Source organism: Peromyscus leucopus, chromosome 17 (genome assembly GCF_004664715.2).
Source record: "Peromyscus leucopus breed LL Stock chromosome 17, UCI_PerLeu_2.1, whole genome shotgun sequence".
In the NCBI taxonomy this organism is placed as follows: domain Eukaryota; kingdom Metazoa; phylum Chordata; class Mammalia; order Rodentia; family Cricetidae; genus Peromyscus; species Peromyscus leucopus.
In genome coordinates, this window is record NC_051077.1 from 43,516,199 (window position 1) to 43,588,112 (window position 71,914).

Here is a 71,914-nt window from a genome sequence, read left to right on the forward strand (position 1 = left end):
GTGTCTGTGTCTGAGAGTGCCTCTCTTGTTCTAATTTTTAGTCTTGGTTCACTAGGAGTTCTTGATTAAATTGGTGCTGTTGGGCTGTTTCTTCAGGAGCAGCTGATCTCAGTCGGTGAAGTACATACTTATGATTCTGGTGATCTGGTTTGGTGTCTGGGTAGCGCCTTCTTCTGTGTTCTCAGGTCACAATTTGCTCATTCGTCAACTCCTCAGCTGATCTTGTTTCCTCAGACTTCAAACTGTAGGGATCTGAATCCTCTCCCGGATGGATTTCAGCTGAGCACTGTAGTCTCACCAACACCTCCAAGTTTTTGGGTTTTGCAGGATCAGCAGCTGGGCCCAGGGTTGGCTTCAGACAGAGTGTTCAGATTTGTTCTGGTTCCGTCCCACAGAAATAGCTTCTTCCCCGGGTGTTGGGATTAAAGGTGTCTTGTTCCAAGCTCTTGATTTAGAGCTTGTTTTCACTAACTCTTCAGTGGGTAATAGCTCATTTTCTGGTCTTTATTGCAGCTGTGTTTTGGCCATCACCTGCCAGGCCTGCCTGCCTCCGCACTGGGCCTGTTTGCCTCTGTCAGTTGCCGCCAGGCCTACCTGCCTTTGCCTGCCACCCACGCTGCCGCGTCTATCTGTCTCTGCCAGTCGCCACCACTCCTGTCTGCCTCTGAGGGCCGCTGCCAGGCCTACCTGCCTCTGCCGGCTGCAGCCGCCGCCACACCTGTCTCTCTGCAGGCTGCTGCTGGGCCTACCTCCTGTGTTTCTTATTTAACAAGATGGTTACATCTACATCTGGTGCCCAACATTTGTGGTACGTACATCCTCCGCTTGTCTGTGGCCTTTCAGGCACTGCTCAGACCTGAGCTACACAAAGCCAGTTGTGGCATTGTGGTGGCTTGGCAGCCCACCAGCTCCCTGGCTCCCCAGCTCAGGCCTAGCTCAACCTAGGCTGTAGACCTGACCGACCATAGCTACAAGCCATTACCACAGCTGGAGCTGCTTGCTTAAAGCTGGTGCTACGAACAACTCAGGCCTGCCCTGCTGGAGCTACCGCTAATTACAGTAGCTACTACACACAGCTTTTATATATATAAATACATTTTAAACTTTGTTAAGATATTAATGGTCATATAGAGTACTAATTCTAGATAAAAGGCTTCAATTAGCTGCCTATACGTATATTTGTGTTTGAGTCTCTTATCAGTTTTCTGCAGGAAATCACGGCCAGGCCTAACATCAACTGAAGTCTCCAGGAAGAAGATGGGGCCCCACAACAACAACAATTCCACGTGGACAATAATAATATCACTAAGCTGACAAACATCATCTACAGATCAGCTTTGAACTACAAGATGCTCAGAGCAATTTTGAGATGACTATCTCAAATGATCCAGTCTCAAAGACTACTTGAATAAGGACTTGAGATAAACTCGAACTTTGGCATTATGCTCAAACTGGACAACGAAGGATAGAGTTACCTTTCCTAGAATTTGACAATTAACCTAAAATTTTTCTTTTCAGAATAAAGATACTTTCGCCCATACCCAGCAGAAAGCAATTTTAAGAATACGATGCCCACATTCCCAAAGAGGTGGTGTGGGGTGGTTTTTTGGTCTTTTGATGGGTTTTGGGTCTGGGATACTTTTCATTGTTTATGGGAGTTGGTTACAAGTTGTTATTAAGGGTTAGGAAAAGGGCTAAGCAAAGGAGATTAGATTTAAGGTTCTAGTTTTAAAAAAAAGAAAAAGAAAAAGACAATTACCAGTTTTAAATACTTTATATTGGATTGGATTGTTTTATATTGTATACAAATTATATATATTGAGATTGATATTGTTAGAAAATGCCATACATATATTTTTAATCTTATTCAAGATATTGTACTTATACCATTCATTTAACAATGTAATGCAATTTGCTGATCCTTGAATGTTATTATCACCAACTATTAGGATAAAAAGAAATGAAAGTTAGTAGTTAGACATTACAATAGAACTTGTAGTCATATTAGGTATATTTTCAAGATTGAGCAGATATATTTTAGATAGACAGGTCATCTTCAAACCCTTCAGAGATCTACAGAATATGACATTTAAAATGTTTTAATAACTTAGAAAATTTTTCTTTTTGGTTATGACTATGAGACATGTCAGCTCCTGGCAGCACCAATCTACTTCAGAGAAAATATGGGCATTGAAGAAATTGCATATGGAGTTAACTTTCATTGTGGCAAAAGTTAGCCACTGGACAACAAAGTATCCTCAAATCAACTGCTGACAAACAGGACAGACAGGACAAGAAACAAAGGACTACCGATTCTTGCCAAAACAAGTGTGGTTGTGGCTTTATCAAAAGGCATCTTCTGAGGCCAGGACAATATGGCACCATTCCTGAAGTGGCCTTTGCAAGCTGGAAGGCAGCTGAACAGGCAGTGGATGGATGGCTTCTGATGTGCAGTGGAACGACAGCTGAAACAGTTATTCTTGAAGAGTAATTAAGCTCACACCTCTCAATAGTAGACTGGCATTTAATAGATGGATGTGAAAAAGAATGGGATGCCAAAATGAAGCCACACATACACACAGCCAAGAAGAATGGACAGTTGAATTAAAAACAAAATGAAACAAAACAAAAAACCATCAATTTCCAGAATTTAAAATCCTGAATCATGACGACACTAGTGGAATTCAGGTGTTTCTGGTATATGGACTGCTCTCACCCAATGTGAGGTCGAACTGTTGACCTGTGTACATCCTAGTTCACAAATGAGTCTGTCAGATACGCTAAGCCTATAGGCTGAAGATGATGCCCCAACACTGCAGAGAAATCTCAGATGACTGTCCAGGCAGCTGGCTGTTTCTGTCAACTCACATTTTTTTTGGAAGTTGCTTGCATGCACTTCCTGTTTTCATTTTTTATTAGGTAATATTATTTACTTCTTGGGTCTCTGAGGGAGTTGAAGATTAGTTAGTTATAGTTGAAGATTAGTTAGCTATAGTTGAAGATTAGTTATAGTTGAAGATTAGTTAGTTATAGTTGAAGATTAGTTAGTTATAGTTGAAGATTAGTTAGGATAGAAAGTGAATCAGGTACATTTTGGACTTATCAAAAGAGGATATATAATGGAATTATTTTGTCTGAATTTGTCAAATACAAGTGGACTAGACATTTTTTAAGTATTTATTGCTTGTATACATGGTATATAGTTATTGTACTTTTATATATGGTTTTTCTTATATTAGTTATAATCTTTTTTCTTTTTATTAAAATAGAAAAGGAGAAATATGGTGATATTTTATTTGTACTGAAATGTGATTTTATTTGTATGTTAATAAATAAAGTTGCCTGGGGGTCAGAGCTAATAGCAAGCCATAGCAGAAGTCTGGCAGTGGTAGCATACACCCTTAATCCCAATCACATGACAGGCAGATCTCTGTGAGTTCAAGGACACCACCAGCATGGAGACACATGCCTTTAATCTCAATACCAACCATAGAGGATCTGGAGGTCTGTATAGATGGGCAGTGATGAGGAGGTTATGTGGTTGGGTTTACAACCAATGAGAAGGCAGAACAGAAAGTCTATAAGAAGACAGACACACAGGAAGTAGTACTCTTGCTGAGGAGAACAGCAGCAGCAGTGAAGGGTAAGGTTTTTAGTTCTTAGCTTTTGCTCTGATCTCTTGGGCTTTTAACTTTGCAATTGGCTCTGTGTTTCTTATTTAACAAGATGGTTACATCTACACAGGAGCTAACACCAAGATGTTGCAAAGCAAACTTTAATAACTCTGGGCCATATTTTTCAGTCTCCCATAGTCAGAGAATGAAAATGGCTCAGATTAAAGGCAGAGTACTCTCTTTGTATCAAGTGAGCAAGTGATTAAAAGTGGAATTTTGAAATTATTTTTTATGATCACGGGAAAGGCACATGTTATGGGTTTATGGTCAGACAAGTTAACATACCACAAAACATCTTATGGTCAGTCAATTCCCAAACAATGGAAACAATTTACAATATGTAATTCACAAGATTGAGGAGAACCAGTCAAAAATGTTGACCACTAGCTAAGTCTGTGATCAAAATCTGACATGGTTTAACTAAAAAGAAAATGGAGACAGCTGTCCCTTAACAGGATGGGAGTAGCAGAGAATACAAACAGCCATAAGACTTTAACCTTGTATAGGAACCAAAGAAAACAAGGGTGTATGTGTTGGTATTGATTTATGGTGGTTAATATGTAGAGAGGCCCTGCAGTGGTCTCTCTCATAGCTCAATTTAGATAAATGACTTATAATAGAATCCCTTAGAAGCCTAAGAAAAGTTCAAGTTCTTGACCGTTGCTGCTTTCCTACAAACTAGATGTTGGCAGAAGTGGATGAGAAAGCTGGGGTTGGGGGTGATGCTTAGAAATCTGTATTTTCTAAGCCCACTTGAGGTCATCCAAATGCTCCTGTAACCTCCAAGATTTACATGTTGAGATTTAATCCTCAGTGCCATAGTATCATCTTGAGAGGTGAGGGATTGTTGATCAGGAAGGCAGGGCCTCCACAAATGGAGTCAGAGCCCTTGTTTGTAGTTGAGCTGAAAAGTGGCGGGACCTTTAAGATGGAACTAAATTATATCATGAAGGCATGAATGTAGTTCCCATGTGAGTAGATTTGCTGTTGTTCTGAGGGGGCTACTGTAAACTGCACACATGGGTCTCTTCCCTCCACTCCATTCCACGTCCACCCACCACTCCTGCACACATCCTGGTGTTTGATACCATCTATCATGTTTTCCACCATGAGGTCCTCCACAAAAGCCAAGCAGTTGCAGGTGCCTTTATCTTAGGTGGCCTTCGTCTCCCAGAACTGTGATGAAGAAGAAACCTCTTTTACCATGTAAAGGAGTCTCAGACATTGTTAGGACAACAGACAGCAGACTAAAACAACATGCTTTCACAAAGATCTTTGATCTTTTGTCAAGGGAACATTCCAGGCACCAAACCTCCTACGGAGTCATGTGAGAGGTGAGAACTGCCCAGGACTGCCTGTCCCAACCCACAGCATTCTAACTTCTACATAAGGCTAACTGCCCCACCTGGCTTTCTTTGAAACTTTGCAAAGAGATCTCATTTCCTTATGTTCCACTTATCTTCAACCCACTTCAATTCTCCTTCTGTACCAAAGCCCCCACAAAAGCATCAAACATCCAGGTCAAGCTTAGCAATGACTTTACATCCCTAAATTCAGATCTCTCTGTTGTATCTGGGCTGAATACTATATAAACTTAACATCTGGACCGATCTTCCCTTCTCTATATTCTTTCTCTTTTTTATCTGACATATCATATTACATTAATTTTCTTCCACCTTACTCCCAGTGCCTCCCATTCATTTGCTAGCTTTTTCTACTCCATATTGTAAGGATTGTGTCCTTAATTACATCACTAGCCTGCGATGGAGTCCCAGCCTAAAACGTGGGTGTGCCCTCTGTGCGCTCTTCTTCCTTTCCACACTCTCTCCTTCCGCTCTCTTCCCTCCACTTGCGGTCTCTTTGTTTCTCTGTTTCCTCTCTCTCTCTCTCTCTCTCTCTCTCTCTCTCTCTCTCTCTCTCTCTCTCTCTCTCTCTCTCTCTCTCCCTCTCTCTCTCCCAATAAAGCTCTAAAAGGTAACCATGGCTTGTGATTCTTCTGATCAGCACTCTCCTCTGCCAGCATGGCCGCCGTGGGTGGCGCCAGCCACAAGCGCTGGAGAGTAACCACCACATATGACCCTTACAATTTCGTAGCACTGAAGTCTCTGTCTTTGTGTGTGTGTGTGTGTGAGAGAGAGAGAGACAGAGAGACAGAGACAGAGACAGAGAGAGAGAGAGAGAGAGAGACAGAGAAAGCTAATTCTATGACTTCTACTAAATTCAGCCATTCTAAAACATTTAATGACCACTTCGTATGGGTCAGACTCTACATATTTCCACAATTATGGCAGGGATACACTACTTCATGATTTCAAAGGACATCTTTCTCTTAGAATATCCAAAGTAGTGTCACTGTTCAATTATTAGCAAGATAAATGTGGTACCTAACCACATGGGCTTTGCTATTTTTGCAGAAATATGAACAAAACAGTTTGAAAAGTAAATTTAAAGGGAAGGTTAGAGGGTTCCGTAAAGTTCACTCTGAGGAAACAGCATTAAAGCTGAGTCATGAACCCTGAATTAGATGGAAGTCAGCACTGGGAAAGGATGCATTTTCCAGGGAGAAAAACATCATGCACACAGTAATGAGGCAAGGAGATCTGTGAGAAAACCAGGGGAAATGGAGGGAGGGAATGGGAGAGTAAGATGGAGGGGAGTCCAGGGCCATGGGGAAGCTGGAGGGTACTCAGCACTTTATTCTTGATCTTATGATTTTACTCAGGATTCTCGGGGGGAATAATTGAAAGATCTTAAGTGGCAAGAAATACAGTCCAATCTTCATTTTTAAATATGTTCTTAACATGTGAGTTTTTTGCAGTGGACACAGGGAGGCTGAGAAAGGTGTTAGTGGCTTGGAGGCGAATAGCAATTGGTGAAACACCAATGTTTTCTTTTTCTTTGCAGCTGCAGTCCCTGACATTCTTGTTTTATTTAAGCTTTGGAGACACCCATCACTTCTGGCTCTTACAATCTTTCTACCTCATCTTCCTATGAGATCCATGACCCTCGAGGGGAGGAATCAGATGAAGACATCCCATTTCGGACTGGGTGCTCCAAAGTCTGTCCTTCTCTGCACATTGTCCAATTGTGGATCTTTATGTTAATTACCATGCACTACAAGAAGAAATGACTCTGTAGTTGATGGTGATTAGATACCATCTTAGATAGGGTTACTGTTGCTGTGATGAAACACCATGACCAAAAGTAACTTGGGGAGGAAAGGGTTTATTGCTGTGGCACACACAGCTGGAGCACGAAATCTGGCGAGGGATGCCAAGGTTAAACAGCACTCTAGACACCCAGTTTCAGTTTGTCAGGGAAGCAGCTCTCTTTATTCGTACCAACATGGGCTTATATACCCCTCTAACAGCAGGAGTCAAGGAATGGTTACTCTGTATCCATAGGCAAGCCAGACACTGTTTTCCAAACAGGAAAAACCACAAGGGAACTGATCCCCAGCACCCTCCAGAACCCAACTGCACATTTTTTCACACAAACAACTTAACTGTGACAGGACAAAAAAGGGCATTTAAAATTAAGGCAGCAAACTTACTGCTGCCAACAGTTTATTTCACTCACAGTTCCATATAATGGTTCATCATCAAATGCTGTGAGGAAAAAACTCACATAAGGCAGGAACCTCGAGGCAGGAGCTGAGGCAGAGGCCATGGGGCTATGCTGCTTACTGGCTTGCTCTCATAGATTGCTCAGCCTGCTTTCTTATAGAACCCAGGACTGCCAGCCCAAGGACGGCACCACCCACAATGGGCTGGGCCCTCCTCCATCAATCACCAATTAAGAATATGCCTTACAAGCCTGCCTACAACCTGATCTTACGGAGGCATTTTCTTTTTCTTTTCTTTTTTTTTTTAAGATTTATTTATTTATTATGTATACAATGTTCTGTTTGCATGTATCCTTGCAGACCAGAAGAGGGCAGCAGATCTCATTACAGATGGTTGTGAGCCACCATGTGGTTGCTGGGAATTGAACTCAGGACCTCTGGAAGAACAGCCAGTGCTCTTAACTGCTGAGCCATCTTTCCAGCCCATGGAGGCATTTTCTTAATTGAGGTTCCCTCCTCTCAAATGACTTTAGCTTGTGTCAAGTTGACATAAACAATCCATCACTAGGTTGAGCAAGGTACAACAGTGTGTCATTAGTAATCATTTTATTGGTATGTTCCTTTAGCAGAATAACAGTAGTAGGTTTTCCCCTAGTCCATGACCTATCTAGTCTCAGGGTATTTATTGGCTACTTTAGCAGTATCATGTATGGGTTCCATCTCATGGAGTAGACCTTAAATCCAATCAAAAGTGCTTGGTTATATCCATAATATTTATGCCACTGTTACACCAATATATCTTGTAGTCAGGTTGCCATTGTAGGTTGCAATATTTATAACTAGGTGATATTGAAGATTAATTTTCTCCTCCTGTAGCATGCAACGTACCTTCCAACATCATAAATGCTAGTCAGTAGGGGTGAAGCTTCTAGTTGGCTACCAGCTTGACTACCCCATATTTGATGACATGAGTAAGTCTTGGCTTCAGTTTGGGGCCATATCATCAGGGTGAGGAAAGTAACCAATAGCCACGGCAATAGCCTGTGATGTTTGGGGGTCCATAAGATCCTTTGGTCAATAGCTCAACAAGATGTAACCCATTATCAACATTATAGGTTTTCCTTGGTGGCACAAAATGTCTAGTTTTGACATTGTCTCCCACTTTATATTCTGGTTCCATCCATATTACACACACACACACACACACACACACACACACACACACACACAGAGAGAGAGAGAGAGAGAGAGAGAGAGAGAGAAGAGAGAGAGAGAGACTTCTGTAGCATTAGGTTTCCATGTAGTTATACTAAAACAAACCCATTCAAATATTCTATTTTTTTATTCCATTTATGTATTTATGTTGTAGCTAGAGTTTTCCTGCTTGCCACAGTCAGGACAAATCTTTGTCACCCGCCAGTCCACAGCTGCTCAGACCCACCAGTAAACACAGAGACTTATTTTGCTTACAAACTGTATACCGTGGCAGGCTTCTTGTTAACTGTTCTTATATCTTAAATTAATCCATTTCCATAAATCTATACCCTGCCACGTGGCTGGTGGCTTACCGGTGTCTTCACATGCTGCCGGTCATGGCGGCAGCTGGCAGTGTTTCTCTGCTTCAGCCTTCTGCTTCCCAGAATCCTCCTTTCTCCTTGTCCACCTACTTCCTGCCTGGCCACTGGCCAATCAGTGTTTTATTTATTGACCAATCACAGCAATTTGACATACAGACCATCCCACAGCAAGGTGTGGGATGGGAGATGTGCTTGGCACATGTGGAAGTCAGAAATCAACTTGTAGGAATTGGTTCTGCTCCTTCACTGTGTGCATCCCAGGATGGAATCCATGTTGTCAGGCTTGGCAGCAAAAGCCTTTTACCTGCTAAACACTACCATCCCTTTAGAACGATGTTTTATATTTAACTTTCAATTGAGACTTTTTCACAGAAATGAAATTTGGAAAATTCAACCACCAGTTGTAACTCTGCTTCTATGAGGACAAAATATTAATTTTCATCCAACCTACTAGCAATTAACTTTCACTCACGGTCTGGTATTCTTTCTACTCACAACGTGTTCATTCATCACAAACGGCCCCCTGTATCATCCAAGCCAAGCTTTCAAGCTAAACATTTCCACAAATGCTTTTACAAATTCCATATTGCAAATTACACAAGCATTTACCTATGTGCTCTCATCATGCCCCATTGAGTTGCAGGGTTCACTTTCAGAAATGGGTACACCCCCAAGCATTCAATGACAGGACAACAGGCAAGGAAAATGACGTCACCCCTTCTCAGTCCCTGTGAGGCCACAAGGCACCATTTCCTTTTGTTCTCATTCAACCTAAACTTTCCATCACAAATGCTTGCTGGTGGCTGGGAAGAGAAGTTCATCCTAGAGACACCCTTGGCCATGTTTCTTCTCCCCTTCTCTCTGCCTCTATACTGTTACTTTTCAAAATGGTCAAGAAGGTTAAGGGAGGTGCGTATGGCTTCCAGCCTCAAGGGAGATGTGGAGAGTACAGAAAGGATCTGCCCATGAAAAAGTATCAGTGTCAGGAGGTCCAGCTTATGGGATGAGTAGGACTGGAGTTTCACTTGACTCCTGGGGACAAACTGCAGGGTGCCTCGAGTCTCTAGGTTCACATGTGACTTTAAAGCTTGCTATCTGCCATCTTTGGAGTCACAAAGAGTGATAGGACAGGCCAAGCTATTGGCATCTTTCCCTCTTCCGGGGCACTGTTATGTGGCTCAAACTTCATACCATTTAAAAAACACAGTATTGATGATGGAATTCCTCAGGAGATGCTTTGTGCTGCCATCGGGTTGGTCACCTTGGTGATTAACCTGATGCTTCACTGCTCTAAGGAATTTTGCAATGCTGTGGGGGCTGAAGTTAGACAATACGAACATTGTCATTGTCCCATTTATGAAAACCTTTGCTTTGGGCCCTGGAATCCTAATCTCGGGATCATTTGCTACTTTAATTGGTTGGGTACCCAGGAGGTTTGGCGGCTTTTAAAGTATAAGAAGAGTCAAACCCTCTGCTAAATTACATTGGGTCTGGGCTGTCAGCAGTCAGTGCCGTCACACTCTTATTGATCAGGAGTGAAATACAAAATCACTCTTGTTCGATGAACAGAACATGTATTGCCACAGTTGCGGGTCATTGCACTGGTTCCTCCTGGGTGGGAAGACTTTCTACCTCGCACCTCTGCGTGCCAAAGCCCTGCCAGCAATATCTGAAGAATTCAATGGACTTAGGACTGTGCAAAGCATTTATATCAAGGGCCACAGCGAAAAAAATGGTAGCATGTGTGCAGGAACACGCCAGTGTGGTTTAGACTTTGCTTTTACTTGCTTCATTTTTATCTTCCTTATGAGTAAAGCCTACTTCAGTCTACTGTAGAGCTGTGGGAAACAGTAGTGGGATGTGTCCCCAGGCAGTCTTCTCCGTGGTCCTGTTAGGGTGCTTGGCAATGGCTGGCTGGTTGAAAGGTAGTCACTGTTAGTGCCATGCTCACTTCTCCTATGGGTGCTGCTGCTCCAGGGTTATATTTTAAGGAAACAGAGGACCTTGGAACGATGCACACTGTGTTTTCTGGGCTGGAGCATCAGCATTGTGTAGAGCTTTTTGTGACATCTGAACTGTTCTTTGGAAGGCCAGCAGGTGGACAAAAGAGGAAGTCAGCTGAGGAGAGAGGTTTGTTGTTGTTGTTGTTGTGTTTGTTTTAATACAAACAAATAATAAGTCTTGTTATGAAGAGCTCCATGACTGATTTCCATGTAGACACGAGAAGGAAACTGGTTTCAATCGAGTATAAAAAGTGTTCTGATGACCTATTAATGGAGGGAGATCTTCAGTGAGTGACTACAATACACATCTACATTCCTGTAGCATTATATCCGGGGATGCTGGTTTGATCACAGTATTGACATAGTGGTGTATAATGTAGAAAAAAACATGGAGTTCATATGCAAAGAAGTCACCATGCAAATTTCTAACTTGTAATTTATTATTAGATTATACTAGGCTGGCAAGATGATTTTCTGAGTAAAAGTGCCTGATGGCCAGAATTCTATCTCTGGGACCCCTGTGGTAGAAGGAGAAAACCAATCTCCAAAAGTTAGTTGTCCTCTGACCTCCACATGCATACTGTGGCACTTCACACACACACACACACCATATCATATCGCAAAAATAAATAAATGAAAATTTTAAATTATGTTATAATAATAATTAAGTGCAAAAATAAACACACCGTGTAGGTGGGTAAAGAGGTCAACGACTTACCTTGTGGATTTAATCTGAAAGATGTCTGTATCCTTGGCTACACAAAGCATCAGCGTTGATGCTAAATGATTAAAAGGTCACTTGATTATTTGTAACCAAAACTTATTCACACTGATATTTCTCAGCTCTTACATCCCCAATCCTTCTTAGCTCAACATGCTTCTGACTGTCTCCACATAAAATCCTTGCTAGCGCAGGTGAGATGTCTCAGCAGGTAAAGAGATCAGCCAGCAAGCCTGACAACCTGAGTTCAGTTCCCGGGACAAACATGGTAGAGGAGAGAACCAATGTGTGCAACCAATGCGTTGTCTTCTTACCTCCATCTACTTTGTGGCACTTATGTGTGTGCACACACTCACTCACACACACATTCACACACACACACACACACACACACAGAGAGAGAGAGAGAGAGAGAGAGAGAGAGAGAGAGAAAGACACTCACACACACACACACAGAGAGACAGAGAGAGAGAGAGAGAGAGAGAGAGAGAGAGAGAGAGAGAGAGAGAGACTAAGTAAGTATAAACAAAACCCTTAATGTTTTTTGAAGGGCTGAAAGAGATTTCAGGATCTCCATAGCCTCATGGTTGTAATGCCACAATAAAGTTGAAATTACTCAGAATGTGAAGAAAAAATAAAATATATGGCATAGTTTCATGATGTAAACAAAGACAATGAATTGGATGCTGTGATAAGCCAGACATTTAAATTAGCTAGCAAGGGTTTGAGAACACCTACCTCAACCGGGTTAAACCAACTACTGCAACACACCAGAAAAACAGAGTGAACGAAAGGATGGTCCCAAGAGAAAACTGGAGGAACAAGGAAAGTGTAGAACTAAAAATATAATGTCTGAGATTTAAAAGGCAGTCTTGATGCTGACACTTCCTTTCCCAGAAGTTCTGCCTTGTTTTCTCTCTAGAACCACTGGAAACCCATTTTAGCTATGCGCCTACTCGATCCTGGAGTTTTAAGGCCTGAATCAACCATCGATGTCAAGTACAATCTCTGTGACTTGATTCACACCTGAACCTCATTCCACTGCTCTGACCGAAGTTCTGGCCCGATAGGGTCTAACCTGGCTTCCCTTCAATGACGGCTTTCAAGCTAAATGTATTCTTTGCTTCAAAAGGCAGAATCTGACTCCCATTCGTGTGGACTGGACTTAGCAACCCATTTCCAAGGAGCAAAATACAGGGCAAGTGGCTCTTGAAAGCTGACATATTGAGGCCTCCTCTTCAAGTCGCTCAGAGGAAAACAAGTCATCCATGCCCCGGAGACATTTGTGCAGCCCTGCAGAAAGACACACAAGAAAAGCATCCAGGCTCCCAGCCAACAGCCAAGAGATCCTGGGCTGATAACCGCATATTCCTGATAAAACTGGCATACCGAAAAGTAGATACGTCATCATCTTAACTCCTGTTACCTCCGAAGGCAATCTTCCCTGAAGATAGGGTTTTATATACACGGGTGACAAGGAAAACTGTTAAGGGAAGGGAAGGACAGGAAACCCTGGCACCAATACCAGAGTTACAGTCAATCATTAGTCAACAAAAGCAAAAGTTGGAAAGCAAGCTACCAGAACACAGAACATAAACAGATGATCTTCCTGGAATTTTTGCTTTTTTTTTTTTTTTTTTTTTTTCTTCTTCAGAGAGAGCCAACCTTATTTTGTACTTTTAACTTTGCAAACCTGTGAAACAGTAAGAATCTGCTACTCTGTTTGGGCTACTTTGTTACAATTGCTGTAAACTAATACAGCACTTGAACGAGCCACTTTGGAAGCTGCTCTTCCAGGTTTACCCTGTCTTCCAGGTGGAGTTGGCCCACACCATTATCTTGACCACACCATGATCTTCATGGGGTTAACCACGGCAGAGCCACCAGCTAAGGAGTTCCCGGATTCCAGCCCCAACATAATTATGAGATAAGCATTTGATGTTTGGGCCAAGACTGAAGAGGCACTAAGGGGAGATTTATACAGTTACAGCCCGTCTGGACACTATTGTGAGCACCAAAGAAAGGAAGAACAGTTTTCATGCATACAGGAAGGGGAAAACTCTTACAAACTGCTTGGATGCAAACAGTCAATGGTATTGGAGACTTGAGATGACTAAGCAGGTGCCAGCTCGTTGGTGGAGATACCATTGCAGGGTAGTTTCTTCTGTCCTGACCATCTTTTTCTATATTGATACAACCTTAAAGACTACTAAAAGTGTGCACTTAGCTTAATAAAATCAAACCTGAGGCCAGTTATCGTCAATGCTGGTAGATCAAGAGACAGAACAAGCCACAGCTATCTCACCTTGCCAATTCCTCAGCTGTCTGTTTCTCAGACTGGAAGCTTCTGTGTCTCATCCAATGGCTCTCAGCTGAACTGCTGCTGGAAGCCTGAAGCTTAACCAGCCACATGCTTAACAGCCAAAGCTCTAGTTTCTGTCCTCACACCTTATATTTTTTTGCTTTCTACCCCTCCCTGGATTAAAGCTGCTTTCTGGATAAGGCGTGTGTCACCATGCTTGCTATTCCAATGTGCCTTGAACTCACAGAATCCAGAGGATTTCTATCTCTGGAATGCTAGGATTAAAGTGTGAGTCCACCATTTTCTAGTCTTTGTATCTAGTGCTGTCTGTTCTCTGACCCCAGATAAATTTATTAGAGTAACACATTTTGGGAACACATACACCACACTGGCTCCACTCTAACTCTGTTGAATAGGGATTTTAAAGAGGTAAACTAGGGTCCTGAGGGTAGACCTGATCCAGTATAACCAGTATCCTTAAAAGAGGAGAGACACCAGGTGTGTAGATATCCCCAAAGAAGTTGCTAGATGAATGTTCAGAGAAAAAGACATCCACACACTGAAGAGAATACCCTCTAAAGAAAGCAGGCTAGCTAACACATTGACCTTGGCCTGACAGCCTCTCTACTGAGAGAAAATAATTACCACTGTGTGAGCTGCGCAGAAGTATTTTATCATGGAATCCCTAGCAGACTCATTCAATTGTTATGTTTGGGAATAACTTGTCAAAAATAGGTAATATACTTTTGTTTGTTATCCTCCCAATAAATAGAGCAATTTTTCATTTCATAAGCCAAGACCCTCTCAACAACTTAGCCTCAAAGTATGCAGATTAGATAAATGAGAAAAATTTATTCAAACACAATCATGTTTCTTGATTTTGCTTTGCTCTGCTCTGTGGTGCTGAGGACTGAACCAGGGATTTTTTACATGCTAGGGAAGTACTCTACCACTCTGCTGTATCTCTAGTCCCAAATGTGTTGTTTAAAAGCTTGGTTATCTCCCTAATTATGGGACAAGACCCTGATAAGTGAAAAACAGGCCCTTCTTTGTCCTCTATGTTTTAAGAGAAATTTGTGGAAAATGATCATTAGACTGTGTGACCCTGTTTGATTTTAGACTGCAACCATGACCAAGATAAATAAAAGAAGCATGTTTCCAACCCAGCTGTGAACACCTGTCTCCTAAAAAGCATCATTTCCCTCTTTCTCCTTTCTTTAGCCAGCATCCACCTCTGCCAGATACTGCCTCATATGAAATCGCTCACCTCTCCTGTTCTTCAAGATAGTCTCCACTATCCTTTAAAACTCATTACATTCGAAAAACCAAAAAAAAAAAAAAAAAAAAAAAAAAAAACCCAACTCATTGCATGTCTTTGCAGAGAGTAAGGGATTCAATAAATGTTTGGATAAAGGATCTGGTCCCTCAGCTCTATCCTCCGGCCATCCTAAACTAAGTCTTTAAAGACTCGGCCCTAAGACATGAGCTTTGCTCCTTTGTCCCGCTCCCTCGAGAGAACAGCTCCTGACAAAGCCAGAGCCTGGCCTCCCTGACAGACAATTTTACCTTCGACTTGTGACTTCGGATTGACAGCTAAGCTCTTCTCCGCTGCTTAACTCCTGGCAGTCTGTGGTGGTGTGAATATGAAGTCTCTCCCACAAGCTCACAGGTTTGAATACATAGTGAGGCTGCTCGGGAAGGTTCTAAAATCTTTAGATGAGGAGCCTGGCTGGAGGAAGTGGCTCTGGCCATTCCCACTAGGGGGAGCCCTTGAGGTTTGACTTCCTGGTCCCAGCTCCCTCTGCAAGTCGGGTTTCTGCTTTCTGACTGTAGAGGTCATGGGACCAGACAGACATTTCGCTCTCCTGCCTCTGAGCTTCTCTGCCAATATGATCGTATCTCATTAAACTGTAAGCCAGAATAACCCTTTTTGTCCCTTAAGTTGCTTCTTCACGGGTATTTGGTTACCTCAACAAGAAAAAATTAACTAATATGAAGCCCCTTTCCACGGACTGTGGCTATCGTCTGTCTACCTTGCATCTCTATAGCCATAACCCCAGCACACATTCCCTTCGCTGATGGGCCACTGTGTGTCCCTACGTGGCCTGAATCGTTGCCCCCAGCATATAACCAGCCTGTATCTCAATTATTTTGTCTGTCTAATTCCAGGATGTGGTGGTTTGAGTGAGAAAGGACTCACACGTTTGAGTACTTGGTCCCCAGCTGGTGGGACTGTTTGGGAAGGATCTGGAGGTATGGCCTTGCTGGAGAAGGTGTGTCACTGGCGACAGGCTTTCGGGTTTCGAAAACTGACACCATTCCCAGTTAGCTCTCCCTGCCCCTTGCCTGTGGATCAAAATGTACACTCTCAGCTACAGCTTCAGCACCACCACTCCGTGCCTGCCTGTGGCCATGCTCCCTGCTACGGTGATCAAGGACTCGACTAACCCTCTGGAACTGGGAGCCCTGAAATCAAATGCTTTCTTTTATAAGTTGCCTTGGGCATGGTGTCTCTATCACGACAGTATAAAATTAATGAAAACACAGAAAAAGCCATATGGAGGATGCAGCAAGCTACTCAAAGATTAGGAATTTTCATCTCGTGATCTGTTGGTCTTAGATGCCACACACTGTGTTCTCCCTTCAGAGTGTTTGAGTACAGTAAGAGGCTGAAGTCCAATGCTGAGAAGTCAAGCTACTGCGGAATGTGACCCCTTTTAACCTTGGAATGATTATAGTCTCCAAAGCCCGTCTCACCCACGCCAGCACAGCCTCTTGGGTGAATGCTCTCACTTGCCACAGCTTTTTTTTTAACCTACCGTGGTCAAATAAAGATGACGCCTCAAAAGCAATGGGCTGCCTTGCTTTCCAGAGACAAGTTTTAACCCTGAATTTTCAGCTGTTCTTTCATCATTTTGCAACTCACTCCCTGAACGGCCCAGGGCACCTCGACTGCCAAAAGTACTCCCGGTGGGATTTGTTCACGGTATCCTTCTCCTTTAAATGATTGTGAACCTAAGACAGTTTCCCTTTGTAAGGCCGTCGGCCAGGTAGTTCATGAGCTCCGACCTGATCAGCGCTTTGTCTCTGCCTTAGAACGAGCTCTTACAAGGTGAAAGCTCTGGAACTCAGGGGAGACTGAGAATCCAGCAGACTTCAGAATGCGTCTTTGAATTTGGGGGCCAACTCTCCCCACTTATACTCTACCGGATTAATTAAAGGAGAGAGAGAGAGAGAGAGAGAGAGAGAGAGAGAGAGAGAGAGAGAGAGAGAGAGAGAGAGAGAGAGAGAGAGAGGATTTAGTACAGCCTTGGTACGGAGATACCAGGCTGAGCGCCTCTTACAGTAGCCGCTGCAATGGAACAAAGCCACCACCAGATGGCACGGAAGGACCAGGATCCTGAGATCAGGTCCGCTGCCAGGGGCTCATTTCAAAGATCTGGCAGGCCACACCTTGTCCAAAGGCCGCTCTGTGTTGCGTGACTCCGCGCTGCAAGGTCAGGAGTCCACGCTGCCTTCGTGTGCATTCGGGCACTAATCCCTGTGGCGTTTGTGCATCCCTGTGGGACCTTGGCCTTTCTCATCCCGACACGCCCAATTTGGCCGGTGCACTGCTGTAGGGCCACGCCCTGCGGTCGGCTGCCATAGGCCGAGGCACGGGGTGGGAGAGGGCGTGGCCTCCTGCGGGCTACCCGCATCGGTCACATGCCCATCCCCTCTGCAGATGGACTTTGTCCCTGCTGCTGCCTGGCCCGGGCCTATTTAGATCGCAGGCAGACACCGGAGGAAGCCCGAAGCCAGGCAGGTTGGGTGGCATTCTGCAGCATTCCGCAAGGAGTGCTGCCTCCCTGAGCGGGGAGGTCGTTCTCAGTGACCGGCTTTCCTAGTCCTGTGCCACGCGACCAGCAGAGAGACATGAATTACTCACGGTTCCTCACGGCAACCAGCCTTGCCAGAAAGCCTTCCCCCATCAGAGGAACAGGTGAAAACCAAAGCCAGAAGCTCCGCACGGTGCACTGTCGCACTGTTGGTGGCTGGCGGTCACCGCTAGGGCTAGGTTGCACCCATTTGTTCAAGTGTGAAGACAGTCTGTGAGCATTAATGGAAGGAGGAACACAGAACTTTTTGTTCACTAGCAACTTGGGCTGAGGCAAGGCAAGGCAAGGCAGTGGGTACTTTCGCTGGGGTGTTGGAGGAGCTGAAATAGCTAGAAGGTTCTTCTCTCGGTTCTGGAGGCTGAGAAGTCCCACATCAGGTACCCAAAGAGGGCAATTCCCGATAGATGCTGCTGCTGCTGCTTGTTGCTGCAGCTCGGCCCCTTTCGTAAGAACACCAAGTTCATGTCTGAGGGCAGAGTTATCTTGATCTGATCCCATCTTTAATCTACCGTATCGAGTACTAGATTCTAATTTAAGAATTGGTCAGAGACACCCATGTTCAGGCCACACAGCACATTCTATCACTAGAAGTTGTAAAACATGATAGCTGACTATAACGCATACTGAATTGTCTGTTTATAAAATGCTTCAGTAGACATTTTTTTTACTTCTTTCTCCGTCTTTATTATAGTTGAGATAATGAGCAAGGCACCAAAAACCCTCATCTCTCTGGCTCCTGGATCTCCAAACCCGAGCTTGTTCCCTTTTAAGGAGGCTACTTTCACTGTGGAAAATGGAAACACCATCCAATTTGAAGGAGATGTGATCAAAAGAGCCCTCCAGTACTCTCCAAGCTATGGGTAAGCTCTCAATAGATGATAGAATTCTATTGGCTTATTTTCCTATCCCACTGGTAAAGTGACTTTTTTGTTAATGGGGAGTAAAATGACTGAGGAAATTTTCAAGTGCTAAAAGCGAAATCTAAATGCTTCACACTCTCCAGTGACTAGCTTTCAACTTTCCATGACTGGGAAAGCCAGAGGGAAAAAATATCTAGAAGAAAGTACTAGTTGAGCTGAGTATTAATGTGAGAACTCCACCGAGCCCATTTAATGAGCAAAGGGATTTTATTTGGGGTTAACTTACTACCATGGGAGATTAATCGTAGGGTCTGGGACAGCTGAGCTATGTCCCACACTGATTTGCCTGGTCCAAGATCTCAGCATCCAATACCACGAGTAGATGAAGAGAGAGAGCCATCTATGTGCATCCCAGATCTTAAGAGTCCAGAGCAGCCGGGCGGTGGTGGCGCGCGCCTTTAATCCCAGCACTCGGAGGCAGAGCCAGGCGGATCTCTGTGAGTTCGAGGCCAGCCTAGGCTACAGAGTGAGTCCCAGGAAAGGCGCAAAGCTACACAGAGAAACCCTGTCTCAAAAAACAAAAAAAAAAAAAAAAAAAAAAAAAAAAGAAAAGAAAAAAAGAGAAGAAAAGAAAAAAAAAGAGTCTGGAGAAGCCACGCCCCAGAGACGTACTTCAAGGTCATAGGTGCTTCAAGGTCATAGTTGGAACAGCTACCCACCACAGAGTACGACACTAAAAAGAATGCTAGGTGAAGCAGTGTAGCAGGAAAAGAGAGAAAATGAATAAAACAGCCCTTGGACAATAACGATGTTTCTTTTTTTAAGGAATTAAATGTGGGCTTTATTTTTTTTTATTGAAAATAGATTCTTTTGCTGGGCAGTGGTGGCGCATGCCTTTAATCCCAGCACTTGGGAGGCAGAGGCAGGTGGATCTCTGTGAGTTCCAGGCCAGCCTGGTCTACAAAGTGAGTCCCAGGAAAGGCGCAAAGCTACACAGAGAAACCCTGTCTCGAAAAAACCAAAAAGAAAAAAAAGAAAGAAAGAAAATGGATTCTTTTGTCATACAATATATCCTGATTATAGTTTCCCCTCGATTCACTCCTCTCAGTTCCTCCCCACATCTAATCTCTTCCTAATCCACTCCCCTTCTGTCTCTTTAGGAAAAAAAATAATAATAATTCTAAGCAGTAACAACCAAATGTGACAAAATAAAATGTAGAAGATGAGTCAAAAACTTTCATATCGATGTTTGGACACAGCAACCCAACAGGAAGAGTCCCAAGAGCAGGCACAAGAGTCAGAGACCCACTCTTTCTCACAATCAGGAGTCCCACAAAAATACTAAGCTAATAGCTATAGCCTATATGCAGAGGACCTGCTGCAGACCTGTGTGGGTCCCGTGCTTGGTGCTTCAGTCTCTATGAGCTCATATGTGCCTTGCTTAGTTGATTCAGAGGGCCATTCTCTCCGACTCTTCCAATCTTTCCACCTCCTCTCTCACAGGATTCCCTGAGCTCTTAGGGGAGGTGTTTGATGGAGAACTCCAATTTAAACTCTCTGCATAACGTTTGGCTGTGGGTCTCTGCATCTGTTCCCTTCTGCTGCTAGAGGAAGCCTCTCTGATGATGACTGAACAAGGCACTAACCTATTGAGTACAGCAGAATATCATTAGGAATCATTTCATTGGTTTTGGTTGGTTGGTTGGTTGGTTACTTGGTTTGGTTTTTTGTTTGTTGTTGTTTGGGGTTTGTTTTGTTTGTTTGTTTTACCAGTCCTGTTTGGTTGTACCCCAGGTCTCTGGGCTATCTAGTCTCCAATTCTTGGTTACCCAAGCAGTGTTGGGTATAGGTTCCTTCTCATGGAGTGGGGCATAAGTCAAATCAGACATTGGTTGGCCACTCCCACAAGTTCTGCGCTACCTTTGGCCTAGCACATCTTGCAGGCAGGACAGATTGTCAGTCAAATGTTTTGTGGCTAGGTTGGCCCACAGAGTACCTTTCAGCACCAAAGAGACTAGAGCATAGGTGTGGAGGCTCCATGTGAGCACCATCTCCACTGTTCCATGTTCAATGAGTTGTGTGGGTGTTGTCCTCAGCACTGCCCGCCCCCCCCCCCCCCGTCAGTTTGCAGAGAGAAAAAACCCTTTGTCTTAGCATCAGCCTGGGTAGTTTTGGGATTTCCACAAGACCCCTTTGGTGAACAACTCAATTGAATGTAACCTACCCCCTAGTCCCTCTGTGAGAAGCCTTGCCTGGCTACAAGAGATGGCCCATTGAGACTCCATATCCCCCATTGATATGAGTCCTCATTAGGATCACCTTCATAGATTTCAGGAAGCTCCCAACTGCCCTAGAATTTCACACACACACCCCAAGTGCCCCACAATTCAAGCCATCTCTTCCAAACTCTCTCCTTCCATCTCATCCCCCCACCTTCTCCCTCTCAAACCCACCCCACCCACCCCAGTCCACTCACAATATCTACTCGATTTCCTCTTCCCGGGGAGATCCATATATCCTCCCAGACCATTCCTTTTTACCTAAAACCCTATGGGTCTATGGACTGTAGCTTGGTTATCGTTGATTTAACTGCTAATATCCACTTACAAGTGAATAAATACCTAAATGCCATATTTGTCTTTTGGGGTCTGGGTTACCTCACTCAACATGATTTTTTTCTAGTTCCTTCCATTTGCCTGTAAATGTGTGAATTCCCTGTTTTTTCCAGCTGAGTAATACTCCATTGTGTGAATGTACTACAATTTCTTTATCCATTTTTCTGTTGAGGGACATCCAGGTTGTTTGCAGTCTCTGGCTATTATGAATAGAGCAGCAATGAACACGGTTGGGCAGGTGTCCTGATAGGATGGAGCACCCTTTGGGTGTGTGCGCAAGGGTGAGATAACTGGGTCTTGAAGCAGATGGATTCCCAATTTTCTGAGGAGACTCCATATTGATTTTCCATAGTGGCTGTACTAGTTTGCACTCCCACCAGCAATGGAGGAGTGTTCCCCTTGCTCCACATCCTTGCCAGCATGAGCTGCCACTTGTGTTCTGAACCTTAGCCATTCTGACACGTGTAAGGTGGAATCTCAAAGTTGTTTTAATTTGCATTTCCCTGGTGGCTAAGGACATTGAACATTTCTTTAAATGTTTCTCATCTATTTTAGATTCCTCTATCGAGAATTCTCTGTTTAGATCCGTGCCTCCGTTTTAATTGTATTATTTGGTTTCTTGATATCTAGTTTCATGAGTTCTTTATATATTTTGGATATTAGTCTTCTATTGGATGTGGAGTTGGTAAAATCTTTTCCCATACTGTAGGCTGCCACTTTATCCATTTGACGGTGTCCTTTGCCTTACAGAAGCTTTTCAGTTTCTTGAGGTCCCTGTGGGGGCCCACAGAGGTTTCCTAGTAAGATCTGAGCTTGCTTTACCCAGCAGGGCTACATTAATGGATGGCTTGACCACATGTGTGGGTACCAGGTGTTTGGAAGGGTCTACACTTGGCTGTGCTAGGGGGAGGTCTTTTGCCCTTGGCATTCCTATAAAAAGCCATTTTGAAGAGACTGAAGGAACCAGCGGATAATGATCCAGGCCCTCCCAAAGCTATCCTGTGTTTCTGTCTGTGTCTTCTCCACACTATCTTTCTAAGTATTTCTTATCCCTCTCTTCTCAAGAGTACCTTAGGAAAAAGTGGGAGCTGGCCTCTCACAGATGGCTTTAGAACTAGGGACTTGACTAGGGACTTGGTGAAAGGAGATTGGGGGGCATTGAATTAAAGGAATGAATTAAAAGTAAAGGTGACAAAAGCCTATTTTCGGGAGGAAAATTGTATATAGGTGAACCAAAGCAGTTGAAAGAAAAGCCAAAGTGAGAAATTAGGCTGCAGTGAGTATCTCCCTGCCTAGGTTGGTCTCTCTCTCTCTCTCTCTCTCTCTCTCTCTCTCTCTCTCTCTCTCTCTCTCAATTTCTATCAAAATTAGGAAAGAATATGGGGTTAAGTATAGGAATATAGTATAGGAAGAAATTTAGGGTAAGGTAGAATATAGGAATATAGTGTAGGAAAAAATTTAGTGTAAAGTGGAAAAGCAACAAGACAGGGGAGCTGTGTTCTTGGGACTCTGAACGCAGACTCCTGGGGAAGAATGGAAGTCGTGCAAAAATGCTATGAGGAAAATGGGCAGAAAAAGATTCCTGTGGAATCTTGTGGCCTGGGGACAGCTGAGATTGGAGTCCTGAGTGGCAGGGAAGAATTTTCCTGAGGTGGATGCAGGCGAGACAAAACCCTCTGCCCGGCTGGCATGGCCACTGTATGAAAACATCGTTCAATCAGGGTCAGTTCCCTTCTTGGCCATGAAGCCCAATTTAAGGAACAGAAGTCTTGGGATAAGACAAGGGAGGAACTGAAGGTCTTGAAAAATACTAATAATTTCTCTTACACACACACACACACACACACACACACACACACACAAAAAAAAAAAAAAAAAAAAAAAAAAAAAAAAAAAAAAAAAAAAAAAAAAAAAACGAAAGCTCTTTAGATCTCATCTTCTTTCCATAAGGGTAAAATTAGACTCACCTGGAGGGAGCATCTATTAAATGGGAAAGCCGCCCATAATTGCTCTAGGGGGGGACGGGAGCCTCTACCCCCAGAACAGAAAGCAGTTAGCAGGGGGCTGAGCTGCGGCTGCAGCTTCAGAGACTGCATTTAAAGGGAGGAGTCAATGCAGGGCAAAATGTATCTATCTGGGGCACAAGCCCGCCGGCAGGAGGAGGGGGATCTCTCCGAAAAGGCTCTTATTTCAAGTACTCTTATATTTTTATGGGGGAGCGAAGCCCTGAAGGGTTTTTGCTTCTGGCACCAAGTGCCGGGTCCCAGTGCACGTGGGCGGACAGGTGCGACACGGTCCAGGGACAGTGCCCGATGAAAAGTCTGATTAGGGAGGGTACCTCTGTCAAACAGTAACACAGATGTCCTAATGCGAGGCCTAGGGAAGACGAAAACCTCCCGTGGCAAAAGAGCCAAAGCTTGGTCTTGACTTCAGTAAAATGCTAATGCCATTTGTCAACAAGCCGCTTTAAAAAACCCTTTAGAAAGCAAGGAACCGTGGTTCGTGGTTCGAATACCTACCAGGAAGTTGCTTTGGGTGTAGAAAAAAACTTGAGTTGTGCTTGAGATGCAAGAGAGAAACATTGGCATCGTTAAAAGAGCTCATGGCAATTTTAAGATACAGCTTCAAAAAAATTAAGAAGGGGGAATTTTACCCTTAGTCACCAAATGAAGCTTGCTGGCTGCCTGAGTTTGGTACGCTGTGTGGAACAGAAATGTCAGTTCTGATGATACCGTAGCTGCTGACATTCCTCCAGAAAAGCTGGAATGAAACAGAATCTGGAGGCAGACTGCTTCTAGTAGCAAATTAATGTGTGGCCCCTTTAAGAAACAGTTTTGAGTCTTACCAGCTGAAAAGAAAAGAGTCTCAGTTACTATGGCAACCATTCTCGCCCTGAGGCAAAACTAACCGAAAATGCTGCTGTACCTGAGTGCTCTGGAAAGCTTGAGTTTCAGCAAATTGTGGCACTCAGGGGAGCTGCAATATCCCAAGTGTTACAGCCCCCTAGCAACATATGTTACAGCCCCCTAGCAATGGCACTCACTGAATTCCAGGGTCTAGGAAGCTGGATGAAGACTCTAGAGCCACTGAAAATTACGCTCTGACTTCAAACTGTCAGGAAAACTTTCAGGATGATATCAGAGCTGACTGTGAACTCCTTCCTCCGAACTTCAAAAATGAAGCAGTTTTGAGCTCACCTACAATTTTAACCGTGGTGACTCTTAATTTGCGTACTCTCTGTCTTGTTGGAAGAAAATGTAAATGGTTTAGTTCAGAGATCTTCTAGATGTTTGCTAAGGTTTATAAAGTAGTCAATGTAAGTTTGTAAAAAAAAAAAGTGTAAATATGTACAGTGATAATGTAAATAGTTGCGTTTGGTTTTTTGAGTTACAGGTAAATGTAGCCATCATAGAGGCCCTCCTTGCCACAAGCAGGCTGTGAGAGTGTACTCAGCAGGCAGAATAACCAGACTCCATGGTTTTCTGTCATCTACATGAAGGAGTCTTTCAAAATTAAGTCCCTCCTCCAATAGAGCCAAGGAGGCCTTAGCCTAAGGTGTGTAATTTTCGTGGTGATCTTGGATTAAGGTCACCAATGAGGAACATCAAGCAGAGGTTGGAATACAACTGTGGGTATATCCAAATAGGTACGTACCCTGGAGATATCATCAAACAACCTTCAAAAATCATTTAAAGTTTTTAAAACGGTCCATTCTCAATTGAAAAGGAAACACAGAGAAACAAAATCTGTGTGAATAACACATCCTAAACATGAGAAAAGAGGCTGAATTTGGATTTTTCTCAGGGGCCACTTGAAGCCCATATAAAATCAATTGTTGGACCAGAAATTGTAATGCCCCTTGCAAAAAGGATCTGTCAGCATGAGAAATCAATATATTATCCATAGAATGAACAAGATAAACATCAGAATATATTTTATGAACTTGCAAAAAACGCTGCATCCACAAACTTTTAAACATAAGGTTGGGCTGGTTTGGCTTCCTTGAGGTAAAGTTTTCCATTGATATCTCTGATAGGATCTCTGAAACTTTGGAGAAGGTAGGCTAAAAGCAAAATGCCAACAATCTTTAGGATGAAGAGGTATGGTAAAGAAGAAATCTTGTAAATCTATGACAATTATATTTTGATTTCTAGGGATGGCCATAAGAAATAGCAAGCCTGGATATAAAGTTCTCATCAGCTCCATGATTCCATTTAACTTTCTAAGATCTTGTAACAGCCTCCATTTGCCTGGTTTTTTCTTAATAACAAATATTGGAGTTTTCCAAGGGCTGGTGGAGGGCTCTGTATGCCCTTATAAGTTGTTTCTCCATCAGACAGGCAGCAGCTTCAATCTTCTCAGCACTCAAGGGCCACTGTTCAACCCAGATAGGAGCATCAGACTTCCATATAATGGGTTCATCAGTGAGAAGAACAGTGGCCCCTAGGATAAATTTTGATACCCTAGGCCATGTCTGTCATTGATATTTCTGGAATAATGGGCTTAATTCTGCCTTGGGAGGATTAGAAGACCCATCTACAGCATTTGAGCTGATACTAGCCCATAGCAGAGATCAATAATACACCCATTTGTTACAGTACAACTCTCCCCCACGGAATGACAGGTATGGAGGGGATGACATATGGACAGAATGTGCCATGATTTTCTCCATCAGACCACCTGAGTATTCCTGAGCTTCTGGCTACGTTATTAGCTTGACCTAGGCCCACTAGAGATGAAGGGTTAATAATCATCTGCCAAGTACTCAGCTAATCTTTTCCTGAAATGCAACAAATGTCCATGTCTGTGTCTAGCTAGCTAAGTATTTTCTCCCCCTGTATTTGAAGCGTTTAATTGGTCTGGAGTATTTAATTTCCGGGACCCAGAAAGCCATGTCACTAGCTGTCTCGGTTGCCCAATGCGCTGCCCCACATGAATCTGATTGTTTTTGTAGGGGGCTGTAAATGATCTTAATTTCTCCAGTAAAGTCAGGATCAATTCCTCCTGGGACAACATTAATACCTTGTACAGCAGAGGTGCTACAGCCTATGATTAGCTCCAGTGTCCCTTCTGAGGGAAGTCCATAGACTCTCATATAAAGACACACTGATGGGGGGGGGGTCAGGTGTTAGTGTTATGAAGGAGGGGAACATAAATCCAGTCCTAAAGCCTATATATTTCAGACCTCAATAAAAACTTTATCCATATTCAAATTTTTATGACTTATTTCATAACTTTAGACCTAACTTAGGCATACATCCTCAGTATATCTAGATTATTACACAGACTCATGTACCATTTATAACATATCAAGATGTTTATGTTATATTTATCTATCCCAATAACCTGTATTTCTCATATGCTAAGTTATTTCCTAACTTTCCTAAACATTCTTTATATCTAAGCCTTCATATCCTTATAAAACCTTTACATCTAAAAGCATCTTTGTATTTAATTCGTCAGGAGACATAGGTGATCGATTACTGAGAGCAGCCAAAGCAGAGTAAATTCCTTTAAACCAAGGAGCAGTAAAAGATTATTTTGAATTCTGTTTGGTGAACTGTCTTTTATTTAAAATTGGATAGTAAGGCGAATTATCTTTAGACCTGGTAGATGGAAATATAATCTAAATGATCCCAAAGTGCAATTTGGATAAAACCCTGGCAATAAGAGGCATGGTAGAGTTTTGTCTATAGTGGGAAGCTTAAACATTTTAAATGCCAGGGGGTTAAGTAAGGAATTGATTATATTAATATTTAGCACACCTAGCATTTATATAAACATAGTTTTGTATACATTAGAGAATTTGATCATTTATAAGATGATGAAGCTTAAACTTACATCCTAATCATTTTAATAGCTTATAATTTAAGTACAACTTATCCTTAACAGTTTATAGTTTAAGTTGGTCAATTAATCAATAAGTTGTATTTCTTAATCATCTTTAATCATTTATAATTAAAGTAAACTTATTCTTAACAGTTTATAAGTTAGTTGTCCTTATAAACTTAGAACGTTAAGTTTAATCCCTGTTAGGTTTAGCATTAAAAATAAAAAGTTTGTACTGAAGTTATTTTAATATAGAAACAAAGAGTTCTTTATCAGAAATATAGTAGATAAGGAGAATGACAATTTAATAAATACTTTATGGTGTATCCTGACATAAGATAAGCACAGTAAAGAGCCCAAAATAATTGTTATAAGAATGAAAAGGGGGGAAAGACTTATTTTTAAGCTATATCAGCCTGTCTGTATCAGGCCAGCCAGTTGCTGGAATGGCAGGGGGAGGGGAGGGGTGGAGACACAGTCCCAGATGAAAGCTGAGACATAGACAGTGGAGATGTAAGGAGATTAATTAGTTATTGACAAGCAGTCAGGCTCAGAGAGTAAAAGAAGGCAGATGTTCAGAAGAGAAGTAAGCATTTATTTGAGCAGGATTTCTCAGTCCTCAAATGTCTTTGGGGTCCAAGAAACCTGTAGGAATTTACAGATCATGGGAGGAGCATCCCCCCTCATAGATCTGGTTCTGAACGAGTTAACTGGAAGTCCCTGGACTTGGCCAAGATTTTTGTAAATAACCAAGAACTTCATAGTAACAGTCAACCCGGAAAGAGAAAGAGAGAAAAAGACACTTTTTTAAATTCAGCAATAGGGAAAGATCTAAAGAAATCATTTCTGAATGTTGGGAATTGCCATTAGTTTTTTGTTTTGTTTTGTTTTTCCATTAGTTTTTAAATGGGCTCGGCAATGAGGCTTGTCCAAGGCAGTTTCAAAGTTAAAGTCTCAAAGTGAAAGTTCACTCTTTAGTTTCCAGTGAGTCTTAGCAAAAAAAAAAAAAAAAAAAAAAGTTTGTAGCAGGAGCTGCCACTTCGGAAAGCTCTGGATAACATAACAAACTTCATTGGCTCTACTTTACGTTCTCAGGAGGTGTGGTAATATTGTGTTAATCTCTTTGTAAGACCCTGAATGAAATAACAGCAGGTTTCTCTCTAGAAGGGAGGGGTTAGAATCTCTGCTGCCCATCACAGCCTGCCAATGAATCCATTCCACAAGATCAGTGGCTCTCAGGGATCCCCTTAATCTTTCTTTGAGTTTTTCATGGGGGTCTTTTGGGATTGAGATAGTCTACTGCTTCCTCATCTAAGTCTGTAAACTGACTGGAGCTGACTGAAATGCCTCTCATCTCTAGCCTGTGTTCTGTAACTTCAATCAAAAGCCGTTTCTCTTTAGACTCATTTTGACCCATGGTGCGAGAAATATTCTTAGGGGAGAGGGGGAAAAGGTTATTCATATTCAAGCTACTCACTGAGGTACGGGATCCCTGGGGTCTGCAACACCCTTCAGTGAGGTCCACTTGTAACTGAACACTGGAAGTGACCTTTCCATCCTCCCAGGAAGCTAGATCTCTGTCTGGACATCCTCCATCAAGTGACACCTCTCTCCCTGGATGTATTTGGATGATTTCTCTTCTTGTTCTAAGGGTACTGTTCAAAGGCACCAGGTAACAAAGACTGTTGGGATCCAGCCCCTCTATAGTCTTTTCCCAGAGTTCCAGAAGAGATGCTACCAGTGACAAATTAATTAATTGGAGGGATTCTCAAATCTATGTACACAACTCTTTAGTCCATTCACTTCATTCTTCTCGGTCAGTTCTCTCTCTACACAGCTTCTTTTCTGCTCTCATACTTAGCTCCTACTTCTCCTGATTCTCTCTACATTTTTTTGCTCTTAATTTTCCCTCCTTAGTTCTTCCCATCTTAATTCTATCCCATCTAGTTCTTCTTCCCCATCTAGTTCTTCCCATCTTAGTTCTTTCCCATGTCATTCTTCCTGTTGTAATTCTTCCTCATCTTAATTCTTCATCCCATTTCTCCAATCCAGTTCTCTCAAGTCGCTGAGGTTTACAGTTATATACCCATGCAAACAGCAATGCTCTGGCCAAAGCAAGCTCACACGGCTTGAATTCTTTTAGGGTCAAACAGAGAGGCAATAAGATCCACACAAAGAGCAGTAATTGTCAACTATCAATTTCAACCCACAAGGGAAGTGACTAATGGGGCATAGAATCAACTGAGGGCTGAATTCGGTTGATGGATCTAAAAAAGGGAATTTATGTGCTCGAACTATATTCTTGGAAGTGGTTGGTTAAAATGTTAAGAGCCTATAATTTGCTAAGTCACAGGTGAAAACAAAACTGCCTTATTTTCCTTTGGAACCATATCTGTCTCAGCCTAATCTCAGCTGTTCCATTTTCTGGCAGGGCAGGAGAGCTAGGCAGCCTGTGTCACAGCTTGATGTACCTGGTATGTAAAAGCCCTTTTGTTCTGAGTTGGTTGTTAAAAGGGAAGTCTAGAGCTACCACTAGGGCTTTGGGGAAAAGGAGGATTTAAGCTTAATTTGCACAAGAAAGAAGACTTTGTACCTAACATGCACCTGGCCTTGGTGGTTGTCTCAGTATGGATATTTACCTTATTTCAGGAGGCTAGTGGGTGGTCTGGATGCTTATCTATCTGCAGTTTGTCCTTGGATGTTTGAGAGGTATCTCAGATAAAATGCTCTTGTCCTTAGATGGCCATGGCCCTGGATACTTGCTAAAGGAGATCATTACAGAAGGCAGATTATCTGATTCTAATGCTAGAAAGGGGAAACAAAAGCCTGGAAAAAGGAAGTCTTGCTGGTGTGACTATTGTCAACACAGTTGGGGGAAGTTATCCAAATACCTTGATTGTATGGGGAAAAACTGTGCCCAATGAATGATCAATCACACTGTTAGAAGTTCTTAGAATCAAATGGGAAAGCTATAATAGCACACATGAAAATCGTAGCAGGAAATGGCTAATATTCAAAAGGCAGCATCAACAAGACTCCTCAAGCCTTGGCTTTATCCTCTTGAAAGACTTGGCTTCTTCCAGGTGCAGCTTTGTCATAGCCAGCCAAATTCCTACTTCATATTTCTGCACCCCACAGCAGTTCTCTGTTTCTATTTTGTTCATCTGAGCCCTCAGTTTGTTTGTTTGTTTAATCTTGGGTGTGCTGTACTTCTTTTTGTTCTAGAGTTTTCAGGTGTGCTGCTAAGTTGCTAGAATGAGATCTCTCCAGTTTTGCTGTGTAGATACTTAGTGCTATGAACTTTCCTCCTAGCACGACTTTCATTGTCCCGTAAGTTTGGGTGTGCTGTGTATTCATTGTATTGAATTCTAGAAAGTCTTTTATTTCTGCCTTTATTTCTGTCTTGACAACCCATTTTTCATTCAGTGGAGAGTTGTTCAGTTTCCATGAGTTTATATGATTTCTGTTGTTTCTGTTATTGAAATCCAGATTTTCCCTAGTGGTCTGATAGGATTCATTTCAATTTTTTATATCTGTTCAGACTTGCTTTGTGTCCTAGAATGAAACTCCTTCTCAGTTTTGGAGACGGTTCCATGAGATGCTGAGAAGAAGATATATTCCTTTGTGTTTTGGTGAAATGTACTGTAAATATCTGTTAGATTCATTTGGTTTATAACATCTGTTAGATACTTGAGTGCTTTGTATTTGGGGCGTAGATGTTAAGAATTGAAATGTCATTTGGTTGAATTTTTCCTTGGATAAGTGTGTAGTGTCCTTCCCTATCTCTTTTGACTAGTTTTGGTTTGAAGTCTATTTTGTTAGATATAAAATGGCGATGCCAGCTTGCTTCTTAGTATATCTTTTTCCAATCCTTCGCCCTGAGGTAATGTCTATCCTTGATGTTGAGGTGTATTTCTTGGGTACAGCAGAAAGATGGATCATGTTTCATATCCATTCTGTTAGTCTGTGTCTTTTTATTGGGCAATTGAAAACATTGGTATTGAGAGATATCAAAGACCAATTATTGTTGATTCCTGTATTTTTTTTTCTTGATGTTTTCATTGTTGGAGGTGGTGTGTGTGTATGTGTGTTCCTGTTTCACATCCATTTTTTAGTCTGTGTCTTTTTATTGGGCAATTGAGACCATTGATATTAAGAGATATCAAAGACCAATTATTATTTATTCCTGTCTTTTTTTTCTTGATGCTTTATTGTTGGTAGTGGTGGTGATGGAGGTGGTGTGTGTGTGTGTGTGTGTGTGTGTGTGTGTGTGTGTGTGTGTGTGTGTGTTTGGGTCTTTGGGTTTTGCTGGTGTGAGATTATTTATTTCCTGTGTTTTCATGGGTGTAGTTAACCTCCTTAGGTTGGAGTTTTCCTTCTAGAACCTTCTATAAGGGCTGAATTTGTAATAGATATTGTTTAAAAGTTTGACTTTATCATGGAATATCTTTTTCCTTCTATGGTAATTGAAAGTTTTGCTGGGTATTGTAGTCTGGGCTGGCATCTGTGGTCTCTTAGAGTCTGCTGCACATCTGTCCAGGCCTTTCTGACTTTTAGTCTCCATTGAGAAGTCAGGTGTAATTCTAACAGCTCTACTTTGATACATTTCTTGGTCTTTTTCCCTTGCAGCTTTCTTTGTTCTGTATGTTTAATGTTTTGATTATTATGTGGAAGGGGACTTTATAGTCTGGTCCAATCAATTTGGTGTTTTGTATGCTTCTTGAACCTTTGTAGGCATCTCCTTCATTAGGTTAGGAAAATTTTCTTCTTTGATTTCATGAAAAATATTTTGGGGCATTTGAGCTGCCTTTCTTCTTACTCTATTCCTGTTATTCTTAGTTTGATCTTTCTTTCTTTCTTTCTTTCTTTCTTTCTTTCTTTCCTTCCTTCCTTCCTTCCTTCTTTCTTCTTTCTTTTTTCTTTTTTTTTTTTTTTTTTTTTTTTTCTTTCTTTCTTTCTTTCTTTCTTTCTTCTGGTAGGTAGTTTTTCTAGACAGGGTGTCTTTGTATAGTTCTGACTGTCCTGGAACCAGCTCTGTGGACCAGGCTGGCCTTGAACTCACAGAGATCCTCCCAGGTGTTAGGATTAAAAGATTGTGCCGCTACCACCCAGCCATGTTTGATCTTTTCATAATGTTTCAGATTTCCTGGATGCTTCAGGTTGGGTTTTTTTTTTTTTTTTTTTTTTTTTTTTTTTTTTTTTTTTTTTTTTTTTTTTTTTTTTTTTTGGTGGGGGGTTGTTTTGTTTTGTTTTTTGTTTTTGATTTTTAGATTTAACATTTTTTGACCAATATGTACATTATTTCTATCATATCTTCAATGTCTGAGATCCTCTCTCCCATCTCTTGCATTCTGTTAGTGAAACTTGCCTCTGTATGTTCTAAGTCTTAAATTTTTCATTTCCAGAATTCCCTTGGTTTGTGTTGGGGTTTTATGGTTATTGTTGTTATTTTTACTTTTGGTTTTGTTTTTTTTTTATTGCCCATATTTTCATTTTCAGGTCTTGAACAGTTTTATTCATTTTCTTCCACTGTTTGTGATTTCCTGGATTTCTGTAAGGGATTTTATTCATTTCCTCCTTAAGGAACTCTATCATCTTCATATCATTGGTTTTAAGGCCTTTTTCTTTTGCTTCAGCTATGAGGAAATATTCATGGCTTGCTGTGGTAGGTAGCTGGGCTCTAGGGCAGACATATTGCCCTGGCTATTATTGGTTGTGTTCTTATGCTAGCATCTTGGCATCTGGGTTTGGGGTGATTATAGGTCTAGGTGCTGATTTCTGGGTTTATCTTTGTTGGGTAGGTGTTTTGTTCTGTGGTTTCTGTTTCCTCTCTGGATTTTTAGAGAGTGTGGTGGCTGTGTATTGCCTGTTTTACTGGCCCGCTCAGCTGGTGTGTTCACAAGGAATGGCTGCTGGTGCTGGAGGCTGGGATGCAGTGAGGAGTCCAAGAAGGGAAGACAGGAAGGAAAGAAAGGAATGGTCTGTGGGGTCCACAGAAGATGTGGGCTGAGAGGAAGGGAGGCTGCAGCTGGTGTTCTGTCACAGGACTAGGGAAGAGACTGAGGAATTGAGTCTGGGGGAACAAAGGGAGCTGAGAAGGTCTGTGGGCAGCCTGCCTGGTTTTCTGGCCTATTAATGTGCACATGAATTGGGTAAGCTTATAGTAACCTTCCTGTATAACAACAACTCTACTATGTGATGAATGTCCTGGGGAAAGCAAGCCTTCAGGCTTTGGCGTAAGTAGGATGTAGATTCAAGCTTGGCTTGTGGATTGAAGGACTGGCTTTATGTGAATTTCTGGCTGATTGAATTTATGTGACTCTCTTAATGTCTCACTCTATTGCCTCATTTTTCAAGTGAGGATATTGAAACTGCGAAGAGGCATTTGAGTGGCTTCTAAATTGAATGTACAATGAGTTTGATATGAAGTCACTATGTTTTCCCTGCCTACTCTTTCTATGATTATTATGACCATAAATTTTAAAATGCATTGTATGCCTTAGAATTCCAGAACTTCTGTCCTGGCTGAAACAGTTTCAAATAAAATTGCATAATCCCCCGACGGTCCACTACCCACCCACTCAAGGACAGATGGATCTCTGCATCACATCCGGCTGCCAGGACGGTCTCTGTAAGGTAAGAATGGAAGAGAAGGAAGGTTTTGTAGTGAGTCAAGCACACTCCTAAATGTGGTCATCTCCCACATACTATAAGGGGATCATGTTTTGTGGGCTACTAGGAGGCCTTTTTCTCTTCAGCTAGGATAATAAACAGGAAATTCAAAGTCAAAAGACAGGATGGGGGAAGACTGATGGTACATAAAAGTCAGGCACAAGTGCTTTGGGTTGATCAATTGATATTAGAAATCAAAACAACCTGTTCTTTTTGTGTTTAGAAAAAGAAAAAGAATCAGCTACTGTGTAGATTTTTGCCACAGGAGAAACACTTGTGGTTCTGTGGACTGACACTTAGGAATTCTCTCAAAGAAATGACTTTCATTGGCAAGCATATTGTGACCTTTCCTTGTGGAAAGAGACAGAAAAGTGTTTCTTCACTATCTGTTATAATTCCAGTCATATCAAAACAGGAAGCTAGTATAAGTGGCTTTATCATGGAGACGATAGCAATAATATTTGTTCCCTGTGTCCCATGGTAGCTGGTTTGGCCTTGTATTTGAATTCTTTCTTTTTTTGTTTTTAAAGCAAATTAACCTCATTTCTGCCAGGATAGGTTAAGAATAGATTTTTTTAATGTCTCTTAAAGCTATTTTATTTTTTAATGTATTCTGAGAATTTTATAAATGAATACAGTGATTATGATCATTCCACCCCATATTTCCTCCCTCCAAGTCTCTTGAACCCACAAACATGTCTTCCTCCCGAATTCACAGTCTCTTCCTTTTTTTAATAACTGGCTACGTCCAGTTAACCCTTTCTATAAATGTGTGGGTGTGGGACCACCCATTGGAGTGTGGGCCACCTACCAGCGGCCACATATGCCAGAAAGATGATCCTCTGTCCCTGGCAGCTGCCAACTGCCACTAGCTCCTCTGTTAGGGGTGAGCCTATGAGACTTCCTCGCCCTTTTAATTTCCATTCTCTAATCAGTGCCAGAGGTAAAAAACATCTCCCCTTTCAATTGGGACATGTGGTATCTGTAGGCCCCCTAACCATGGGAAATGTACATGATAAGCTGTTCCTTTTCTTTTTCATCAAGGCTTATATCAGTCATTCAGCTGGTTTGCTTGGTGACAGGATGTCTTGTGATGACCTGGTCCATTAGGAACGTTTGGGAGGAATATGTTTTCTATAAGATGTCCAAAGCTCAGAAAGAAAAAGATAAATGAAGGACCAGGTCAAATCAGAGCACAAAAGTTAAATCATCTGGCTCAGTTGAAAACTGCCCTATTTTTATTGCAATATATAGGCAATTAAACTGACAGGAAGAAAGACTTGAGGCAAGGACTGTGTAATACAGCATAAGGTAGGGAGGGTTTGCTCTGTGGCTTGTGTACAGTTGAGTCATGATAGACCCACACATTTGGACTGGAAACATTTTTGCCTGCAGCAACGGACCTCAGGAGTCTTCACACAGTCCACACCACCGAACCTTGTCACACTTACCTGCTAAATACTGTTGAACAGCACTGCCCACACCATCCTTTTCTTGATACGCCACCTCTCTCGGCCGGTGGCTCTCCTCCGTCAGACTTGTGTGGCCTCCTTTGCGTTATCCTCCTTGGCTTAGCTCTGATTTCCCGGAGTCACATTTCAGTCCTTGAGTATATCTGCATGCTGCATCTGAGTGCCTTTGCTCATACCCAGGTGATGAATCACATGCCTACCATTCCCATACACTTTCCAGATGCATTTGTCCACTTGTCTATCCACCACTACAACAGGATGTTTAAGGGAGAAAAAAAAAACTAAACTAAACGACTCCTCTCAATCAGATACGGGCTACTTTTTGGCCCTGTGTTTAAGTGATTGACACTAAAAATCTTCAGCTCTTCCCCCTTAGTCCCTTATAGTCCATAAGCATCCCCATTGCTTTTCATTTCCTCAGTACCTCTCAGGCCTTCCCTACGGTGCTACCTCTCTAGCTCAGACTACCTGTGTCTACCCTTGGGACCGTGTCAATAACTTCCCAAACAGTCCTCCAGACTTCCACCCACTTCTCACTCTTCTCTTACTATTTTATACTGCAGTCAGAAGAATCTTCCTAAACCGCATGTTTAATAACATGGCTCCTCTTTCCCTTCTAAAGTCCTTAATCACCTCCTGTGGCCTGAATAATTACGTGGGGTAGTCTCTTCTTGCCCACACCCACCTACTTTCTCTCTTCACCCTCTTCACACTTCACCTCAAGTCCCAGAAGTCTCCCAGTTTATGGTTTACCAAAAGGTCCCGATTGTCCTTGGTTCCTACATACACCAGGACATCACCTCCTAGATGGAGTCTTACCTAAGTTCTCTGAGTGCCAGCGTCCTGCAATGAGATGTCCACACAGATTTGGCCTTTCCATTGAGATAATTATCTGAACAGTGTCTGGCTCTCCCAGAGGGATCAGCAACTTCATGAGAGTAGGAACCTGGTCGTTTTGCCAGGATTTTTATCTCCAGTCCTCTTCCCTGGCCTGATTCATAGTCGATATCTAACACATTTTCCAAAAAGCAATAAAAGGGACAGATGGATTTTAGGAGCCAAACCAGTTGTGTTCTTTTTCATTTTACCTTACAGCAGGGGTCAACAAACTGCTGGATAGCAAAATCCAGGCTGTTAGCTAAGTTGGTAAATAAAGTTTTATTGGCACACAGATTGCCTGTGACTGCTCTCTCACTATAGAGGCAGAGCTGAGCAGCAGCAACAGAAACACTGTGGCTCACAGAGCAGTTATTGCCTAGCCCTCACAGGAAAATTCCCAAATCCCCCACTAGGTCCTGTGAGCACAAATGATGTTCTCAGAGTGGGCGCCATTTTTTCCTCGCTAACCTACGCTTCTTTTGTCAGGTGTTTGAAATGCTCATCAATCCTGGAGACACTATCCTCGTAAACGAACCTTTGTTTACAGGAACCCTTTATGCCGTAAGTACATATTTTCACAAAAGAGCAAGTCTCTTCCAGCCCTTTAGAATATCTGTCACCTCAAAGACCTTTTTAAGAGAAGAGTTCTTCCTTTGCAACCAAGCTTAATAATGTCACGTGTTTCAAACATATGTGGTTTATGACCATCCGAGCATCCATTTGGTCCCCAACCTGTCTCTCACAGTAAAGTCACTGTCATTACAATTTAACGTGATGCTTGATTGTGTGTGACAGTTGAATTCTGAGTGTGTGATATGTTATTCATCATATTAACATCAAAACACTAAGGTCAAAGCTGCTGTTCTAAAAAAGAAAATTGTATTTTTTTTTTAAAAAAAAAGGCAGTTTAGGGGACTGAGGAGGCATTTCAGGGATTAAAATGTTGACTGATGCAAGGAGAGGACAAAAGTTCAGATGCCCAGAATCCAAATAAATTCTGGTGGGGGTGAGACCTATCTGTAATTTCAGACTCGGAAGGCAGAGCCCGGGAACCCCCAGAGCCAGCTGGCTGTCTAACTAGCTATGTGTCGGGATTCTGGATTGGATGGAGAGACCCTGACTTAACGAACAAGGTGGAAGATCAATAGAGGATGATTTCCCAACATCAGCCTTGGGTCTATGCATGCACCACACAAACACACAAACACATACATACACATACATACACACACATACATACATACACATACACACACATACACACATACATACACACACATATACACACATAGATACACATCACACATACTTACACACACACACACACACATACACACATACAAGGAGGAAAGTAGACCAAGAAAAAAAAAAGGCATTCTGTATTAAATTGCTTTTAGAGAGTCTTTGGTTTCAGTGAAGTTTTCTGGAATCCCGTGACTGTTTTTGGTTATTTACTCTCAACAGCAATGAACTACTACCACCATATGGTCATAAGTTTAAGGAGTCGGGGAGAGTGTGTTCCAATCCCTTGGCCCCAAGTGGAAATGATCGATTTGTGTTACAGGAAAAACAGTTATATCTACAGTATGTTTTGAAACATCCAGGATAGGAGTTATGGGGGAGGCAAAGGGGCGTTGAGGTGTAGGTAAAAGTTTTAGTTTAAAAAGAAAGTTTAAGTAAATGGAATTATTTTGACTAAATATATTGAATTTGACCTGGGTGTTTTTTGAATCAAATTGTTAAGTTAACTTAAGCTGTGGTTGAGTTTCAGACAGAAGTGTCTGTGGTTATGTGTGAGTGAGTGTGCTGTGAAGCCGTCTGTGCTTTGTGGGACTTAATGACTTCAAATACTGTATTGTACATAGGGGAGATGTTACCTTTCTATTTGTATGCTTATGATATACCTTCATATTTGAAATGATACATTCTGTAAAGTGCACTTACATTTCCAAACCAGATTGGATTTTGTGCTGTTTTTCCTTGAATTCACACCAATATGAGGATATAAACAAACAAAAAACAGTACCTGTCTACTACAAATTATAATTAAGATCTTCATCTGTGACCCAGAGTGTACCACTACACAGAGGCTCCTAAAAGGTGTATGAGACACACTAAGCATGCCCCAGTTCTTCTTTAAAATGGAAAGGAGTATGTCCTGAAGTTACACTGTATAGAAATCATGTCCAATTTCTTAATGTTTCACATCAAATGTGACTCAATTTACAACAACCTGCTTTTTCATTGCCAAGTGCCTAAGTACAGCCATGTTACATGTCGGTTTACTATAACTGTAAACAAATACGGGACAGCTGGGAGTTTCTGCTCCAGTGTTAGGACCGTGAGGCTGCAACATGCAGAAGGTGGGGGACGGGGAATCCGCCTCGCCACTGACTTAGGTTGGTTCAGGGCATCCATTTTAGGATGTCCATGTCCACAAACTGGAGCACCAGCAGGAAGTGTAACTGGAACTAATGGAGAATTAAAAACTGTCTGGTGATATAAGGAATGGTTCTGGGAACTGCGGCACTTTTTCCCCCTCAAAGAAGCACAGGAGTTATCCTCATCATATGGAATAATTAGGTCTGCTTGTCCATGCTGTTAGGGTGGTAGAACTGAAAATTGAAAATAGATTCTTTTCTCATCCAATATATCCTGATTATAGTTTCCCCTCCCTCTCCTCTTCCCAGTTTCTCCCCATCTCCCCTCCCCTACAGATCCACTCTCTGTCTCTCATTAGAAAAAAGAAATTCTAAAAGATAATCAAACATGACAAAATAATACATAATAAGATGAAGCAAAAATTTTCCTGTCGAAGTTGGGCACCAGAATGCAACAGAAAAGAGTCCCAAGAGCAGGCACAAGAGTCAGAGACTCACTCGTTTGCACAGTCAGGAATCCCATAAAAAATACTAAGCTAATAGCTATAATACATACTCAGAAGAACTGGTATAGACCCATGTGGGTCCCGTGCTTGCTGTTTCAGTCTCTGACCTCATGTGTGCTGTGGTGATATATTGTGTACCCCAAAATGTTGTGAACCCTAGTAAACTTATCTGGGGATTAGAGGACAGAGCCAGCCACTAGCTTAGACATAGAGACAAGGCAGTGGTGGCACACACCTTTAATCTTAGCTTTCAGGAGGCAGAGATTGATCCGGATCTCTGTGAGTTCAAGGCCACACTGGGAAGAGAGGCAGGTGTGGTGGCACATGCCTTTAATCCTAGCACTAATTAGCCATAGAAGTCTGGGGGTTCTGGACAGACAGACAGGAAGTGATAGAGCTGGGTGGAAAGAGGAAGTGATGTAGCTGAATGGAGAGAGAAGTAAGATGGCAGTGCACAGAAAGGTGTGTAAGGCATGAGTATACAGGAAGTGGCTCTCTTGGGCTGAGGATTTCCTAGCAGTAAAAGCTTGTGGCTGGTTTATTCTATTCCTCTGATCTTTGAGCTTTCACCCCGAAGTCTGGCTCCGGGATTTTTTTTTCTGGGACTTTTTATTAATGATTGTTTAGCAATTTGTGTTACAATGTGCCTTGCTTAGTTGGTTCAGAGTGCCTTGTTCTCCTGGCATCCTCCACTCCTCTGACTCTTGCCATTTTTCTACCTCCTCTTCCACAGTCTTCACTGAGCTCTGAGGGGAAGGATTTGATGGAAACCTCCAATTTAGACTCTCTCTCCACATAATGTCTGACTGTGGGTCTCTGTATCTGTGAAGGAAACTCTTTCTACTTATAAAAGAAACTTCCTAACCATCAGTCTTACCAATCTGCCTAGAGAGACGTAATGGCTAGTGTTGGTTGTCAGCCTGATTAAGCTGAGAATTCTCTCTCTCTCTCTCTCTCTCTCTCTCTCTCTCTCTCTCTCTCTCTCTCCTCTCTCTCTCTCTGTACCTCTTCCCCTCTCTCCCCCTACTCCTTACCTCTACCCTTTCCCCCTCACCCTCTCTCTCTTTTCCCAACCGTCATGATGTGAATTATATGCTCTCCTTGTCTCCAGGACTGAAATCTCAGAAACCATAAGCCTATATAAATTTGTCCTTCCTTAAGTAGTTTTGTCTGGATACTTGGTCACAGAATTACAGAATGCATGTGATGTTGCCCATAATCGCCCCTAGGTACTGATGAACACGTTCTATCTCTTGTAAGATAATTCTGTCAGAGAAGGCGTGTCTCAAGCACTGGCAACTATCAAGCTTTATTTCTCTCATTCTGCACACCCAGCCCAAGGCTACCACAGTTCACTCCCTGGCGTCTTCCTTCCAAGCCCCAACCTCACAGAAGCACCCTCGGTTGGGCAGGTTGCCAGTCTTGGAGCAAATGGAAAAACACATAGACAACCGAGAGCTGGTGTTTTACGGTTTCTGCTTAGGAAAAAAGAGCACATTGATTGCTGCTCACCTTTGTGAACCAGAATAAGACACACATGACCAAGCTTAATACAGACGAGACTATGAAGTGCAAGCCTTCCCACAGGAATAGACGGGAGCTGTTGCTGGCCTCAGAGGAATGATAGGATTACATTATACAGCTCAACCCTCCGGAGCTTGGAGCTGAGTACAGTTTACATATTTAAGGGCATGAACAGTGCCATTCTTGACAGGTTTTTAAAAAGAAAATGATGCTTGCCTTTAGCAATCATACTGCATTCTTGGCTTTCTTTTGTCCTCCACAGATGAAACCTTTGGGTGGCAACATTATTAATGTCCCCAGTGATGAGCATGGGATTATTCCAAAGGAGCTCAAAAGAATACTTTCCCAGTGGAAACCAGAAGATTCCAAGGATCCCATGAAAAAGACTCCAAAATTTCTCTATACTGTCCCAAATGGCAACAACCCTACAGGCTACTCATTGACAGGTGACCGCAAGAAGGAAATCTATGAGGTATTTACAAGAGGGTGACAAGGATGTGTCCGGGCTTCTTGTTTATCTTTGGGGAGAGTCTTCAACTCAAGTTGCTTTTATTATAGTCCTCTTGTTTTCAGGGAAGATAGCTTTTAATAATAAAAGGGACTCCTTCATCTATGCCAAGATTCCTACTAAAGTGGTAGACAATAATTGCCACATCTTTTGTTTCTGAATTTACTTTCACTTAATTGACATTTCAGTACATGAAAAATGGCCTTCTTGACCACCTGTTGTGAGAACACATTTGGTTTCCATTACTGGATGTTTGTGTTTGCCCTGTGTTTTAGACTTGCTGCATCTATTTGCTACTCATTCTGGGCTACAAAGAATTTTTTGAAAAATGATAGGGGACACTTGTTTCTAAAATCTCTGGAGGTACCTATGTGGCCTTGTGTTTTTGCCATTTTTTAATATCAAGCATATACAGAGCTGTACAAAAATCTGAAAAAAAAATAAGATAAAAAGCCTTCTGTAAAGTCTTGCTGCTCTACCTGAGTTCCTAACCTTTCCCTACAAATTGCCTTAAAAATAAATGTTAAGGCCCATTTAACTACATTTAACAGAACCTAATCGTGTGCAGTGGAATCCCAGCCAGATTTCAACTGGTGCCTTTTATCTGGAAAAAAAAAAAACACAAAGGTTCAAGACATTGCTTTGATATTTATATTCTATTTTATCTGCCCTGGGATCTCTCCTGAGCTGTACTATCTACATAGTCCTCTATGACAGCATTATCCAGTTCCATGGTTATGAATTTCATTTTGCATGAGATGATTTCCCTCTCGCTCAGCTCCATCTCTTCCCTGAACTCCAACTTCTGTATCATTGTGATATCTCGGTTGATGACCAATGGCATTTCAAGCCTAACCTGGCCCAAATAGAACTCCTAGCTTTTCCCGAGCCCCAACCCTAACCTTCTCATGTACAACCAGCCCCTTCATGTTCTCCAGCCTCATTAGTAATGTCCATAAACAATGACCTTCCTTTCTCTTTTTCTCTCTCTTCTCCCTTCTTGTATCCAATTCATCCTGTGGACTCCACCACCAAGATCCTCTAAGTTGGCCCCTTTCTCCACCACTGCTCCCACCCCCACTTCCTAAGCCACTGTCTGTCCACACTGTATGACAGACAGCAGGACATCATCACTCACCCTGTTACATTTGAGTCATAGTGTAACTAACTGGTCACTGTTTGCATGGCAACCAGTCCTAGCCCCTGCTGTATGGTAAATGAAAAGTTGGCCTGTGACTTTCGAAATTCCAAAAGTTAAATAATTTTGTTACAAGTTAGTAAAGCTGTGTGATAGCATTACTCGGTTCTCAGTCTCTCTTTCTCTCTCTCCCTCCCTCTCTCTCTCTCTACACCTCAGCTGCACCCTATATACCAAAGCCATACTGTCCTCTTCTGTCTTTTAATCACCCCAAGTTTTTGTTCACTCCATCCCTCAGTATAGAATCTTCTTCCTTAAATTTGCATAACTAATTTAGTCTGATCATCTTGAGTTCTAATGTTACCTTGTCAGGAAGAGCTCCCCAGAGATTTGACCAGAGTAATTTTCTGTCTTAGTTGGGGTTACTCTTTGCTGTGATGAAACACCATGACCAAAGCAATTTGTAGAGGAAACGGTTTATTTGGCTTATGTTTCCATATCACAGTTCTTCATCAAAAGGAAGTCAGGACAGGAACTCAAGCAGAGCAGGAACCTGAAGGCAGGAGCTGATGCAGAGGCCATGGGGGGATGCTGCTTACTGACTTGATCCACATGGCTTACTCAGCCTGCTTTCTTAAAGAACCCAGGACCACCAGCCCAGGGATAGAACCACCCACAATGGGCTGGGTCCTCCCCCATCAATCACTAATAAAGAAAATGCCTTACACCTGGATCTCTGGGAGGCATTTTCTCAATTGAGAGTTCCTCCTTTCAGATAACTCGAGCTTGTGTCAAGTTGATATAAGACTAGCCAGCACACTATCCTATCACTCTCCCTCAGATGTGACCTCTATTTAATTCTTATTCATCTCCCAGCTGGCTTATGCACATCCTGACTTGCATGAGATAAAGAGCCTTTAGCAACTCATTCATCTCTAACCTCAATGTCTAGGATATCAGGAACTCAACAGTTCACGAGTGGATGAATGAGAATAAAGAACTGTGATTCCAATCATTTTCATTTTAGACAGCTCCTAAGAAATAAATATATTGTTTTAACCTTTTAGCTTGCAAGGAAATATGATTTCCTCATAATAGAAGACGATCCTTACTATTTTCTCCAGTTCAACAAGGTATGTGATCTTCTTACGTCACTATCGAAAGATCATTTGTGGTAAGTTATTAGCTGCAATGAAAGTGAACCTGACTTGAGTCAAAGGTACTTTTTGCTCTCACAATGAACTTGAATACATAGTTAGTGTGTTCTCTATAGTTTTTCCATCTTCCAGTCTTCCCAGTTTTCTTTTTTGTATTAATGCTCCTTCTAGAAGTTAGTTCCCTTTGAAAGAGCAGCTAGTTCTCTGAAACATGCATTTAGATGAGCAGAGCCCATCAGGCTGGTGGTGCTGAACTCCAAATCCTGTTTCACATTACCTCAGACATCAAATGAGGGCCATGGCATTGGCTTTGTTGGGTCCGAAGTCTCGCAATAATGGGGAACAGACCACCAAAGTTTATTAAACCAGAAGCAAACTTTACTCCAGAAAAATAAAAAAAATAAAAATAAATTAAATAAATAAAGCACCATGGGACACAAAATCTTATCAGCTAGCTGAGACCATAGCCAATGTTGGAATTCTGAGACTGTGGCAATGGAGGCGAGTACCGGCCCCCTTTTATATTATCATGCATGGGGTGCATGCTAGGAGCCATGTAGAAACATCAGGCATGGGATGCATGCCAGAAGTCACATAGAAACAACTATTAAAAGTTAACTTTGGTCCAGGCAGTTGTTGACTATAAGGGGCAAGGGGGTTAAAAGTTAACCCCTGGCTGTTGACAGAGGAGCGGGCTGTAAAGCAGAGAGCCGTTGTTAACAGTTAACCTTTAGAGCTGATGACTGTCAATTTCCACCTCTTAAGCTTCTAATTTTATATTTCTATATTCCTGGGCCCTTCAATTTCATCTTGTATTTCACCTTCAGTCTGGTGACGGTAGCTGACTTGAGTGATAGCGAAGGGGGATGAGGTAGTATTCAAGCTGAAGGGGAAACAGGGCTGTGCTCAGTCAATGCTCTCCATAGATACAGTAGAAAGCGCTGAAGCCACATAATTTGCACCCTTGTCACATGCTCCGAGCCTTATCTGAAGGATCAAGGGTTTTTTAAGTCATCCACACTCTAAGCGTGTGCTGCATTTCATGATGACCGTTTTCCAGCAGGCAGTCGTAGTGGTACAGGCTGAACCAGTACATGCCCTCAGGACTACAGACATCCATCCTACACTTGGATTCGGTTCCTCCCTTTACATCTGCTGAGAAGACACAAAACTTCTTTGCTGCCTAGTCTTGCAGAGCATGATTTGCCCAGCCCTCCCTCCCCGAGAGTGACCGCGAACCCCTTTCTCGCTTGCCCCTACTTTCAAAGAAAATCTTAGTGTCTATAGGGAAAAGTCGGCTCAGGAACCCCAAGACCACACTTGCAGCTCAAAGGAGATTTATTTGCCCCAGACGGACAGAGGGCAGGGAATAAGAGACAAAGACAGAAGATAGAGAGTGGGGGAGAAGAGGAAGAGAACAAGAGAGATGATAAGGTGTGTTTGTCCTGGGGCGTGGGCAGGATAAAAGAACTAACTGTCTCTGGATAGAGAGGAGACAGACTAGCCCGTAGGCAAACGACGGGTTATAAAAGTGAGAGACCCAGTGTTCCGAAGAGGTATTCAGTTTTATTTGGTATGTTAATGAGGTGAGCCAAAGGGGGCTTTGGATTGCTGGACTTCAGTACTTTGATAGCTGGACCTTGATAGTCAGCCTAGGCCGGAGAGTTTGGCCAAATAAGGGAATAGACCTGGGGCCTTGCTTTAGGAACGTAATCTAAAGGTCTTTAGCAAGGCAGGAGGGCTCAGAGAGAAGGACAAGGCTGCCAGAGCCATGTTTGCCACACTCAGGATGGCCAGAGTCCCTTCAGTGCCAGCCTGCAACATTAACTAAATTTCTCCCCTGCCTTCGCATCCGTTTTTTGTCTTCCTAGTCAGTTCCAAGGATCACGACTGTGTCTGAACAACAAACACCAGACAGTGCTGGTCATCTTATCTGAGCTCATTTCTCTTGGGTCCTTCATCTAAATCTAATGACCCCAGATTTCAGTCCCATCAGGGAAAGAGAGCCTGTTGGAAGTTTCTCCGGATTCATAGTAATAATATCTTGAGCCAATAAGGAAAGCTTTGTGAGTGTATGCAGCAGAGACCCTGAGGTCAGGCTGATGCTAGGAAAAGAGCACACACATTGCGGGTCTGAAGGCCTCAACAAAGGGAAGACATCACTGCTGTGTGTGCCCAGGCTGTGACTGTGACTGCCTTCTCCACTCTGTGCAAAGCGACCTTGCACTGATCAGAGTTTGCAAACCAACAGAGGTTTCCTTCCTATTTTAAGCCCTGGGTACCAACCTTTCTCTCCATGGATGTCGATGGGCGTGTGATCAGAGCTGACTCCTTCTCCAAGATCATCTCCTCTGGGTAAGGCTCTCATCTCTAACATGAAGCTAGCCTCAAGTCTTACAGTTCAAGAGCTTCTTCTCATTTAGAAGGCTTGTATTCCATTTGCCTGAAAATACACTTGATCATTAATAGGCATGGGTGCCCTATACCCTTTCAAGTATTTCACTTGAGTATTATTTTTACAATGAGTATTATGATTTCCGGTGTTCAAAGATGCTTGACTAGTAGTCTAGATTGTAGGAGGATGATCAGCATTTTGGAAACTGCTATTAGATACCATATTTAGAAATTCTTAATAATACTTGTATTGTTTTATCATACATACTTAAATTTAAGTGTTTTTGAAGTAAGAAGTAAGTACTTTGATGGGAATATTTAAGTCATCAAGATCTATTTGTCCCTAGATCATCACTCTTTTCCTAGTGAAATCACCAAAATGCTTCACATTATTGTTTATGTGGGATTGGTATAAAGCCTTTTCTCTTCCTGTGCAGGTTGAGAGTAGGGTTTATGACTGGTCCCAAGTCCTTGATAGAGAGGATTGTTTTACATACACAAGTTTCATCACTACATCCCTGCACTTTCTCACAGGTAAGCAGAATCTAGGTTTGTTTATTTGTTTATCAGAATCAGATATAGGCAAATAAGACTGACTTAAATTTACAGGGAAGAAAAATCAAATGCTGAATCTCCATTTCCAAGACAGAACTAGCAGACCAGCATCTGCAGAGATCTAATCTAAGCAGCAAATGAGCAATCATTTAAGTCGAGTATCATTATGCTGCCTGCCCAGAGTCCTTACAAATCAGGGCATACTCATCTGGGTCTCTGGGAGAACACTCAAAGTCAGTAAATTAATAAACTTTAAAAGGGGGGGCTGGAGAGATGGCTCAGAAGTTAAGAGCACTGGCTGCTCTTCCAGAGATCCTGAATTCAATTCCCAGCACCCATATGGTAGCTCACAGCCATCTATAGTGAGATCTGGTGCCCTCTTCTGGTGGGCAGGCATACATGCAGGCAGAATACTGTATACATAATAAATAAATAAATCTTAAACATAAAAAAAAACCTATGTAGAGCTAAACAAAATAGAACTGAATTTGATGAAGTAATTCAAACTTAGACTTCATTGTGTTGGAACTTACAATGATGTGAAGAAATCAAGCCTGTTCAGTGTCTTCCTGTCCATTCCTCAGCGGTTCATCAGAAAGCATTTTAATTAAAATAAAGTTAAGTAGGGAGAGTGTATAAATTTCCTCCCTAGCTTTGAAAAAGAACTGGGTTTGGAAATTATTATAATCTTGAGAATTAGAGCTTGTGTGCATGCTTGCATTTGTTCATGCATCTGCACATGTGTGCACATGTGTGTACAGATCAGCAGCCGGCTCCAGAGGTCTTCCTTAATTGCTCTCCACGTTACTTTTTGAGACAAAGTCTTTTATTGAACCTGGAGCTCATGGCTAGATAGGCTGGTCAGTAAGCCCCATGGATCCTCTCATGTCCAGCTCCCCAGGGCTGGGGTTACAATTTCCTGCGGCTGCGGCTGGCTTTTTACTTGGATAATCTGAACTCAGGTCCTTGTATTTGAGTAGCAAATACTTTACTGACTGAACCAGATCTTTGGCCCACAAAACAAAAAGTTTATATCTCATAGGACACACACTTTATGTCGTACATCCTAAAAACATCCCCATGTTTTACCGAACAAGGAACTTTTCTCATATTTTTATACCTTATCAACAAAAGTTTATTATAACAGAGTTCCTCCATCTTAAATAGAAAATCTCTCAATATTTAATAGAATATACCTGCCATATATGTTTAGAGGACTAAGGATGTAGCTCAGTGGTTTAATATACACTTAGCAGTCATTTGGTCTTGGGTTTGATCTCTCACACCACCAAAAAAGGAAAGAAAGAGAATATCATATATGTTTTCAAATTTGCAGAGGCATTCTAGTCCAAGAGTCAATAGCATGGACCTGGAGCTGGAAAATTTGTCTTGGAATCCAAGCTCTATGATCAGTTGTTTGACATAAAGAAAATTAACCTTTCTGCTTCAGTCTCCTTATCAGCAAAACAGAACCAATCTTCTTTAATTATTATGAAGGTTCAAATACTCAGATCTATATTAATAGTCATAATAGAGCCTGGCACATAATAAAGCTCTGTATTCGAGGGAATTTTTGCTTTTTTTTGTTTGTTTGTTTTTGTCTTGTGTGTGTTTATGGTCATTTGTATATGCATGGGTATGGATAGGCCAGAGGTCAGCATCAGGTGTGTCCATTTATTTATTTATTTGTTTGCTTATTTTTGAGACAAGAGCTCTCACTGAACCTGCAGCCTGCTCACTAGCCAGCCTCAGGAATGTCCCCTGTCCCCAACACCACCACCCACACCCCACCCACACCCCCACACCCCCCCCACACACACATACCTTGCACTAGAGTTATAAGTGTACACCATTATGCAGCATTTTGCAAAGGCCCTGGCATCTGTACTCGGACCCACATGCTTCTGCAGTAAGCATTTGATTAACTGAGCCTGTGTCCTGTTGTCGTCCTAGTTTTTAATGAGAGTTTGTTGAAGTGACCGATACGACCCCGGCTCCTTGCTGCATCCTTTTGTGTGTTGGCGTGCAAGCAGAAGTGATTGCCTTGTGTGTTTAGAAAGTACAAGCTCGGTTTTGAGAATGAACTCTGACATTTCAACTGTCCTGTCTTTCAGCTAATGCTATCACAGCTTCTGTACCAATGGGGAGAAGAGGGCTTCCTCGCTCATGTTGACAGGTACTGCGTCTGCTGTTAGGATTTTTGTGAGCAAAATAGGAGCCCGGAATTCAAAGCACAAACGATCCCGAGTACTGATCTATTATTTTCCCTTCTCTTGTAAAGATTTATCTATTTTTCATTTGTGTATATGAACGTTTGCTTGTATATGTTTGTTCACCACGTGCCAGGTGCTTGGGAGGCCAGAAGCAGACACTGGATCCCCGGAAACCAGAATTACAGACTGTTGTGAACTAGTTAAGAGATGATTATAAACTGTTAGGTCCATGCTGGGAACCCTACCCGGGTCCTCTGCCAAGCAGCAACTGTTATAGTCATTGAGCCGTCTCTCTATCCCCTTTATTCTTCCTTCTCAAATGTCCAAAATCACACAAACAGAATAGTCTCTTTCTTTTAGTTATTTTTCACATAGAAAGAAAGTCTTCTCAGCAGCATTAAACGTCTGGCCTGAACTACTGTCCACCCACACCAACACCACAGTGACTCAGGTTAGGGGTCACCATTTTAGTTGAAAAAGTATCCACACACATAAACATTTTAATCGGTAATCAGCTAAGGACATGGGAACTAATTCAAGTAAAAGCACACTTTGCCTGGTCCGTATCATACAACAAGTCAGGAATTGCTTTTGTTATGGAAATGTGGTATTTCCCCAGTCACATAGAAACAAGCAGGGACTGGTCCCTGTTCCTAGACCAGTGACTCAGCGGTTCAGTACAGCTGCCTTTCATCTCCAGTGTCCTCCTTCACTGAAGATGATGTCACTTTAGTCAACTAAACACAAAGGTCTCTCCTGCTACTTCCGCTACACCTAAACTCCATATTTTATATAGAAATGAATTTTGCTCTATTAATTTTTATTCTTTAAGTTCTCTATAATAAAGGGGGAAAGAATTTTTTTGAAGTTTTTCAGTACACATGTCAAAGCAATACTGTGTTCTCTTATGAAGCAGTCAAAGCAGGAAACTTACAGGATGGTGTCCAGAGCTCTTCTTGAGTCTTCGGGCAGTGCTCTGAACTCATAATCCTTGTCATTGTCTCCTAGAATCATTGACTTCTACAAGGATCAGCGGAGGGCAATATTAGCAGCTGCAGACAAGTGGTTAAGTGGTGAGTGGAGAGCATCCGGCATTAATATAAATATAAACAATAGCATCTCTAGTGTGGATTGTTATGCCCAGATGGCAGAGACCCCCCAAAGACCACCACGGAGACCGAATCCCGCATGTAAAAGCAAAGAGCCTTTATTTCAAGCTCCAGAGCTTGCTCCCTCTGTCTGTCCAAAACAGCGGTGAGAGCAGAAAGCCCTGCGCTCAGGTGGGGCAGAGTTTTTAATCATAGCAGAGGTTGGGGTGAGGGGATTTCCAGGGTCCAGGACCCTGATTAGCTGACAATTGTCTAGGGGTATCTGTAATACAAAAAAATGGGTGTATGCTAGACTCAGGGACATCTGGCCACCTTACCTAATGGTTGGAATGTTTGGCATGTCAGGTACTTCCTCACCCCTGGGTAGATCCCTGGGTGGTATCAGAGCAAGGCTTTTCCTGGATCTGGGTGTTGCCGGCCAGTAAGCCTGTCACAGAAGCTGAGTCTAGGCCCCTAAGCCTGTCATGGCTCCTGTGTGGTCAAACTATTTTGGGGCCCCTTCACAGGGTGACAGACAGACCACAACATGTGACCAGTCCTGGCATGGGAGAGACGGTAGTGGAGGTGCTTTCTGGCAGAGGAAGGGCTACCCTAAGGATAATCAAGTACCACGTTGTCAACCCTTGAGTTCTATCATCTCTGCAATCATGCTGAAAGTTTGTTTTTTTTTGTTTGTTTGTTTGTTTTTTTTATTTTTAAGTCAGGGTCTCATGTAGCCCAGCCTGGCCTTGAACTTCTGGCCCTCGTACCCCCAGTTCCCAAGTGCTCAAACTGCAGATGTATACTACCACACCCAATTTATGAGGTGCTGGCAATGGAACCTAGGACCTCATGCATTCAAGGCAAGCACCCTACACACTGGGCTACCTGTTGACAACAGATTTTGTGGTTCTAAGGGGACTTAAAAAAAAAAAAAAAACCTCAGTCAAAAAATTAGCCAGCAATATTACCTGCAGCTGAAGAAAACCCATCTTCAACAAAAACTTTCAGAGATTTAGTTGTTTCAAAATTTTGTTCCCAAAATACTTTGTTTCTAACTAAGAACAAAAACAAGTGGTATGGTATAATTTCAAATTTGTTAAAATCCTTTGCCTTCTATTCATTAGCCACAAATATTTGCTTAATATTTTCTATTGTTGCTTTAAGATTGTTTTTTTTATCATGGAAAGAAGTCCATGGTATTTTAATTATACCATTACAAGTGCAAATGGTGTAAAGGTTAATAAGTCAAAAATATCGGTGCCTTGTGTCTGTCATCTATCATTCTCTGTAAAGTTTTCACTTAAAACAGAACTATATCTGTATGATAAGAGTGCTTTCCTACCATTTTGTACAGGAGTGGTGAAAAATATTATCGTCAAGATTTTTTAAGTAATTAAAATCGAAATACTTGTCCTTTCTCCTCAGTTTTTCTGTCATCATATTTACACGTAAAGCTTACAGATGCAGCTGGAATTCTTGGGTTTAAGTACTTTTATCCCAATTAATTACATTTCTGCAGAAATTAATCCATCTGGGTGTGAGACCAAAATGAGCCATCTTAGAAATAAGACCAAAATGCTCTCGCCCCAAAACTAAAGGCCTAAGACTGCTTCTTTTAGCTACAGGCCATAAGTTACTGGAACAGGCCATAAGTTACTGAGACCAGTCAGTTCAGATTCCAGAAACCAGGGAGTGTAAAAGTACAGAGCCACAAGATAGTCACGAGGTAATGCCTGCCAGACTATGGAATGTCCTCTCCCTGGTTTCCAGGGTAACTGATCACAGAAATGCCTCCACCTGAGGGCAGCCAATGAGAAATGGTGGCGGGCAACCACTCCCTTAGAAGTAATTTCTAGAAGTCCCTAGAAGCGAGCCAATCAGAATTGTACCTGTACTAGCACCCCTAAATGATGTAACCTTGTGACTTTTCCCTTTAAAAACTGAGCTTGCAGACAGGTGGGCGCTTCCTCCAGCCTCCACTGCATTGGATGTATTGGACGAAGTCCCTGCCTAGGCTTGTATTGCTTTTGGATATCCACGATTAAACCTTGCTTTTGCATTCCGGCATGCTCGTCTTTGGTGGTCTCTCTGGGGGTCACGATCTGGGCACAACATTTGGGGGCTCTCCGGGATCCCCAGAGACCCCCGCCGGGACACCTAAGAGCTCCGGAGGTTCATCTGCACCGATCGGTAAGAGCGCTCCTTTTCTTGTCTTCACTTTCCTTTTACTTTCATTTTCTTATCCGAAGCCGGCGGTTGAATCTGACAGGCTCACCTTGGCGGACGCGCCTGTAAGGTGACCTGGAGGAGTTGGAAGACGTTCCAACCCCTCGTCAGGACGCGGGGGTCCTCACAGGTCCCCCCGTCATAGGACGCCGAGAGGGGTCCGTCTGTTAGGATGCCCGTGAGGGGTCCGTCTGTTTGGATCCGTCTGGGGATCGGGAGATGCCCATGAGGGGTCCGTCTGTTTGGATCCATCTGGGGATCGGGAGACTCTGTTGAATCGTCCCTGTCCCATCTGTAGGTCTTTGGCATTATTGAGGCTCCCTCTCCGGACTCTCGTCTGTCTGCCTGGACCATCTGTAGGGCCCTTATTCTTCCTTTTTGTCTGCCTATCTTGTTCGTCAGTGTTATTTGTTATACCTTCATAAATGTATAAATGTGTGAGAACTGTGGCCACATGTGTGAGTGTTTTATGCCTGAGCTTGTGTATGCATTGGGACTTGTGGGCCGGATTGCCAGCCGAAGGGATGGAGATCCCTTCGGTGGTTGAACTGGCACAGACTAACCTAACATTGCTTCCTTGCTCTCTCTGACCAGAGCACAGGCAGCAGGCAGCAGAAAGCTTGCAATGAGTGCAGGCAGCGGCTGCACAACTGCTACTTCGGGGACCCAGGGCGCTGCTGAGAGGGCTAGGCGGCCCGTGAGCATCACGGAGCCTAGATGCAGCGGGTTCGGGCCCCAGCTCGCTCAAAAAGCTGTGGAGTAGAGGCTTGGCTGCATGGGAACTAGGCATGGCTTTGTGCTAGAGCGGGCTGTGAGCACTGTGGGGCTCAGATATGGCGGGCAGGTTCTGGCTGGGCTCCTGTGTGGACATGGGGCAGAGCTGGCAGGAGTCAGCAGGAGCCTCAAGGAGCTCAGTGTGGGGGCTGGTGGAGAACTAACTGCCCCTCCAAGGTCACAGCTGAGGAGTGGCCTACAGGTCTGTGGGCCCAGCCAGGGCGTGGAGACACTTTCAGTCTGTCATTCTCGTGTTCTTGAAAATCTGAGGTTAACAGCAATCTTTTGTCTCCATGGTGCACACTTTCTCCGTTCTCTTCCATGCTGTTGGGTGGGGCTCCCAAGACCTGCCCTGAGGCTAAAATCTGATCAAGGTCTGGCTCCAAGAATGGAATGTCACCAACAGTTTCTTGTCTGCGGTACAGTGCTGATGCAAATTGAGAGTTATTCTGGTTATGGTGTATGCATGTATTTCTGTTCTTTAAAATATTTGTAACTTTACAATATATTCTAGAGTGCTGAGAGAAATCACAAGAAAGACTTTGGTAAGAGTTTCTGTTTTAAAGGAAAAGAAAAAGCGCAATTTGTCTGGAGTAAATGTCTGAGGGATCAAAGGAACGGACTGAGGGTACATGGAAGGTTGTAGAAGGTCAGAGGGGATGTGATGTAAACTGTTTGTTAAGGTTTCTTATACCTGCAAATACTGAATTTAAAAGTTGATTCTGGTTGGTTTTCATCTTAAGAATGGCTAATGATTCTGCAAACTGCTTATGTGTGTGTGTATACAGGTATGTGACTTGAAAATGTAAGCAAGCTTTAACTGTATGTATGTATGTGTGTAACTTGGATCCAACTGTATGTATGTATACAAGTAATTATTGTTTAGAAAAACGAGCATTGAACAGCAACCACGTGGCTCCCTCCATCTTGGCTGGTGACCTCATGGGCAGCCATGTGGCTGGCAGCCATCTTTTACTAAGGTTATAAAGATCTACTTGAGTTAACACCTAATATTTATGTCTTTACCAAGTGTTCAACAGCAAGTTTCTAGAGAATTTAAATAGATGGCAACATATGTTTATTTGATTAATATTAAAGCTGCACATCAATGCTTTTATTCACAGGAATATACCTTGCTCTGGCAGCCAAACTTTGTAACATAAAGGAATCATAGGAAACAGCTGAGGTTTGCAAATGTATGGCAGGACTAGAGTTCCAAAAAGAGTCTAGTTGCAGTGGTGGAAGACATTTGAGAGATCTCAGTCTTTTAAGAACAGTTTTTATAGTTAAAAACCAATGGCTTAAAAAATGTTTCTTCTTACCCAAGGTACGTTCAGGCTTAAGAATGTTGTATAATGATATTTTGTTTTGGTTTCCTCACTGAACCTGTATTTGATGCTAGAAGAGCTTCAACTTAAAAGCATTGTTTTTAGGCTACTTATTATAGACTGTTAGAGAACATAAATAGTCAGTCATAAGTAATCAAGTTTTTTAATTGTAGTCAGGGTAAGTAAGTACTGATGTAAGTTTACTCATTTACTCAGTCTCTTGCATATGTTTTTAGGGTTGAGCTTGAAACAAGTAATTAGAAACAAAGTTTGTCTATTCAGATATACCTGGACAGCCCTCATACTTCAGAGATCTGCAGAATATGGCATTTAAATGTTGATCTAAAAGCTTACTATATCAGACAGGCTTCCAGATCCTAGCAGTGACCCAAGGTCTCCAAAGAAGATTACATATGAGGCACCACACCACAACGTCTCTGCCTGAAATATGACAACGCTGACCACAGGGCAAGATGCCCCAGTGCAACGCCTGCCGCCAGGACCCAGCCCAGACTGTGGACAAGCAGTAGGACACTGGAATTGATTGCACCCTTTTGCCTGATCAAGGTCAGTCTTCCATGTCCCTATTCCACAGGAAAAATACTCTGCCTTATGGGCCTGATGGCGGAAGAAGATTGATGCTGTTCTGACTGGTGCCTCCAACGGTATGGAGACCTGGGTAGGGATTGGTCCCTGTAATTTATAGGATTGGAAGCTTCTTGGTCTGCACTCAGATATAGTTTATCCTTCTCAGATCTCTGACAGTACTGATGGCCAGGCTAGCTCTAACTTTGTCAGCATGGCAGCATCAACCAGATCCTCATGCAAGGCTATAGCTTTCTTGTTAGCTCACTTTTAGGAAAATGTTCTAAGATATAAAAGTTTAAGTAAGTCATAAAGGTTCAGATATGAGTCCAAAATGAGATAAGTTTCAGACTACTCTCCTGTTCTATGGTTCAGAGCTTAACATTTAGGAGTCCTGATGAGCTGGTAGAGCAATGACTACTTACTGTTCAGTCACAAGCTCAATATTTTGGATTTGTTTTAGATGTCATCTAAATATGTCTAAATGTAAACCTAAAAGTGCTTCTCACCAGGTCAAAAAATCTCTGTCCAAATTATACCTGGCTTTCTGGACAGAAGGAAAATGCACAAGCTCTTAACCCAAATCTGTAGTTCTTGTTGGGACTCAAAGGTATGAGTCCACTTCTGCTGTTTTATAAGATACCCATTACCTGCTTTGTCTACAATATGGATTTCAGTACTAATGTATCTAAAACTTTTATGTCATTTTGTAAGTAGGCCTCAAAGGATCAAAAGAGTCATAAAAACCTAGACCCACTTCGCAGAGGTCAAAAGGACCCCAGATAAGTATTCCTAAAGATGGTATTTTTCCTCTCTCCTGGTCTTGGGACTACTGATTTTCCCATTACTAAGGGTATGGACCTAAGGGTTCCAAATAAGTTCATAAATTTTAACTTCTGTTCCTAGTTTAAATTTGTCTCAACAGATTTCCATTTGACTGGCAGTTACCTCCAGGTTTCAGTTGCTGACTCCACTGCTCCAGACGACTGTGAACTCCAGACTTGCTAAAAGCTGACGTGGACCAGCCCAGCTAACATGGTTCTTCCCTGTCTGTCCCTATGGGGTCAGGCAGCTACATGCTTCTGACAAATGCCCCCTTGCCCAGTCTTTTCAGCCTTTTGGGGCCCCCTGATATCGGCGCCCCAATGCCAGCTCGAAGCAGTTCCAGAAGAGAACGTCACCCATGTTCCCTGTTCAGAAAAGGCTGAAATGCTGGGTCAAAAGAAAACTCCCTGGCATAGAGACAAGATGGCTAACTATACATGGCCATTATTAGAGAGGGATACTTAGGAGCTAACTGTCCAAAACCCATGATTGGGTTCCATTAGGCACATGAGAAGGGGGAAATGTGAGACCAAAATGAGCCATCTTAGAAATAAGACCAAAATGCTCTCGCCCCAAAACTAAAGGCCTAAGACTGCTTCTTTTAGCTACAGGCCATAAGTTACTGGAACAGGCCATAAGTTACTGAGACCAGTCAGTTCAGATTCCAGAAACCAGGGAGTGTAAAAGTACAGAGCCACAAGATAGTCACGAGGTAATGCCTGCCAGACTATGGAATGTCCTCTCCCTGGTTTCCAGGGTAACTGATCACAGAAATGCCTCCACCTGAGGGCAGCCAATGAGAAATGGTGGCGGGCAACCACTCCCTTAGAAGTAATTTCTAGAAGTCCCTAGAAGCGAGCCAATCAGAATTGTACCTGTACTAGCACCCCTAAATGATGTAACCTTGTGACTTTTCCCTTTAAAAACTGAGCTTGCAGACAGGTGGGCGCTTCCTCCAGCCTCCACTGCTTTGGATGCATTGGACGAAGTCCCTGCCTAGGCTTGTATTGCTTTTGGATATCCACGATTAAACCTTGCTTTTGCATTCCGGCATGCTCGTCTTTGGTGGTCTCTCTGGGGGTCACGATCTGGGCACAACACTGGGCATCCAAACCATTACATAAATAATAGGATTTACGAAATCCAAGGAAACTCTAGAAAGAATTGAAGAATCAACTTTAAAATTGAAACAGCCATTTGTCTTAGGTGTGAGTGTGAGTCTAACTGCGTGACAGACAGACAGACAGACGCGTTGAATTTCTTGCTCTCTCTGAAGGCTGACAGCACTCACTGCACACGGGAGCTGCTGTTTCCCCATGCTCAGCCTCTGACCCCAACCCTGACTTCTTTAAATAAACCCAGGGCATCAGTTCGGCCGTCTCGCCAAATCGTGTCTTTGAGATACTTTCACAGCAACCAGTTATATCGAAGAACGTATTTCCAGTCACTGCACCTGTGCTGTTGGAACTGGAAGTTTGACATCATCAGAAATGTCCGGAAGATGCTGTCTCCTTCTGTTCGTAGGTTTGGCCGAGTGGCATGTTCCCAAAGCCGGGCTGTTCCTGTGGATTAAAGTAAAGGGAATCCCTGATACAAAACAACTGATTGAAGAAAAGGCTATCGAAAAAGAGGTAAAAGTTGGAGGGGACCAACAGAAAATGTCTACTATTTCTTTGAACTAATTTTCTTCAAATAGAGTAAAAAGATGTTTTATGGCCCAGCCACTTGTGATGTTGGGATTATTATTATTAATTATTTCATCATTAAATTATAATACATTTTGAAGTTACCGTTCAGATGGGCTAAATGGATAGAAATACAGTCATTCTCATCAGTCCCCAGTTTCAGACATCCCCCTTGGTTTCGATTTCAGAGTCTCCCCTGACCACGTATGTAGCTTTGGGTATCTTACACTCCTGTGATTTACTGAAAAAGACAGTAAGAGCCCTTTCCTGGGCCAGCAAGACAGCCAGGCAGGTAATCCTGGTGCCTTGGGTTTCTGTTGCTGTGAAGAGACACCATGACCACAGCAACTCTTATAAAGGAAAATGTTTAATGGAGTGGCTTACATTTTCAGAGGTTTATTCCATTATCATCATGGTAGAACATGGTGCTGGAGAAGTGGCTGAGAGTCCTACATCTTGGAGGCAACAGGAAGTGGACCAAGACACTGGGTGATATCTTAAGCATATATGAGACCTTAAAGCCCTCCTTCACAGTGACACACTTCCCCAAAAAAACTCCAAATAGTACCATTCCCTTTGGGGGCCATTGTAGCAGGCTTTTTTTTTTTTTTTTTTTGCACTTCCAGCCCCAAATCATTATACAGAGATTTATTATTAATTATAAAAGTTTGGCCCATAGCTTAGGCTTGTTTCTAACTAGCTCTTATAACTTAAATTAGCCTGTTTCTATTCATCTATGTGTTGCCACATGACTCATGGCTTTTACCTCTCCTCCTGCATCAGGCTGGTGACTCTCTTTCTTTTTCCCAGAGCTCTTTGTCCCCAGAAGCCCTGCCTAACCTCTTCCTGCCTATCTAATGGCCATTCAGTTCTTTACTAAACCAATCATAGTGATGCGTCTTCGCACAGTGTAAAGGAATATTCTGTAACAGGCCATTTTCGTTCAAACCACCACACCTGGTAAGCAGGTAAGGCTTGCTGTGCTAAGTCTGGCAACTGGCCTGAATTCAGTCCTGGAACTCACACAATGGTGCAGGAGAGGATCCAACTCCACAGACTTGTCCCCACACCACCACACGCACACGATTGCTTGCACACCCACACATATTCACTCATGCACAAACAGGAGGAATCCTGCCCCATCAAGTCCAAGTCCTGCTCATGATTAGGTGGCCTTTACATTTCAAAGTTCCTCCCTGAAAGACTGGTCCCCACTCTTTCTTAGGCCAACATCTAGTTGTCTTTCGGGTCCCAGTTAGAAATCTCAATGTTTGCATTTGTATTAGTTTTGTAGACAGGTTAGCCACTTATTCTTATCTTACCATTTCTTTCTAATCTGTCCTCTTTACATTGAAACTTAAATGTTGGCGTTTTCTTCTCACTTTCTATGCAGTCTTTATATGTGGAGAAGAAATAGCATTGGTCATATCGATGGTAAATATTTTTCCTAATTCTATGCACTCAGGTTTGTCTATTGCATGCCATATGTATTTTTGTATGATGTTTTTTGTTCTCTGTTGTGATTTATTACTTCAATAATGGTTTTTTAGCTTAAAATATTCCTCCCTAACAGTAATACTGCATTTCTATAAATTTTCTTTTAGTTTTTCTTCAGTGGTATAACCACGTATTTTCTGCAACCCTTCACAGGTCTTATTTGTTCCTGGAAATGGTTTCTTCATCAACAGCTCGGCCCCCACTTCCTTCTTCAGAGCGTCCTTCTCTCTGGCTAGTCCAGAGCAGATGGATATAGTGAGTATGCTCCTTAGTCACACAGCCTCCTGGTTCTGATGTTGGATGTGTGTGTTCACCTTGTAAGTTAGAAATGATTTCATGTCTTCTTACACTTCTGAAAGCCAGGTTTTAGTGAACCAGTCACGAACTGTCACTAGGCATCTGTAGGCAAATAAAACTAAACTAGAGTTGAAGTTCATCGTCTCTTCCAGTAACGAGCCAGAACTTACTGAACTGTACTGGTGGGGGAGCAGTCCAACAGGTTCTGGGGCAGTGTCTTTTTCTTCCTTCTTGGAATCACTTAAAAGGAATAGTAAAATCATAAGCCACTGGCCTGTTTCTCTGAAGAAAAAAGGACTAAAAAGATCATAAGAACTGTGTGTAGAGAAACACAAAAGGAAAAACTAGTAACCAAGCATTGCCTTTGACCTTCAGAAGTGTATGTATGTGTGCCAGGACAGGCCACATGCATGTGCTCTCTTTACTTGCTTCCCATGTTACTCATATGCTGTCCATAAACTTGCTCTGCTTTATAAATGAACAGATTTGAGCAGTCCAAACTATGTTATATTTGTAGAGGAGAGGATTATGAAAATGCAGACTATTTATACTGTGAACAAAACAGAAAACGATGCATGAAAGTTCTAATAAAAAAAATCTGGAAATTTGGATAAGCCTGGTGCGTGAATCTGGAAACTTGTATCCTTATCCACATCTCAATGGCTCCCGAGGGCATTCTACCGAGACAAAACTGTTATCAAACTTACTTTTTGCTGTCTCACCCCAACTTCAGGTGGATATTCCACTAAAATCTCCAGGGTGATGAGTTTCCCAAAGTAACATCCTCATTTCATCCATTCTTATCTCTTTCCTGTTTTAGGCCTTCAAGAGACTGGCCCAACTCATAAAAGAGTCTACATGAAGAAATCAAGCTAAGCGTTATACTCATGATTTTTATGTAAGTTATTCCCGTCCATTGCTGAAGAAATGGTTGTTGTGCTTTGACTGACAGAGTGGATCCAGTTCATGAAAAAACACATGTTGCCTCTGTATCTGCAGCAATTTAACTGAAAACTTTAGAGTGCCTCTCAGTCCACCGTATTGCCAAAGTATTTTTCTGATCTACTTTTGCCTTTTGATTAATTTTCAACTCACAAAAGATTAAATTTTATTGTAAAGAACAAAATAGCTGCTTTACAATGTCCAATAAATTTTTTCTTGAAATTAACATAGTGGGCTGAATTATTTTCAAATTGCAAGGAAATCACTGAAAATGGTACACAGTGTGCAGTTTTTTCTACTCTGAGAAAATTTCAGGAACATTTATTGCAAAAATTGTTATAATTTGACAATTATAAATTACTTTGTAATTTGTGGTGCCAAAAAAAAACAAGAACAAAAAAAAAAACCTCTTTAAAATTAAAATTCTGAAACTAAGCCTACCAAAAGGAATCATACATGTTAATTCCAAGGAAGAAAGAGGAAATTGTGGTCTTAGAAAACTTTACTTATATTTTCATGGTGCTCCATAATTCACAAAGGCACAATTTGCAGATGTTGTATTAGCTGATGTTTCCTTCAGCCTCTGAGGTGTTACACTGATTACTTCGCTAGCTGGTGGTGAGACCTGGGAGAATGGAGTGGATAAGTGAAGTGGACTAAAGTCTCATGCTATAGCCAACTTTATTCAGACAATTTCGACTGAGGGTTAAGAGGAGTCACCTGAGCAGAGTGTACAATCATGAGGGGCTTGTATGACAGGCAAAACGTACTGTACATGGCAAAAAAAAAAATTCCATATAGGCATATAATCAAATAACAATAGCCAGTTGTAATGAATAATCTAAAATAAACTCATTTCTAACTGCTACACCTGGGAGATGCACAAAAGCATGATCTAAGAACAATTGTGTATTTTTTAGGAAACTAAGGTCACAAGACCCTTGTCTTCTTTTCTTGGCTTTTGTCATAAGCACTCAGAATTCGCTTCACATGACTCCATTCTTGGACCAGGTTCTGACATCTTTCCCTTTTTCATTTTTTAGTAGTAGGATATCAAGAGTGGTTTTGATTTGAGATGTAGTAGATAAATCTAACTGTTATTTGATGCATGAGTATCCCATAAGCAAGCAAATTATAAATGTAATGATTAATATTAGGATAGTGAAAGCATTGTATGTAATACTCTGCCACCAAAAACATGGATCCAAATTATGTCCAGCACTTTTGATTACATTATTATATTGATCAGAAAGATCTAGAGAATAACTTGAAAAGAGACTTACATGATTAGTAGTTCTGGGCTCTTGTAGAACATAAGCCCATATTTCCCTGTTAATGTGAACACAAATGTTATGATGTACTATGCAAAAGGGAAGTGATTCAAATCCCAAGGAAAACTTAAACGTAGTCCCTTCTTTGGATGAATGAATGAGTCTATTACAGTCCCAAGGCCCAGTCATAAACACAGAGTCATCAGGAAAGATGACAGGAACTGGATCCATCCAATCTCCAAGTTGAATCAAAGAAGATGAGGAACATGAGACCAATACACATGTTCAGAGGCTCTCACTGCAGATGCACAGGTCAAAGTCACTCCAGGAAAAGATTCTCAGTTGACACAGGGCTCTGTGTGTTTTGTAGAACAACTTCTCATTTAGTGCTTAGAGCTTTAACGTGGCCCCAGGAGGGCAGACTTGACTTCTGATGATATGGTTCATATCTCCTTTGCCCTTTATCTGGAGTTTTCTGTCTTTCTGATGACTTCTACTATCTCCTTGCCCTTCCACCATAGTCCTTGACAGCCCAGGGCTGGAGGAGCCAAGCAGGAATCCATAATGTTTTGGTGCATCCATCTGCAATGACAGACGCATACCCCTTGCCAATTTTCCTCTGGGGAAGTGAAAATCGGGTAGGTTAATGCATCAGATTGTTTATTTCCTACTGCAATAAAACCAGGGAGGTTAGAGTGCGCATAGGTATGAGAAATAAACAAAGGATGTGTGTGGGGTTTAGCCAGATGTTATATTTAAGGGTTTATGAATTAACAGTACTAGATGAATCAAAACAGCTAGTTCCACCCAGTGAGCTGAGGAAAAAGAAGTATTAATAGAGTATTGAATATCTGGACCATGAATTCCTTAGATGACCCATCCTGTTGTACTATAATACCTGCAGGAGACAGTTTGGTGGGTAAATTAACTAAATTTAAAGGCTGGGAAATAGCCACACAACACACAAATGCTTCTTTTGGTCTGCATTCAAATAGCTGTAGTTCTTTTCCTGCCTCTCAGGGTGATATGTGAGGACTATCCAATGCCACCTTTCTCCTACAGTTGTAAACAGGTTGGTTAGTGAATTGCAAATACCAAGTGCAGCTTATAGGGCCAGGGAGGAATTGGGCAATGAATTCCTTCTTCCCTGTGTACCCTCGCTTGTCCAGGTTGTAAACTTAGCTTTTTCATAGTCCTCGCCAAAAAGCGGAGAGAATCCAAAGTTAGATTGATTATCAAATCCCTCACCTCACACTTCAGGGTTATTTTCAAGCACTGGTGATACGTATCTAAAGGCGGCTCGGATAAAGAATCTGAGAGAGTCAACACCAGCATAGTTATCAGTGGTCAGTGGCACTGTTTTGACTTTCAGTGTTTCGTGAAAAGGGACACCCCCTTGTCCCTTGTTACCAGTTTTAAGGTTTGATCATCCAGATTATATTCCTTCAAGGAATTAGTCAACTTTTTCTAATGATTAATATCTTCCTTAAGAATCTGATAACAGGCCGGGCGGTGGTGGCGCACGCCTTTAATCCCAGCACTCGGGAGGCAGAGGCAGGCGGATCTCTATGAGTTCGAGGCCAGCCTGGACTACCAAGTGAGTTCCAGGAAAGGCGCAAAGCTACACAGAGAAACCCTGTCTCGAAAAACCAAAAAAAAAAAAAAAAAAAAAAAAAAAAAAAATCTGGTAACAGTCCAAATTAATGCCCAGATGTCTCTTTTTTTCTTTCATTTTTCTTTATTAAGAAATTTTCTACTCACTCCACGTATTATTTACAGATCCCCCTCCTCCCTCCTCCCACCCCCCAGTCCTCTTTCCCAAGCCACCTCGCATCCCCACATCCCCCAAATCGAGGTCTCCCATGGGGAGTCAGCAGAGCCCAGCACACTGAGCCTAGGCAGGTCCAAGCCCCTTCCCACTGCACCAAGGCTGTGCAAGGTGTCACACCACAGGCATCCGGTTCCAGAAGCCTGCCCATAGACCAGGGACAGATCCCAATCCCCCTGTCTGGGTGCCCCCCAAACAGTTTGAGCCAAACAACCGTCTTCCGTATCCAGAGATGCCCAGATGTCTTAGTTAAGGTTTTTATTGCTGTGAAGAGACACCACGACCATGGCAACTCTTTAAAGGAAAACGGTTAATTGGGTCTGGTTTACAGTTGCATAGGTTTAGTCTATTATCTTCATGGTGGCACGCAGGTAGACATGGTGCTGGAAAAGGAGCTGAGAGTTCTACCTCTTGATCCACAGGTAGCAGAAGTGACTATGACCCACACCGGGTATAGTTTGAGCATATAAGACCTCAAAGCCCACCTCCACAGTGACACACTTCCTTCAACAAGGCCACACCTCCTCCAACAAGGCCACACCTCCTAATAGTGCCACTCACTATGGACCAAGCATTCAAACACATGAGTCTATGGGGGCCATTCTTATTCAAACTATCACAGCAAGTGACCGAAAATTAAATGAAGATCTTTCCCTCTGATTTATAATACCTTTTCAGTATTCTTTTGGACTCTGTATCATACATCTTCATCTAGATTTCCTCATCCTGGGTACCAGGAATTATAAACATGAAATCTAATAGTCATGATTTTGATGCTTCTGTTCCTCCTTTCTTTAAAAATTACTGACAAGCTTGACATGAAGCAAAGCCTTCCCTGGTTTCTACACCACTATTCCCACTCACCCACTCCTGTGAGCATCCCCACTCTCGTATCATGTAGCCCACCTCAGGTCCCTGTTTGGGTGGGCACCACTTGTTTATCACTCTAGTTGGTGGTGGGACCCGAGAGAGTGGAGTGGATAGAGATGAGGTGGACTACAGTCTCACACAATAACCAACTTTATTCAGAGCATCAGACAATTCTTTCTATGAGAGTTAAGAGGAGTCACATGAGTAAAGTGTCCAGTCACAAGGGTGAGCCACATGTGGCAGGCAAACCACATGTAGCAAAAAAAAAAAAAAAAAAAAAAAAAAAAGTGTTTTTCCATAGAGACATAATCAACAACAGCCAGTTGTAATGAATAATCTGAGGTAAACTCACTCCTATCTGCTGCACTTGGGAAGGGCCACAAAAGCATAATCCAAGAACAATTCCAGGTTTTTGAAGAAACTGAAGTCACAAAACTCTTGTCTTGTTTTCTTAGAGTTGTCTCACAAGCACTCCAAATTCCCTTCTTGGACCGTGTTCCAACGTCACATAATTTTTAAATAATTTTCCTTGCTTCTAAAAACATTTTCCCATCAGGTGGGTCATGTATTATCCTCTTGAATTTGTGAGATTTCCAGAAAGGGATGAAATGAATGCCACTCAGTGTCTCACCCCTAGTGAGCATAGTTCCCTGACTCGGTCACTCTTCTCCTGTGTTTCCACACGGACACCGGAGAGAGCAGGAGCCAACTGCAACGTGAGTGCTCTGCATTCAACTCCTGTCACTACTGCACAAGGTACCCCAGGGTTTCAAGAGTGTGAAGACTTTAAGAAAATTAAAGATGCTAGAAGATGGAAAGATCTCCCCCGCTTGCGGATTAGCAGAGTTAATGTGTGTAAATGACCATACTATTGAAAGTAATACATAAATTCAACACACACCCCATAAAATGACACAATTACAGAACTTACAAAAATGACAATTCATATGAAGCGGAAAAGACAGCAGGTGGCCAAGGCCATCCTAAGAAAAACAGTAATGCTGGCGCAGCACAATACCCAACCTCTGGCTACACTATAGAGCCATATCACTATATTGTGGTACTGGAACAAAAACAGACACATAAATTGATGTCACAGAATCGAGTGCCCAGAGATAAACCCACACCTAATAGCTTCCTGATCTTTGACAAGGTGTCAAAAAATACATTGAGGAAGAACAGCCTCTTCACCACCCAGTATCAGGAGAACTGATACCCAGATGCATTACAGAATGAGACTAGATCCGTAGCTCTCATTCTGCACACAAGTCAACTCAAAATGGATCAGCCAGGAGAAATGATCAAATGGATCAAAAACCTTCATGTAAGAGCAAAACCTCTGAAAATGCTAGTGGAAAACATAAGCCAAATTTTTCAAGACACAGGAATAGCCGAGGACTTTCTGTAGGGCTCCCAGCAGGTCTCGTAGGTAATTCAAGAGCCTGTCAAGTCAACAATCAACGTTAACCATTACTAGTATTGATTCAGGGTCATCCCATGGACCATCTCACAAAACAACATGAGCAGCTACTGCTGCTAACCACAGTGCTCACAGTCGTGCGGTGCTCACCATCGTTGGGTAGAGTTGGTAAAGCAATATGGTTGGTTAAGTTACAGCATTGCACTGTAGACAGACATTAGAAATGCAAAGAACGTCACGTGTTTCTGTTCATCTACTTGGCAAAAACTCCTGTCTGACTAGGATTTAGTACTTTCCACAGCATATGAGATTTGCAAATAAAGTTGATTTCCTAAAAATCAGCTCAGATGAATGTCCTACCATCCAGCTGCTACTACTGTTTTTGAAACATTGAGGATGTGCCAGAGCTCCTGAGTGTAATTCCAGGCTATTCTCTCCTACGTGTTCTGCATTCACATACTTAGCACTGAAGAACAAACAAAAGAGAGGGTTTAGTATAATTTGAAATTCCTCAAGTTGATAGCCTTGGTAAGGCCAGTTTGGTTGTGGCTATTTTCCCAAGGCAGTGCATTTTTTGTGAACTCATATAACAGTGAGGACCTAGGATCTGCAGAGTATTCCTTGATTCCTAAAACACCTCTTAATTGTCATTTGGTTTTAGGCCAAGGAAAACTGAGTGCCCAGTAATCCTCTCAGCAGTCAAGTCATGCTCTAACGAGTGAAACATTTTCCTTAAAGACTGAACTTTTTCCATTGAAATTTGTGACCTTTATGTACAAATTGCTGAAACACTGCTAACTGTTCAGTCCATCTCACGCACTCATAAGTGCAAGGGAATAATGCTAGATTATCTATGGATTGAAGGAGTGTAGAATTGCAAAGAGACTGTAAGGGTGTCAAGTCTTGGCCAATGTCTGGAAACAGTAAGCCAGACCTCCGGTGGGCCCTGGAGATGCTGTAGTGCAGGTACATTGTTGGCTTTTCCAAATGCAAGCAAACAACTGTGACTGTTTCTCAAAAGGAAAATTAATAAAGACTGGCCGAAAGTCTGTAACAGTACATCATCTACTGTCTTGACCTTCTATAGCTGTCTTTGTCCCATCATTGGTCGCTGTTTTATGCCAATACATCGGGACAGATAAGCATTCACTTCTCTTTTGCTTATTTGTTCTGAGACTGTATTTTAATTCCAACATTTCTTCCTTCCTTTTCCTCCCTCCAGAACTTTCCATATATTTCTTCCTGCCCTCCTTCAAACTCATAGTCTCTTTTTTCATCAGTTGTTATTGTATGCATATATTTATTTGTATATTCATATATATTCCAAATATAACCTGCTGAGTTCATACGTTGTTACTTGTCTGTATGTTTTCAGGGCTGACCATTTGGCACTGGAAACCCAGTGGGTGTGCTTTCCCCTGGGCAGAACCACCTATCCCACTTCTGGCTTTATTCAGTCACCAGTAGTTCTTTGTGTAGGTTGGAGGCCTTGTGAGCTCCTGCCCAGTTGGTCATGTTCATTATTGCCCTCCTCATTTGGCTTACCTTTGGGTGGTCATGTTGGTGAGACTTTACAGGCACAGCTTCTGGTGTTACTAGGAGACACAATCTCATAGCACATCCCTGATGCTCTGGCTTGTTTAATCTTTTCTCCTCCTCTTCCATGCTGTTCCCTGAGCCTTTGAGTTAGTAGTATTTTGTAGATGTATCCATTGGGATCGGCTCCACAAGACTGCATATTGATTGGTGGTGGTTTTCTGTAGTGGTCTCCGTCTGTTGCAAAAAGAAGTTTCCTTGATGAGGAGCGAAGGCTACAATTCTCTGTGGATACAGAGACACATGTTTATAGATTGTTGTTAGGGATTATACTGGTTTAGTAAATTAGTGATTATAGATTCTCAGCCATTTGAGATTCCTCTACTAAGAATTCTCTGTTGAAAAGTTCCCCACTTTTAAGTAGATTATTTTTTCCCTTGATATCTACTTTCTTGAGTTCTTTATATATTTTGGATATTAGCCCTCTACTAAATGTGGAATTGATAAAAAAAAAAAAATCCCAACCTTTAGGCTGTTGCACTGTTTGAATGACAGTACCCTCTGCCATGCAGAAGCTTCTTGGTTTCCTAAGGTCCCACTTTAATTGTGGATCTTAGTTCCTATGCTAATGGTGTTACGTTAAGAAAGGCTTTTCCTGTACCAGTGAATTCAAGGCTATTTCCTCACTTTCTCTTCTACTGTATTCGGTGTATTTGACTTCTATGTTGAGGTCTTGGATATGTTTGCAGTTGAGTTTTGTGCAGGGTGATAAGTATGGATCTATTTGGATTTTTTTGCAATCAGCCATCCAGTTTGACCAGTATCATCTGTTGAAGGTGCTGTCGTCTTTTTCAGTATGTATTCTGGTCTCCTTACCAAAAATCAAGTGTCCATAGGTGTATAGATTTATGTCTGGGTCTTCAATTCAACTCCATTGATCAACATGTCTGTTGTTATGCCAATACCGTGTTGTTTTTATTATATAGCTTTATAGTGAAATGTTTTTGTGCTTCCATATGAAGCTGGGAATTGTTCTCACAAGATCTGTGAAGAATTGTGCTGGAATTTTGATGGTGATCACATTGAATTTGTAGATGATTTTGGTGGGATAGCCATTTTCACTTTGTTAATCCTACTAATTCATGAGCATGGGAGATCGTTCCATCTTCTGATATCTTCTTCAACTTCTTTCTTCAATAACTTGAAGTTTTAATCATACAAGTCATTCATTTTCTTGGTTAGAGAGATACCCCAAGATATTTTATATTATTTGAGGCTATTATGAAAAGTGTTGTTTTCCTAATTTCTTTCCCAGTCCATTTGTTATTTTTATATTGTAGGTTACTGATTTTTTTGAGTTACTTTTGTATACAACTATTTTATTGAAAGTGTTTATCAACTATAGGAGTTTCCTGGATGAAAGTGTTTATCAAAATTCCTGGTGGAATTTTTGGTGTCACCTAATGTATATTATCATATCATCTTTAAATAAAGATACTTGAACTTCTTCCTTTACAATTAGTATCCCCTTGAGCTCCTTCCATTGTCTTATTGCTCTAGCTAAGTCTTCAAGTACTGAATAGATATAGTGGACAACCTTGTCTTGTTCCTGATTTTAGTGGAATTGCTTTGAGTTTTTCCCCATTTAAGTTTGTGTTGACTATGGGCTTGCTGTAAACTGCCTTTATTATGATGGTGTATGTATCTCCAGGACTTTCATCATGAAGGGGTGTTGGATTTAGTTAAATTCTTTTCTGCATCTAATGAGATGATCTTGTAGATTTTTGTCTTTCTGTTTGTTCATATTGTGGATTATATTGGTCATTGTATATATGCTGAACCATCCCTGCATCTCTAGGATGAAGCCTACTTGATCTTGGTGGATGATCTTTTTGATGCCTTCTTTGGAGTCAGATTGCAAATATTTTATTGAGTATTTTTAGTGTCTATGTTCATAGGGAAAAATGGTCTGTAATTCCCTGTTGTTTGTGGGTCTTTAAGCAGATTGGGCAACAATGGCCTCATAAACTGAATTGAGCAATGTTTCCTTCTGTTCCTATTTGTAGAATAATTCCAGCAGTACTGGCATTAACTCTTCTTTGAAAGTCTGATAGAATTCTGCAATAAATCCATCTGTCTCTGGGATGGTTTTTGGTTGGAAGACTTTTCATGACTGCTTCTATTTCACTAAGGGTTAAAGATCTGTTTAAATTGTTTATCTAATCTTGATTTAACCTTGGTAAGGGGTATATGTTGAGAAAATTATCCTTTTCTTTTAGACTTTCCAATTTGGTGGGGCACGGCTTATTTAATTATGTCCTTATCTTTCTCTGGAGTGCTTCCATGTCTATTGTTATATCCCCCTTTTTATTCCTAATTTTGTTAATTTGGATATTCTCTCTCTGCCTTTTAGTAAATTTGGATGAAGTTTTGTCAATCTTATAAATTTTTCTCAAAGAACCAACTCTTTGTTTCATTGATTCTTTATATTTTGTTATTGTTGTTGTTTGTTTCTCTTTTACTGATTTTGTCCCTGAATTAGATTATTTCTTACTGTCTCCTCCTTTTGGGTGTGATTTCTTCTTTTTGTTCTAGAGATTTCAGGTGTTGTGCTAAGTTGCTAGTATGAGATCTCTCCAAAAAAAATTTTTAATGTAGGCACATAGTGCTCTGAACTTGCCTCTGAGACCAACCTGCGTTGTGTCCCATAGGTTAGGGTATATTGTCTTATTTATTCATTTTCATTGAATTCCAGAAAGTCTTTCATTTCTGTCTTGACCCATTTTCCATTCAGTAGAGAGCTGTTCAGTTTTCACGAGATTGTAAGCTTTCAGAGTATGTAGTCAATTTGGAGAAAGTTGCACGAGGTGCTCAGCAGAAGGTATATTCTTTTGTGTTTTGGTGAAATATCCCATAACTATCAGTTAGGTGCATTAGGTTTATAACATCAATTAGCTCCAGCATTCTCTGTTTAGATTTGTATGGGTCGCCTGTCTATTGGTGAGAGTGCGATATTGGAGCCTCCCCCTATCAGTGTGAGCGGGTCAATATGTGATTTAAGCTGTAGTAGTGTTTCTTTTACAAACGTGGGCTCCCTTGTGGTTGAGGCAGAGATGTTAAGAATTGCAGTGTCCTCTTGTTGCATTTTTTCCTTTGATGAGTATGCAGTGCCCTTCCCCATCTCTTCTGATTAGTTTTGGTTTGAAGTCTATTTTGTGGGATATTAAAATGGCTACCTGAGCTTCTTTCTTAGTTCCATTTGCTTGGAATATTTTGTTTTAACCCTTTATCCTGAGGTGGTGTCTATCTTTGATGTTAGGATGTGTTTCTTGTGTGCAACAGAAGGATAGGTCCTGTTTCTCATCTATTCTGTTAGTTTGTGTCTTTTTAGTAGGGAAGTGATACCATGGATGTTGAGAGATATCAATGACCAATGATTGTTGATTCCTGTTATTTGTTGTTGGTGTTGGTGGTAGTGGTGTTGATGATGGTGGTGGTGGTGGTGGTGGTGATGGTGGTAGTGGTGGTGGTGGTGGTAGTGTGTGTGTGTGTGTGTGTGTGTGCGCGCGCGCGCGCGCGAACGTGCACTTCCCTCCTTTTGACTTTTCTGGTCTAAGATTATTTTCTTTGGCTGAGGTACCCATCTTTCCTATTGTGTGTTCAATGCCTGAGATTCTCTCTTCCATATTTTGTACTCGGCTGGTGAAGCTTTCTCTCCATGGTCCTGTTCAAGTTGTTAAATTCTCCAGATTCCTCTTGGTTTGGGTTTTAGTGATTCTATTTCTACTTTCAGGTCTTGACCTGTTTTATTCATTTCCTTCCACTGTCTGTGTTTTCATTGATTTCTTTGAGTGATTTATTCAAGTCCCCTTTAAAGACCTCTACCATATTCATAAAGGCTGTTTTAATGTCTTTTTCTTGTGCTTCAGCTATGTTGGAATATTCAGGGCCTGGTGTGGTAGAGTTGCTGGACTCTAATGGAGAAATACTTTCCTGGCTGTTATGCTGATTTCTAGGCATCTGAGATTGGAAGATTATAATTCTAGGTATTGATATTTGGTCTTGTCTTTGTTGGATGAACATTTTGTTCCTTGGTTTCTGTTTCTTCTCTTTTTCTTAGAAGAGTGTGGCAGCTGTGTGTTACTTAGAAGGAAAATCTTTTGCAGTCCTGATATGTGCAACCACTGGGTGTTCCAGATAAAATGTGTTATGGATATTGGGCCCCAATACTTAAGAATAGAGTGGGGCTGGGGATATTGGGGGTGGTGGCTTATTCCACCAGCCAGGATCTGCTTAGTTAATCCCCTGGGAATGAGGAGAGGCCACAGCAGAAGGTCTACTCCAGAGCTGGGAATGAGACTGGGGGATTGTACCGGAGGGATGGAGAGAGAGGTGAAGATCTGCAGTTGCTCCCCTTCTGGCAGTGGCCTGTGGGTTCCCAGGGAATGCCCGCTGGATTTGGGGGCTAGAACAAAAGCAAAGGGGAAGGGGAAGGAAGTTTGGAGGGGAAGATCCATGTGATCCACTGGCGATGGGTGCAGGAGGAGAGGGAGGCTACAGCCGGTGGCCTGCTGCCATGCTGGGGATGAGACTGAGACACTGGACTTGGAGGGGCAGTGGGAGAGGGGAAGATCCACAGTTAGCCTACATGCCTCTGTTGCTGGAGGGCTTCTCTCCAGGTTCCCCAAGCCCCGCAGTCCCACAATCCACTTATAAAATAATCACTCAGACGCTTATATCACTTATAAACTGTATGGCCGTGGCAGGCTTCTTGCTAACTGTTCTTATATCTTAAATTAACCCATTTCTATAAATCTATACCTTGTCATGTGGCTAGTGGCTTACCGGCGTCTTCACATGCTGCTTGTCCTGGCGGTGGCTGCAGTGTCTCTCAGCGTCAGCCTTCCACTTCCCAGAATTCTCCTCTCTCCTTGTCCCACTACTTCCTGCCTGGCCACTGGCCAACCAGTGTTTTATTTATTGACCAATCAGAGCAATTTGACATACAGACCGTCCCACAGCATGCCTCTCTGGCCTTCCCTTCCCTGTGTGGCCAGTAGTTTCCTAGGCAATGCCTGCTGGAGTTGGGGGGGTGTGCATTGAGTGGGGGTGGGAGGTTAGGAGGGACTATCTGTGGGATCCACTAGAGATAAGGTGAGGAGTAGCTACCGCTGGTATACTGCTGCAGAGTTGAGAATGAGGCTGGGGGATTTGATTTTGAGAAGCAGAAGGAAAGGTGAAGGTGCACAGTTAGCCTAACTACTTCCCCAGTCAGAGTCAAAGCCTTCACTTCCTAAGAGAAGTAATACGAACATC

The 71,914-nt window shown here is 42.2% G+C and overlaps 1 protein-coding gene and 1 long non-coding RNA gene across 4 annotated transcripts; one reads left to right on the forward strand and one right to left on the reverse strand.

The window, feature by feature from the left end:
- Positions 1-8,960: 8,960 nt before the first annotated feature.
- On the reverse strand, positions 8,961-13,119 carry LOC119089228. The gene is made up of 3 exons (XR_005093105.1): positions 12,619-13,119; positions 11,538-11,598; positions 8,961-11,083 (listed from the first exon to the last, which is right to left on the reverse strand). It is a non-coding gene; the product is annotated as an uncharacterized LOC119089228 (long non-coding RNA).
- Positions 13,120-17,578: 4,459 nt separating this feature from the next.
- Positions 17,579-59,899, forward strand: Aadat (aminoadipate aminotransferase). 3 transcript variants are annotated; one of them, XM_028881059.2, is made up of 13 exons: positions 17,584-17,824; positions 18,412-18,580; positions 33,528-33,660; positions 36,534-36,608; positions 40,721-40,930; positions 43,172-43,237; positions 45,534-45,616; positions 46,093-46,189; positions 48,325-48,386; positions 49,432-49,496; positions 56,777-56,883; positions 58,588-58,689; positions 59,552-59,899. In XM_028881059.2, exons 1-13 carry the CDS (start codon positions 17,758-17,760, stop codon positions 59,591-59,593), a joined length of 1,278 nt encoding a protein of 425 aa, XP_028736892.1. In that variant the 5' UTR covers positions 17,584-17,757; the 3' UTR covers positions 59,594-59,899. The 3 variants fall into 3 exon arrangements, with proteins under 3 accessions (XP_037067644.1, XP_037067643.1, XP_028736892.1); XM_037211748.1 differs by lacking the exon at positions 56,777-56,883 and having other exon boundaries at positions 17,580-17,824; XM_037211749.1 differs by lacking the exons at positions 56,777-56,883; positions 58,588-58,689; positions 59,552-59,899 and adding an exon at positions 50,039-50,932 and having other exon boundaries at positions 17,579-17,824.
- The last annotated feature ends 12,015 nt before the right edge of the window (positions 59,900-71,914 follow it).

What these genes read in the sequence shown, in the direction of transcription:
- Aadat (XM_028881059.2), top strand. Translation starts at nt 17,758, where the DNA reads ATGAATTACTCACGGTTCCTCACGGCAACCAGCCTTGCCAGAAAGCCT. An exon ending in CAGTACTCTCCAAGCTATGG is followed by an intron (nt 18,581 to 33,527) that starts GTAAGCTCTCAA and finishes TGTATGCCTTAG; the next exon opens with AATTCCAGAACTTCTGTCCT. An exon ending in GCAAGAAGGAAATCTATGAG is followed by an intron (nt 40,931 to 43,171) that starts GTATTTACAAGA and finishes TTAACCTTTTAG; the next exon opens with CTTGCAAGGAAATATGATTT.